The sequence below is a fragment of the Cyrtonyx montezumae genome, unplaced genomic scaffold (assembly GCF_038088225.1).
Source record: "Cyrtonyx montezumae isolate F1298 unplaced genomic scaffold, pur_monq_1.0 scaffold_31, whole genome shotgun sequence".
Classification (NCBI taxonomy): domain Eukaryota; kingdom Metazoa; phylum Chordata; class Aves; order Galliformes; family Odontophoridae; genus Cyrtonyx; species Cyrtonyx montezumae.
In genome coordinates this window covers 3,980,261-4,047,804 of record NW_027072036.1, presented here as the reverse complement: position 1 = coordinate 4,047,804, position 67,544 = coordinate 3,980,261, and the positions used below count along the sequence as shown (strand labels likewise).

General features: G+C 49.9%; 6 protein-coding genes across 9 annotated transcripts in view; 2 read left to right on the top strand and 4 right to left on the bottom strand.

The window, feature by feature from the left end:
• Positions 1–5,468, top strand: part of ZC3H12A (zinc finger CCCH-type containing 12A) — an 8,111-nt gene extending 2,643 nt beyond the window's left edge. Inside the window, exons 3-6 of the mRNA XM_065744581.1 lie at positions 2,340–2,479; positions 3,229–3,463; positions 3,993–4,099; positions 4,208–5,468. Of these exons, the coding sequence (XP_065600653.1) occupies positions 2,340–2,479; positions 3,229–3,463; positions 3,993–4,099; positions 4,208–5,244 (1,519 nt within the window). The 3' untranslated portion in view covers positions 5,245–5,468. The remainder of the gene's footprint in view (positions 1–2,339; positions 2,480–3,228; positions 3,464–3,992; positions 4,100–4,207) is intronic.
• Positions 5,469–14,028: 8,560 nt separating this feature from the next.
• MEAF6 (MYST/Esa1 associated factor 6) lies at positions 14,029–19,771 on the bottom strand. 4 transcript variants are annotated; one of them, XR_010622659.1, is made up of 8 exons: positions 19,663–19,771; positions 19,418–19,533; positions 19,247–19,334; positions 19,076–19,121; positions 18,522–18,711; positions 15,873–15,930; positions 15,207–15,240; positions 14,029–14,801 (listed from the first exon to the last, which is right to left on the bottom strand). XR_010622659.1 is itself a non-coding variant. In XM_065744378.1 (7 exons), the coding sequence occupies exons 1-7, from the start codon at positions 19,756–19,758 to the stop codon at positions 14,793–14,795; spliced, it is 579 nt and encodes a 192-aa protein (XP_065600450.1). In that variant the 5' UTR covers positions 19,759–19,771; the 3' UTR covers positions 14,029–14,792. The 4 variants fall into 4 exon arrangements, 3 of the variants coding, with proteins under 3 accessions (XP_065600450.1, XP_065600452.1, XP_065600451.1); XM_065744378.1 differs by lacking the exon at positions 15,873–15,930; XM_065744380.1 differs by lacking the exons at positions 15,207–15,240; positions 15,873–15,930.
• Positions 19,772–21,105: 1,334 nt separating this feature from the next.
• Positions 21,106–23,436, bottom strand: SNIP1 (Smad nuclear interacting protein 1). The gene is made up of 4 exons (XM_065744582.1): positions 23,282–23,436; positions 23,112–23,208; positions 22,032–22,618; positions 21,106–21,508 (listed from the first exon to the last, which is right to left on the bottom strand). Exons 1-4 carry the CDS (start codon positions 23,434–23,436, stop codon positions 21,244–21,246), a joined length of 1,104 nt encoding a protein of 367 aa, XP_065600654.1. The 3' UTR covers positions 21,106–21,243.
• A 75-nt stretch (positions 23,437–23,511) lies between these two features.
• Positions 23,512–26,893, top strand: DNALI1 (dynein axonemal light intermediate chain 1). Its single transcript, XM_065744790.1, has 6 exons — positions 23,512–23,646; positions 23,729–23,862; positions 23,933–24,102; positions 24,580–24,758; positions 25,033–25,197; positions 26,568–26,893. Exons 1-6 carry the CDS (start codon positions 23,512–23,514, stop codon positions 26,601–26,603), a joined length of 819 nt encoding a protein of 272 aa, XP_065600862.1. The 3' UTR covers positions 26,604–26,893.
• Positions 26,894–27,557: 664 nt separating this feature from the next.
• GNL2 (G protein nucleolar 2) lies at positions 27,558–37,667 on the bottom strand. Its single transcript, XM_065744336.1, has 16 exons — positions 37,575–37,667; positions 37,417–37,501; positions 36,261–36,355; positions 35,657–35,796; positions 34,380–34,564; positions 34,149–34,215; positions 32,937–33,095; positions 32,275–32,388; positions 31,715–31,843; positions 31,279–31,383; positions 31,007–31,165; positions 30,753–30,860; positions 30,010–30,443; positions 29,400–29,479; positions 28,593–28,687; positions 27,558–27,740 (listed from the first exon to the last, which is right to left on the bottom strand). Exons 1-16 carry the CDS (start codon positions 37,636–37,638, stop codon positions 27,591–27,593), a joined length of 2,169 nt encoding a protein of 722 aa, XP_065600408.1. The 5' UTR covers positions 37,639–37,667; the 3' UTR covers positions 27,558–27,590.
• A 3,824-nt stretch (positions 37,668–41,491) lies between these two features.
• Positions 41,492–48,549, bottom strand: RSPO1 (R-spondin 1). Its single transcript, XM_065744612.1, has 5 exons — positions 48,183–48,549; positions 46,379–46,570; positions 45,354–45,503; positions 44,786–44,974; positions 41,492–44,203 (listed from the first exon to the last, which is right to left on the bottom strand). Exons 1-5 carry the CDS (start codon positions 48,274–48,276, stop codon positions 44,046–44,048), a joined length of 783 nt encoding a protein of 260 aa, XP_065600684.1. The 5' UTR covers positions 48,277–48,549; the 3' UTR covers positions 41,492–44,045.
• Positions 48,550–67,544: the final 18,995 nt, after the last annotated feature.

The window sequence follows — 67,544 nt, the reverse complement described above, 5'->3', positions numbered from 1 at the left end:
CTGTAGTGAAAGCAATCTGATATTGGCAGAGTTCTAGATTATCTTTTCTGTGATTGTTAATGCTAACTTTTCTGTGACTTGAGATTCTTAATGAAGACGAGTGTCTCTCTAGGTGTTAGCTGTCTTGTTAAATGTCTAGTTCTTCTGGTGCAACTCTTCAGTTCTCTTAATAGCTGAGAAAGGTGAGGGTAGGAGGAGAAACAGTGAAGTTTTTCTGATGGCACAGTTGTACTGTCAGTGATGGCTCTTCTTGGAGGAGATGCCTCTGGGATGTAAGCTCTTCAGGAAAGTGTGTGGGAGTTTGTCCCTGAAGAAGATATCTTGCTGGGTTTTGGAAGTAAGAGTATGCAGGGTTGGCTGGCTTTGACTTTTCAGGCCCCCTAGAAAACAGGAACTGTTGGATTTGGTTGCTGTAGAGGTGGGTGAGGGGAGAACACTAACCTTATTCCCCTGGAAAGTGGTTTTTTATATTTCCAGAACAAATCTGGGTTATATTTAAGAAGCCTTGTGAATGTGCTTTGATAGAGTGTGGCACAATGTGATGACAGTTGGAAAATAATATTAGATTCATAATTGCTTAATGAAGAAGCAGCAATATGTATTCCTAGACCTGGGAAATCTTGAATGTTTTTAATCCAGTAATAAGATAATAGGCTTATTTCTATCTAATGCATAGTGCTCTTTGTTTTCGTTCCTTTTAATACCTACTGCTTTTAAGAAGTATTTTCATGATGGCCTAAGAAGTTTGATGTTTTAGAAAAGGGAGAAGCTTAAATGTAAGTGTCAGCAGATTAGTACAGGTTAAGCACTTAAGCTTGTGACTTTGCTGCATTCTTGAGGACTGGGCATGAGCTCAGCAATACTACATGTTGTATGAGGTGCTGGAGCAACTGGTTACCTCCCCTGTCTTCTTTCCCTCTCTGACCCTGCATGAAGGTACTTCAGCCATTTCATATAACCTCTGATTCGTGTTTACAGGTTTGATTTTTGGACTAACTCACTTGTGTCCTTTAGGGATAAGTGTTTGCCTGCTGTCCCTCAAGTCTCCACATTCGGGGGCAGCATCTTCTCTGATTACAGACCACTCACCCTGCTGTAAGCCTGTGTACAGTCTGCTCGACTCCATGTGCTACACAGTGCATATATTCATCTTTCTCTTCCTCACTTGTGAGGCCCTGTGTGTGCATTCAGACAGTATCTAGCTGTAGTGTTTGCTCTGTGTTCTATATAATGCATATAGCAGTGAATGTCTTGGAGTCAGCACACCTCTGTAATAGACAGGATGTGTTTGACTAAGCATGTGCACAGTTTTCAGTACTGGCCTCACTGTGCCCTTGACTATGGAGCTTAATACAAACATCCAGAGGCATAGCAACATATCTGTGTCCTGTTCAAGTCTACAGAAGACATTTCACTTACGAAAGTGAAGATTTATGAATGTTTCTCACTCATACCCCTCATTTGCTGTTCAATCTTGCAGCTTGCCACCAGTTATCTTCAGTATATAAAGCATGTGTTGGTGTCATTCCAAAATGCAGGCTCAGATCCTCAGAATGACAAATCAGGCTGCAACAGAGAGACATTGAAAGTTTGCCAGCACTGTTATCAACAGAAAGGCTGATAACACTGTAAATAGTGGCACTGATAGGACAGAACTGGTAGTTTCCTCTTAGAGGTTCTGCAAACTTACTGATACGGACTAATGAAGCAGCTTTTAATCATGGTAGGTGGTTTCTTGACACTGTGGCTAAACTTTGTTCCATAGCTGCCAAGTGCTCTCATGGCATTTAGCACCAATTAAGGAAAATGCTGATAATCTCATGCAAATAGCACATTTGCATGAGATACCAACGGCTGATTCTTTGGGCCACAGTGTGGTGAAGAAGCATCTTCCCTCAGTGCTGATGTCATTGGGGTAAGAGTGCACAAAATGGCTTGTTTTCCCTAAGTTATCAAAATAACTTGGTAAGCAAATCACTCCGTGGCAGTGCAGTTTGCCCTGGCAGAGGTTGGCTGCTGGCACTAGCTAGTAGAAAAGGACAAAGGAAGTTCAAGATCACGCTGTACTCAGGGCTAAAAATAAAAGAGCTGAAGCAAAAAGCTCTGCTTCAAAGGAGCAGTTACAGCAGCTTTGTTCTTTGCTGAGAACTTGGCTGTTTGTTGGTATACTGAGGTGCTGAAAGCAACGGTGAGCCTTGGTGATCTGCATGTAGTACTGATTCTCTCTGCTCCAACACTAAAGGTTGTTTTAATTGCTGGATCTGTTTGCTTAATCTGTTGCCTCGTTAACCTGTGCATCACCTGAATGTTGAAATCCTTTATTTTCTTCTTCACTGCAGCCATGGAAATAAAGAAGTGTTCTCCTGCAGAGGTATCCTTCTGGCTGTGCAGTGGTTTTGGGACAGGGGACACAAGGATATTACGGTCTTTGTGCCTTCTTGGAGGAAGGAGCAGCCACGACCAGATGTGCTTATAACAGGTGTGGAAATATGAAAGCCAGGGGCAGCTTTTCAGGCTTACTGCTTTGTCACTTAATGAGCTTGCAAAGTTCTGGGTAGTTAGTAATTAACTTACGAGTGGAAGATCTGAGTAGTAGGAGATCCAATAAGCTGTGCTGACCAGTGAGATTTGAAGTCATTAAATTCTCCCTTAAGCAAGTTCTTGCCTGGATCAGGTGGAATAATTCTGAGAACAAAGAATGTAATACTACTCTGCTGAACTTGTCTTTCATCATTTAAATTCTCCTTTCAGGGGAACACCTTTATGCTGTATTTGACTAACATGTTTGACACTAGAAAGTACTGAGTTTGTGTGCTAAAAGTAAAACCTCAATAGGAGAGCAGTCAGATTTCTTCAAATAGAAGGGAGCTTGCTCTCAGCTTATGAGCAGCTGAGATTAAGTAAATCTGCTCAAAAGAAACCTATGCATGTGGAGTGTCACTATAAAAGATACCAGTCTTAAATGCAAATCAATACTTTGATGTATGCAGGGGACTGTGTAGATGGGACTCTGTGTTTCAGTAAGCTCATATTCCTGAGTGTTCCCAGGTGCCACACTGGCACAGGAGTGGGAATCCATCTCTGATAATCTCAAGAGGTGATATAAAGAAGTGAGGGCTGCAGAGAAATGAATTTTCATGGGCTTTATTTATAATGTTACTTAATTGTGGGAAGATCTTTGGGCTGTGCACGTTTATACAAGTGTGCTGACAGCTGTTTTTGTTCTAGATCAGTACATTCTCCGTGACCTTGAAAAGAAGAAGATTCTGGTCTTCACTCCTTCCAGACGGGTTGGGGGCAAACGTGTTGTGTGCTATGATGATCGATTCATTGTGAAACTGGCACATGAGTCTGATGGCATCGTGGTTTCTAACGATACTTATCGGGACCTGCAGAATGAGCGTCCTGAGTGGAAGAAATTCATTGAGGAGCGTCTGCTGATGTACTCCTTTGTTAATGACAAGTATGTTCCCAGAGTGCCTGTGCTTTAAAAGTGGTCCTTGTGAGCGTGCAGTCTTGTTTTAATGAAGCAAGAGCAAGTGAGGCATGAAAAACTGAAAAGGGTGGTGGAGAATGGAGGAAAACAATCCTATAGATACCTCTGTAGAAGGGAGACAGGAAGAGCTCCTCCCTGACTGTAGTAAGGTATGAAGAACTGGAGTCATCCTAATAGCTGTGCGTGGTTTGCAGCTAGGAGCTCTGCTCTGGAGGAGTTCCTGGCAAAGCTCTAGGGCTTGGTTTCCTCACAACACTGTTATTAGTAGGCCCAGCAGCAAGTTCTGCTTTTAGTCAGCAGCACAGCACAAAACCTCTTCTGTCCCTGAAGAGAATCACTTCTTGCCAGTCTCTAGTGAGTGACAAGAGCTGTCTGTGCAGTGAAATGGGAGAGCTTTTTAGGGCTCAGGTAACTTACAGTGCCTGCTGTAATGGGAGTGAAACCCTGACCCCAGAAGGTGAGCTGTTCTGATTAAGATTTATAATTATTTTCTTAGGTTTATGCCTCCAGATGATCCACTGGGGAGACATGGCCCCAGCCTGGATAACTTCCTGAGGAAGAAACCTGTAGTGCCAGAACACAAGAAGCAGCAGTGCCCTTATGGTAAGATTTGCCTTCTGAACATGAAAACAGCAGTGCCTATACAAGTGTAGCTCATGCATGTAGTAAATTCAGCTGTCATTCCATGCTGTCTATGCTTTTTCCTTGCAGGGAAGAAATGTACTTATGGAATTAAGTGTAAATTCTACCACCCTGAAAGGATCAATCAACCCCAGCGCTCGTTAGCTGATGAACTCCGAGCCAATGCAAGATTGTCTCCTACCAGAAGTACCAGTGCTGTCAAGGAGGAGAAAAAGGGCAAAAGAGGTTCCCAGGCAGAGCTCTTGTGCTCTGTGCCCACAGAGGGTGATAAAAGCTCTTTGCAGAAGATCTCTGCAGAGAGGAAAAGCTTGACACATAAAGCAAAGCCCAGTGATGTTCCAGTTCAGATCAAAGGCTGTGTGTCAGGCAGTGTTCCTGCTAACAGTGGGAGCCACAGGTCCTCTGAAAGGTACCAGCATCCTCATATGGACTCTCTGTCTTACATCTCTCAGGAGCATCTTGACTCAGGCATTGGGTCTCTGGAGAACCAGATGTCTGACATGTGGCCTTACAGATCTACCAGTCACTGTGATCACTCCCATGCTGAGCAGGTGACAGTCTGCACCTGTGGTAGGCAGAGACCTGTCTACCCACACTCTCCCAGCTTAGAGCAGAATGGTCTGGTCTCTTACAAGCATGGTTCCCATAAATCTTCTGCCTCTGGTGCTAGCTTCTTGCAGTATAACCCTGAGATACCTCACTCAGGGCCACCTCACTCTTTCTCAGGCTATGGAGTACCTGTCCATCCAGCTAATGCTGGGCAGTACAGTCTCCCCAGTGAGTATAATGCCCCTTCTCTTCCTTCACTTCATTCTCGTGAGTACTGGTCCGAGCCATACCAGATGCCTCCTCCCCAGGCAAGATCCAGCAGCGTGAGAGATCCTCACTCAGTGCAGAGAGCCCCAGGGCCCACATATGGTGACTCCTGCCAGTGGACAGTCTCTGATCAGTTTGCAGAGGAGAGGGCCAACGTTCATGTCAAGCTGTGTGGCATATTCCATCCCCATTTAGTCGATGCTGTGATGAGCCGTTTCCCTCAGCTTTTGGATCCCCAAAAGCTAGCTGCAGAGATCCTAACCTACAAATCCCAGAACCCAGGTATATGAAGCCAAGGGCAGCTAGCATGCTAAGCTTGTGGGCAGTGTTTGCACTCTGTAGCTGCCATAGATGGCATCTGCCTTTTGAAGGCTCTTCCTTGTTCCCTGCAAGTCCCAGGCTCCAGCTGGAGCCTGGATACCAGATGCGGCATGCTCACAGTGATTTCTGGTTTAGTCATGACAGTGTGTCCCTCCTAAAGACGTGAGAGCAGCTGATGGTCCCTGTCATCCTCAGAGGATGCTGAAGAGAATCTGGGTGCTGGGCAGGGGAAGAGGCCCATTTTTCCTATGGGATTTACATGGTGAGTCAGGCACACCCTAAATTCCTGCAGTTCAGAACTGTGTATGGCCTTGTTCCTCCTGTGAGTTCAAGCTTGTGTTGGCTTGGTATATTAGCAGGCATACAGAGGGAGGGTTTTATGAAGCTTGTGAAACATAAGGGGATACTATCTCTGTAGTTGTGTGGGGCTCGTTTGTGAGGACTGAAATGCATTGGCAAGGCTGTTCCTAGCTCTTCACTAAGCCTCTCTGCTAAACTGTACCATGCAGATCCGTGGAAAACATTGGATTATAAATCCAACATGAAGTCAGGTTTAGCTGACTTGGATTTGACTTTATTGCTGCACTTGTTTAATGATATCCCTCCCACTTCAGCTCACCCTCCTGATGTGAGGCAATTCCATGATACGTACCACAGGTGCTCAGCAGGCTGTTCAGCTCCTAAAAGTACAAGGGGCTAGGAATATAATTCATCCTCAGAAGGGAAGGAAGACCTGACGCTGCTCCAAAGCTGCAAGCGAGCTGTGTGTTTGGCACTTGCTGGGAGAGGCAGCTGTCAGGATGTGGATTGCCATGCTGTTGAGGGTGCCCTAAAACATTGCCCCTGCCTGGTATCCTGTCTCGGGCTTTCTCTGTGTAACACTGACAAAGAGGATTTGTGATACAGTGCCTTTTGTCTTCAGACAGCAGTGGTTTGGAGCATTCAGTAAGACAGCTGTAGTCAGACGTGGGCTGCTGCCTGAGGACTCCTGAATACCTTCCTCTGTAAAGCTGTTGCTTCGTCTTCCTTCTCACTGATATTCTCCTGTCCCCTTCAGCTTTGTCAAACTGTAACAGCATCCAAAAATGTAGAAAGAGACTGACTTGGTAAGGCTGTTCCCCTTTCATTCCTTGTTCCTCTAAGAAGTTTGTTTTTTTTTTTAATTGTAGATACTGTAATAGATTTTAAATATGCAAAAGAAAAAAGAAAAAACAAACCAACCAATTGCTGTAGTAATTGGTTCTGGTCCTGGGATTTCACTGTGTTACAGTGCAGGGATGTTCCTTGCACTGCAGGCCAGAAGCAGTTGATTTGTTGATGCACATTGTATCTGTGTTTTGTGTGTTGGGTTTTTTTCAATACGTCCACCTCGTGGTTCAAGCAAGGCTGTCGAGTGGCAGATCGTGGAGGGGAGAGTGGAGTTTTGTCTGTGACTGGTCTTCCCTCTGTCCAAAGAGTGACCTATCCAAACAGGCACCATGTGCCATAGAAACCACAGGGACACAGAAACCTGTATACCTGGTTAATGAGGATACATTACAAATGGGTAATGTTTCATGTTAGTAAGCAAAATGCTTCTTAATTTTAAGTAACCTGATACTTGGCGTGTTTGTAAATTACAGGAAAGGAGGAAAAAAAAAGGTTTTTAATGTTATTGTCCACCAACTTGCTGCTTGATGCTGTTTTCCATTAGTGCTATCCTTGACTCAGCTGCTGTGTTACTTGGCGTGGTGCGTTGTGTTTTCCTGGCAGTGCTGATAGATGCTGCTTCTCCTGCAGTCAGAAGGCAAACCATGAATGCTCCAAAGCTGCCACGTTCCTGACCTTTGTGTATCGTTATGCAGTGTGTAGGTTATGTCCTGAACAGAGGCAGCTGTGTGGAAGCCATGGCAAAGTAAGAACTTGTGTTACATAAATAAAAACTGCTGAGTTGAACTTGGGCTCCAGTGGCTTTTTGGAAGAGGTTGTCCTGCCTCCCTGGGGTGCACAGAATTTAATGCCAGCAGCAGTCTGCCTGGATGTTGTTAATTGATCTGGTGTGCTAGGTTTAGAAAAACAAAGCTTCAAAGTGCTTCAGTGGATAATGTGTGCAGGGGGTGAGGCAAGTGAACCCACTGTGCAGGGGATGCAGTGGGAATTAAGGTGCCACGAGGCACAGTGTGGTGATGTGGCCCTCTCACTTGGCACTGCAGTGTGGTTTGGATGGCTCAGGCTCACTCCCAATCATTCTGGAAGAGCGTGTGGGTTCTGCCTCAGCTCTGTGGCAGAGCATGGAAACCAATGCACACGTTGGCTGTGCCAGCTGTGAGCACAGTGACGTGCAACTAACACGTCAAGGCTTTGCTCTAAAGCTTTGTTGGAGCTCACAGGATGTGAAATAAGAGTGTGGACGTACCTCTTTCAGTAGATGTCTTCCACCTGCTGTACTGTGGTGCATACCTCATAAGTCATCTGACTAGGCATGTATTTTTATGGTCTTCATTAAAGCCAGTGTTCTTAATTTAACACAGGGCAATGGCTATTTCTAGCTCATAAAAGACAAGGAAAACAATTGCTTCTGGAGACAGCAGTTGTTTGAGGTGAAGCACAACATGAAAGGTGACATTGTCTGTTGCAGAGGACTCCTCTGGAAGCTGCTGTGCCAAGCCCAGGTAAGCTGATGCCTTGCTGTGTGCTGCCAGGACCTCAGTGGTGGGGAACCAAGCCATGTGTCACCTCTTAACCCAGTGAGGATCTCTGTTTGTTGTAGTTGGGTGTAAGGTGAGATGAGTGTGACTTAGGGCACATAGTGTGCCTGGCTCTCAGCTCTGCTGTGTTGCTGAGGGATTGCCAAGGCATCCTGTGGCTCACTGCTTCCTGGTGCTCTGCAGGGGAGGACCTGTCACGAGTGCTGTGTCTGCATTATTTCTTGCCCATCTAAATAGGTTAAATCTTCTTGTCAGCTTGCTGATCTATTAAATGCAGCCAAGGAGGTCACCCACAGCACCCTGTGGGGAGCACTCTGTACTTCAGTGGGGTGACCCTGCCAGGGAGGAGGGGCTGGGGCACGAAAGTCTCCTTGGATGTGAAACAGAGGAGGCTGAGGAGGGTGCTTGCAAAGGGGAATGAGTGCAACGTTATGCAGTGATGGGTAGAAGTGAGCCATCTCTTTCTCACTAGTGCTAGAAATAGATGCAGAGGCAGACAAATACCATCAAGGCTTTGCTTCCACTGTGCAATGAAAGGAAGGGGAAGAGCCCTCCTTTGGAAGTCAGTGCTGAGGGATATCTCAACTTCCCCTTTCTTCTTTGGAGTGCTGAGAGGAGCACAGTGCTGTGCAGAGATCGGGGCAGAGCCTGCTGTGTTCCCACCTTGCCTCTGTGTGGGATGCAGCCCTCTCTTGGGGGCTCTGCCCACTGTGCCCCAGGCCCTCCTTGCTGAGTTGCCCTGTGAGCTGCCTGGCTCCCTCCTGCACAGGGATTTCCAGCACGTGTTTGGCTCAGCTCTGACATTTCAGGCCAGATTCCTGCCTCAGAAGATGCATTAAGCCTCCAGCCTGGGCCGTGGGAAAGGAGCCGTGCTACAAGGAAGCATTTCCAGCATAAGGGTAGGAGGGGAGGAAAGCAAAGCAGGATGTGAGGAGCTGCACAGCCCTGCAGCAAACAGAGATGCCCCAGCTGCTGCAGTGAGATGGGAGGGAAGCAGTGTGTGCTGCAGGTGCTGCCTGCGGGCTCCTGCCAGTGTTCTCCCTCTGGCTGTGCTTCTTTTCAGTGCTCCTTTGGGCCCTGTGCTCCCTAAGGCCAGGAGTTTGCAAGTGACACTTTTTTTTTCCTTTAGAGAGTTGCATCAGAGTGGCAGAAGTGCTTTCTCCACCCCGGCAGCTCCTCAAGCATAGCACCCTGTGAGAGCAGCACAGGGCTCAGCCCTGTGGTGGCACAGAGGGGAGCAGCAGCAGCTCTATCCCACGGGGAAGGCACGGAGCAGGAGTTGGGAGGCAGCCCTGTGCTTCCCCCAGCCTGCCTCCCCCTGAAGGCCTGCATTGCACAAATGTTTTGGAGTAAATTCAGTCTCTGCTGAAGCAATAGGTCAGGAGGATTTGCATGGCACTGCAGCCCCAGGGAAAGGTTTCTGCAGCTCTGGCTCAGCCTGGGGGGAGGAAGCATAGTGTGGCTGTGTCACTGGGAGCAGGGGCACGGAGTGGGCTGTGGAGGGGCTCTGCTGCACTCACACCTGCAGGTGCTGGCCTGGAGTGGCCAAGCAGCAGCATGTTATCTGCCTAAAGCCCCCTTAGCTTGGGTGTTTCTTTTCCTCCTGCAGAAGTGGGCCAGGTTTGCAGCTGGGTTTGGCTGCAGCAGTCCCAGGAGTGGTTAGTTCCCAGGGCCCCACTGCTTCTGGCACTTCTTAGAAGTGTGGGGCTGTCCCGTCTCAAGCACATGCAGGAGCCAGGTCAGTGCAGGATGAGTCAGGCTGCTGCTATTTGCATTGCATCAGTTCCCTGAGCTGTGGGTGCTGCATGGGCACGTCGGGAGCAGTGCCCCTGGGGGGCAGAGGCTGCAGTGGGGGGCATGGTGCAGGGCTGAGTTAGGGGCAGTTGCACAGTGCCCCAGGGTTAACAGACAAGCAGCAGCAACCACGTCAGCCTGGTGCTGGCATGGGACTCTTCCCATAGATGCTGTGGGGATGGAGGCCACTTCTCCTGGCTGCAGGACTGACAAGCAGGGTCATACACTCTCAGGCAGCCAAGGCATAGCTCTGTGCCCAGGCCAGGTACGAACTCCATCCCACAGCAAGCAGCAGCTGGAGAGGAGGCAGAAGAAACACAGGTTTTTTTTCCTGCATTCCCCTTTATCTGGCACACACTGAGAGCTGCTCAGTGCTGGGCACTTCTGGAACCACCACTGCCATGCACAGAGACAGCTGATGTCTGTCCAGGGCTGTACCCACAGGGCTGGAGCTGCAGTGGAGCAGCTGAGGAGGGGCTGGTTTGCACAGCCTGCTCGGAAGGCAGGATTATCTGCACAGCAGGAAGCTCTGCTGCCACACACTCCTTTGGACAGCACCAGCCTCTATCTGCACGCTCACAAGAAACACTTCCGTAAGTGAATCACTGCAGCACACACACAGGGCTGAATAGCAGAGCCAGCAGGAGGTGGCTGCCTTTTATTTCATGGCAGCAGAAGAGGGGCCGGGGGTATACAGCCCCACTGCTGGGGTGGAGAGGGGCTGGTCGGTGATGGCTGCTCCATGCTCAGCCTCATCCTGGAGCAAACCCCCTCCTCCCCATCCCGAGCCGTTCCTCCAGGTTCAATCCTTCCACCCGGGACCTGGTGCAGTTGCAACACGCGTGGGAAGATGCTGATGGAGGGGATGTGTTCGTCCAAGAAGGAAGTGAATGGGGCAGTGCTTGGCTTTTGCAATCCCTCCGTTACTGCAGCTCCTCCAGCTTGTGAGAGGTGACGGTGGGAACTTTCAGTGACCACAATCCTTGTTCCGGGACACTCCCGATGCATTGCAACAGCTGAGGAGGATGCTGGCTGCTTCCCCGGGGAGCACTGCCCATGCTGTGGACACAGCCTGCGTGTGGCCCTGGCAGCAGGGACAGCAGTGCCTGGCCTGGTTTCCGTGCAGAGCATGAGGACAACTCGTAGCACCGTGTAGCAGCACGGCACTGGCTGCAGTGTGCTCGGTGAGAGCTGCAGTGCCCGGGACCCCATCTCTGAGGCAGAGGCCCCAGGTCCTGTTCACTGTGAGCTGCCTCCTGGTGGTTTCATTTTGGGAAATGGCTGCAGTTCTGCTACATGGGCTGGGCTGAGCAGGATGGGGCAGGGCAGGGCTCCCGTGTTCCCATGAGGAACACAAGAACTGCACTGTCTTGTCTCAGGGATGAGCAATCCCCTAGAACCTGGCTCACAGTGGCACTTACAGCTTCTGCCTGGCACAGATCCGCGGGTTCCCAGAAGCTGCTTGGGTGTGGGGTGGGCTGGGACTCCATCCAGTGGGGTCCTTCAGCAGAGCCCCTTCCCCAAACACACGCTCCCTGTTCCCCAGCTGCATCCCCATGGCCCCAGCTCTACCTTCAGGATCCTCTCCCTCATTCCCATTCAGCTCCTCAGCTTCTCCTGGTTGCTCAGGACTGTCTCCCTGCAGGAGCTGGGACAGGATATGAGTGACTGCATTGGGGTGGGGGATAAGGGGAACCTTCCAGAGACCCCGAGGGACCCAGCAGGGGTACTCACCCTCTGCCGCAGCCCTTGCTGCTCCCGCAGCAGCTCCAGGAACCGACTGCTCCACAGCAGTTTCTCAGCCCCCAGCTCAGTGCAGAGGAAGTGGACGTCGGCTTCCAGTGCCTCCAACCTCCCCAGCACGGCCTCATTGGCATCACACAACCGCTGCAGCTCCAGCACTGCCCAGGAACCACTGCTCTGCTCCACCTGAGCTGGCACCAGGACCCCACCTGCCCCCTGAGCACCCACCTGACTGCCCGGGCTCCAGCACGGCAGCAGAAGTCCCATCCTCCTCTTCCTCACTCCCCTCACTGCCATGGTCCACCTTCAGCAGCTGGAAGGCACCGTGGACTGAACCCCCCCACTGACCCTTCTGCCACTCAGTGCTGTGTCCCCAGGAGTCCCTGCTGCTCCTGGGGGTGCCCCCACCAGCACTGGGGTGTGTGGGGCTTTACCTCCTCAGCGAACTGGAAGGTGATGTCCCAGCAGCTCGTGTAGCAGATCAGAAGGTACTGGAGGGAGAACACAGTGCAGTCAGACCCACTGACAGGGCCTGGAAGGGGAGCAAAGACCCCACATCCCCCAGGGCTCTTTACAACCCCAGGAACGGGGTTGCAGTCCCACAGCAGCACGGAGCCCACACGTGCACGCAGTCCCATAGGGAGGGAGCCCCATAGTACCGACCCACAACAGCCTCCAGAGCCACTGCAGCCCCCGCAGAGCCGTCCTGGAGAGGGACAGGAGCTGCCAGCACCCGGTGTGCAGGAGCTGCCTCCACTGCAGCACTCCTGGGCTGTGCCACCTCCTCATGGGGATCCTGCAGACACAAATGGAGGAACGGCCACGTGCTGCAGCTCCCAGGGCGGGCAGTGGGGCTGCAGGGTGCACCCAGCCCTGCCAAAGGGAGGGCAAACCAAAGTGGGGGGTGGTCCTGCTCCCCCCAGTGCTGTGCCCACGTACCTGGCAGCGCAGCACAGCCCGAGCAGGAGGTGTGGGGACGGCTGCCCGTGACGTGGCCGTGGTGGCTGCTGCTCCTCTGCCTGCTGGTCCGCCTTCAGCCCCTCGTTTAGGATCACTAAATGCCCGCATAATCCTCTTGGTGACGAGGCCACGCCGGGGATTAGCAATGCTCCTGCTCTACCTTCGGTCGCCAGAAGGACAGCGGCTGCTGGGCCACCACCCCTCTTGGCTCAGGATTCATCTTCTGCAAGCAAGGGGCTTGAGGTTTACTGCAACTGTATTCAGCTTTCATTGGCATTGAGGTAAAAGTGTGCAGCACTCTGGCTCCGGGTGCAAGTCCCTCCACCTGTGTAGGAAGAGAAATAAAGGACTCCTGGAAATAAGGGGGAAGGTCCGGGCAATGCTCCCAGGCTCTGTCTCTTACGGGTGACAGTGCTGCCGCAGAGGCTCCCAATAGCACCACGAGGAAGCTGTCACTGCTGGCAGCTCTTGCTCTGGGACGTGCAGCTCTGCTCCCTCTGCTGGAGCAGACCTCAGTGGACAGGCTCAGCCCGAAGGCTGCACAGGCAGCAGGATGGCATGGGGCTCCTTGAACCTCAGAGCATTTATCCTTGCACTCCTTGCCCTCAGCGCCGTGCTGGCTCCCCATGGCTGCAGAGAAGGGCAGCAGCCCCCCCACTCAGAACAGACTGTCCCCTTCCCTCAGGACAAACACTGCTGGGGAAGGTTGCAGTGCTCTCAGTACGTATGGCAGGGATGCAGAGCTGACGACAGTTGGCCATAAAAGCCCTGGCACATGTAGGTCTCCGGGTGACACGAGCCCTTTTGCTGTTCCTCTGCAGGGAGCAACGCTGTCCCTGAGGTCAGAGGTGCAGCACGGACCCCTCGAGGTCAGGCCCTTCCTGACCTTGCTTTGGAACAGCAGCAGCAGAGAAAAAGAGCACCGGAGCAAAGCAGCTTTTGTCCCAAGGTCAAGCAGTCAGAAACCATCAGCTAAGTCATCTTTATTTCCACAGCTACAGAGGAGCAGGCCCTTTCAGGACTTTGTGCCATTTCCTACATCTTCTATTCCTCTCTACTTTACCTTTTAAGAGGAATAACTTTAATCACACACAGCAAGAAAAAAAAAAAGTAGGGCAGCTTTGCTGCTCTCCTGTTAAGCCACTACACCCCAGCAGGTCCCCGCAGCCGAGCACCACCACCTCTCAGTGCAGTGGGATAAGCCAGCTGCCACCAGGAGCAGGCACGGAGCTGCCTGCACCCCCAAAACAAGAAAACAACAGGGAACTGCTCTCCTAAGCACACCTTCACCCTCAAGTCCTGCACGGTGGGGTTGTGTGGGGGAGATGAGTGCTGCCATCCCAGCCCTACCTTGGAGTGGGATCAGTTGAGCACGGCTGGAGAGGAGTGCCTGGAAATCCTTTTGAGTACTCCGTGTTACGGCTTGAGCAGAAAAGCAAACACAAAGGATACCTCCACGGGGTCACAGTGTGAGCCTGGAAGAATTCCAGCATCCCAACCCCAACCCCAAACCCAATGGAGAACCAAAAGTGCTCCGAGTCCGTAGTTTGACTGAACCAAATATGGGAAGAGAGACAAATGCAACTTTTATTGTTTATGTACAAAGGGCGGAAGTTTGTATTAAAAAGAGCATCTACCCAACGTCAAAGACAGCAAAGAGCAAGATGGCTCTGAGCTCCAGGCTCCTCTGCATCCAAAAGCACTGTGGCAACTCCAGGGGATGGAGTTCAAGAGGAAAGTCAGAGAAAACAGGCAGCCACCTTGTTCTCTGCTCACATAAGGGTCAAACTGAGCTGCTCCACCAAACGAAGAACCTCCCTCTCTACAGGGATTAAAACAAAGCAACCAAAGGCCCGTTCAGAAACTCTGCACTTTGGTTTAAAAAACAAAGAAACAGACCAACCCACAAAGCTAAGTATGGGTAACCAAAGTAACCTAAGTCCTACGAGGTGGATGGGACACAGTGAATCACAGCCCGACTCCAGCAGGAAAGGAAACGCCTCCCCATGGCTTTACAGCAGCAGCAGTAACATCAGCCCAACTGAAGGAAGCTCCTGACTGAGCTGGAAGCACAGAATAGCCAGGAATTGAAGACTACCACTACTACACCTTCGCCTCCTGTAACTCAGGTGATCTACAAATGATGCAAAGACATGTCCGTGTTTCTCCCCCCCCTCCCCTTCCCTCCCCTCCCCGAGTTCTTTACAGTGGAGCACTCCCTTCTGCACACACATGGCCAAGAGAGCTGCCACCGTGCTCATTCAGACGTCTGCAGTTATTCTCGGTGGGGATTCACGTAGGCCCAGGTCCCAGAATCTTCAGCACTGATGTGTCTAGTAGTCCTGCGGAGACGGGAGGAGATGGGCACATTAAGACCTTTCTACTCCAACTCTGCTCGCAGATCTGGGATCCCTATCCTTCTCTCATTCCACATACCATCAGATTCAGCCCAAACCAGGTGCTTCTACTGGTGCACTTCGTGACAAAACAGCAAGACTCAAAGCAGCTTTTTGGTTCATAAGTGCACGCAGCTTCTTAACTGCAGCCTAGCCCTGTGTCAAGCCTACCCGGCCTCGTTTGCTATTAAATCCACAAGACAACACTTATGCTTCATCCCTAGACATTCCCCAACCACGGAAACAACATCTTAAATCACGGCAGGAGGAGGCTTTCCAGGATTAGCAATCAGCCAGCCACTCAAGTCTACGGGTGAGCAAAGAAAACAAGGACAGAGCACTGATACTTACAGCTCTCGGCTTTTTGTTTAACTTGAGATCAATCCTGCGGTTGGAAAGATAAGAGAAACGTCCATTTCAATACGTGAAACAAACACTGGATTTCAAAGAACCAGCTCGTGCATGTGGCACAGGCACAACAAAGGTTAATTCAATCCACATTCTCAATTGGGCTGAGCCAAATCACTGTCCCAGCATTACTGGACAAGAGAGGAGCAAAGAGAGGGAGAGTGGATTCTTTTATTCTGTGCCAAAACGCATATTCCGTTCCATTCAGAAAGAGAGTTAAGAAAGGCTCAGGATAAAAGCCACGGGGAAGTTATGCAGCATAAAGAAATAAGGTTACAAACGCATGCTCTACGTTAATTCATTAGGTGTGCAACATTATTCAGACACAGCACTGAGGGTCATTCACTTGGAACAGAGATAGGGGCTGAAGATGACAGGGATTAACAGGAGACAAAGCTACGGAGCTCGTTACATTGCCCAGAAGGAAACAACCAAATCTACACTGATCTCCTTCAGAAGCAAAGCCAGAAGAATCAGCTTTTAAACTACGTTGGTAGGTTAAAGAGTTTATCTATTTAAAATAGTAATAATAATAATCACAATGGAATAGAGAGGTAAAGGAGAGCGCAGTTAATTTAATGTTGCCGAAGGTATTAAATAAAATGTTACCTCCATCACGCTTTTCTGTTTTTAAAAAAACCTTCCCAGCCTAACCTAATATACATACCTACAATTAAACAGATAAACTATGGGTTAGAAAGGTCTCAAAAGGCACATTGGTGTCTACACACTAACAACACAGCACAAGTACTAATTCAAGTCAAAACTTACTCAAAGTCATAATCAAACATGCCAGACGGGCTGAGGGGCAGCATTTGAAAGGAAGAAAGCAATAGAAATTAATATACTAACGAATTAAATGAATTAGTTGATTAGCCACCCTAGCCAGAATACTGAAAATAAATAAATCAACCAACAGATAAACGAAGCCAGTGTTCAAAAGAAAAAAAACCAACCAAAACGAACACCATCACGTTCTTAAAGGCGCCTTGAACCAGAACTGGGAGCAAAAAGCACTCCAGATCTGATGGTCCAGAGGAGCCCTCCCCAGGTGGACCTCGGGGACAGGGAGGTGTTAGGATGGGAGCAGTGTTACTGAGGGAATGCTGGGGGGTGGGGGGGGACGGGGGCAGCAGAGGAGCTCACGGGTAGAGAAATAAAACCACACCACCAATGGGTGGTCAGAAAGCAGTGGCTTTGTCTAGATTATTAAGCAAAGCAAAGCTTGTTCAGGCAGAGGTGGAGGCAGCTGTGAAGCTGTGTGGCCAAGGACGTGCTCCACGCTCTCAAAACACACGCACCCTTACACCCACACCCCCCCCCCCCTGAAGCCACAGCTGAGCCCGACCACGGCTGGCTGCACTCCCACCCCACACACAGCTGTGCCCCAAAGCTCCACCGGGTGCTTCTATGGGTTTCTAAGAGGAAGGAGGACTGCTTCAGCCCTGAGAATTGCTGAACGCACAGAAAATCAGCATCTGGTCTGTGGTCTGAAGGAACAGAGGATGGCTTCGATCAATCCCTGCTGCCTGAACCCCCGTTGTCATCGTTAGGGATTAAAGCAGGACACAAGCTCTGCCCAATCTGAATCCAACTCTCCGTTGGTGGCACGGGAGGGAGGAAAACTGGAGCCACGTGGAGTCAGTGCACCTTCAGGGCGTGCATCCCTCCCGGTCCTTCGGGAACAGGTGAGCAGAGCTCAAATGCACGCTGGAAACAAAGAGCTCCTGAATGAGACGTGCCATTAAAAAGATTGGGACTGGCTTTCGTTTGGTTTAAGTGCCTGAAGATCTGCTGAAATTCAGGGGACAGTCATTAGCAGCAGTCACAACCTCTAACAGTTTCTATTACAGATTTAATGACTTTCCACCACCGGGCCACGCTATTACAGAATAAGCACCGAGTCCTGTCCCTAATTTAGATGCATCTCTTAGGATAAGAATTCCCATACCAGATCAGACCAGGGCTCCTCGTGTCCAACATTCTGACAGTACAGCTGCTTCAGTGGAAGGAAAGCAGAAGAAAGCCCAAAGCAACACAAGCTTTCAGGAGGGCAGTTTCTTCCTAACTCCTGTGGCTACAGTTTGGGTTTATGTAATGGAGCAGAAGAGTTTCTATTATTTAGAGCACCAGACCCCACTGTACCTGCAGCAGATTGCTTTTGGTCCGTGTCAACGTTCAGCAGTGTTTTGTGATTTGGAATAGCCACGTTCTCATGCTGCACTTTCACAGACTGTTTCTCTGAAGCAGTTTAGAGCTGCAGTTCGTTACTGCTGGCCTTACTCCCCACGATCTGAGGGCTCAAAAACACTTCTGAACTGCTCCTGCTTCCCAGCTCAGGAGGAACCCAGAAGGACATCCAATACTTTGGGTTGTCTGCCTGATTAAGGCTGCTGAGGGAAGAACAATCCTGACCTAACAATTAAAAATGCTAACGACTGGAGGCCTAATAAGAAAAAGTTCATCAGCTTTCAGGCACTATACCTACCTCAGTGCCTCCCAGACCATTTCCCAGCGGCCTTTGTGCGACCTGTCACTGTTCTTTACAACATTTGCAGCCCTATGGGAAGGCCCCTCCAGGAGGAATATCCATCCATACCCAAAGCCAAAGAGCAGCACATAACAGGAACCGAATGCTCATGTTCCCCAGGGAAAGCAGCAGTGGAATTCAATTATTCCCTATTTCTGAGCCCTCAGCCTTGAAGGCACGCCTTAAGGGCTAGAAGCAGTCATCTACATCCCATCAGAGAGTTCAGGAGATCTGTTTCACGTGCATTTCAGGGCAGTTTAATAACAAGAACTTGTGGTTTTATGTGATAGAGCAACTTGTACGTGCTACGATCAGAGGACTCCGGGACATGACAACAGAAAAAGGGTTTGGAAAATGTAGTAAAGATTCTGAGTGCCGACAGCCCCCAAAACACTCTAAGTTGTTTTTCATCCTCCTTCTCCAGAGAAAGCACTGACATTCCTATCTTCCTTGGCTCTGCAGAAACCAAGGAACGATCACGGGAGGCCAGGACCGTTGTCTCTACTGTGGGGAAGACAGCTTTATTCTGCTTGAAAGAGGAAAGAAGCCATCAGGCCTGGTCAAAAAGCACCGCTGTGCTCGTTGAGCTGCCTCAGCACTCCTTCCCCTCCCTGAAACAACTTCAGAGCAGGTGATGTAAGCAAGCCACCTGAACCTGTCCTTATCCTCACGAGTGAACCAGCTCCCCTCGCACCCTTCAGCAGCAGCTACTCGGAGCAACCACCAACCTGTGCCGATTTTTGTTCTTCCTTTTTTTGTGGCTGCTGTGGTGGCTCCCAGAAGTGGAGGAAGCGGCTTTTTGGGGTTTCACCCCCTGCACAGATCCATCCAGCTCCTCGGTGTCCTCCTGGCTGGGCTCGTTTTCCTGATTGTGGAAGTCTGGAGAAGTGTCACTTTCCGTCCCGCTGCCCGGCTCGCCTGGAACGGGGCAAGGAGCAGAAAAGCTGTGGTTATCCCTCCCCCAGTTCTCATCCCATGCAAAGCATCGGGGAAAAAAACACTACAAACCCCGACGTTTCTGATACCCAGCACTGGAAATGCAGCACTGCTGTGTGATCAGCACACGGCGGACCCAAAGTTACGGTGCCAGCACCACCAGCTCAGGAGGAGAGGTCTGAACGCTGAGCACCCACAGCAGAATGCAGCTTCCAGAAGTGGAGTGCTCATCTCCTCCCACAGCTGATGGGACAGAAACGCAGGGGAGCGCAGAGGGGGCCGAGCTGTGGGGAGTTTAACTCTTTCCTATTCTGCCAATTCGGAGAGAGATGAAGAGGTGACTTACGCTTCTCGATGAGCTGGTCCTGAACTCCAGCTAACGCACTGACGGCCTGGAAAGTCAGAAAGGGCGTTAATGACCGCGGGGATGTACTCAGAGCTCAGCAGACGTCCATAGGAACTCCTGGCCCGGCAGGAGCGGAGGACGGGAGCACCGGGGGACGGGGATGGCACTCACCGCGGCCGAGGTGACCGAGGATTTGCTGAAGAGCCGCTCGGCCTCCTTGAACTTGCGGTTCCTGCGGTCGTTTTTGCTGTTGGAGTTCCTGCAAAGGGACAGAGGGGGACGTGGGGCGGGCGTTGAAAGGGGGAAGGGGGGGGGGGGGGGGGGGGGGAGGGCCGCACTCACTTCTGGTTGGTGAGGTAGCGGTCCCAGCCGCGGATGATGTTGCCGTACATCTGCGTGTCCTCCAGGTAACTGCCCTCGAAGGCGTAGATCTGCCTCTCCAGGTTGGCCAGCGTCTCCTACCGGGCGCAGCGCAGCGCATGGAGCGGGCCCGGCCCCAACCGCGAGCACAAAGCCCCACCGCATCCCCACCCCCACCCCCCAAAACCCGCAATCCCCCCCCCACCCTCCCCCTCCCCACCGCTCACCGCCAGCTCCTGCTTGCGCTTCACCAGCTCGGCCAGCTCCCGCCGGGTATCGGGGATCTGCGGGGGTCCGCCGGCCTTGGCGTGCAGCGCGGCCATGGCGGCTGCGGTCGGAGCGGGGGGGGGAGGGGTGGGGCTGCCGGGACGCCCCGCCCCCTCCGGTCCCCGCCCCACGGCGGCCGCGGGAGCGCGCCGCGATGGCGGGGGCGCGGATGGAGGCGGAGCTGCGCGCGAAGCGGCGCGGGTTACAGCTTGGTAACGTCCAGCATCCGCCTCTCTCCACCTTTCCCTTTCCAAAGGGCGTCTCTATTTCAGAGGGGAGGGACGAAACGTTACAACCGAAAGGAAACGGGGCTCAATTTACAAATGCTTTATTTAAAAACCTCCGGAGTTATCTATAAAGGAGATCCTTCAAGTGAAAACTCATCCCGCTCACCACTTGGAAACCTCTATGTACGCCATCGATGATCTGGTGTGTATACACCCCGTATGTAGGAACAGCAGACGTGGCCACAGAGCAAACATCCAGGACAACCAGGGTGGGAAATGTGTTTCCTTCACCTCCAAGCAAAGCAGAGGGAGAAGACATCCACGGATGTGCCAGATGTGTTTTCTTTCAGCAAGCAGAACTGGTTTCTCCCCTCTTCCTTACAGCACTGTTTTCATTTACAGCGGGGAGAATGTTTTTAAACAAAAGGATGGTTTCATTTCTTCTTTTTTAATACAAAGGAAACTTAAATAGTGCAAACGGGTAAAAACATGCCACCATATAACAGATACAATACGTAATTACAAACAAAAACATCACGGAGCTGACAGAAAGGCCTGAGCTTCAGGAGGACACACACCCAGAGACAGCTCCAGTGCCCCAACACGGACCTCAGCCCTCCCAAACCATGTTATTGCAACCTCAAACCCCACAGAGCAGTTCCCTTTGTCGTGACCTTGCCATGGGCAGGCAGCACGTCGTGGTGCAATGCCCACTGCTGAGTTAGCACAGTGCAAACCAACTGCCCAAACCATGCAGGCACTCAGGGGGGGTTGGGGGGTCTGCAATATTCCTGCCTCGTTAGCAGCAAGCCTGGGAAAATCCTCCTGTCTGCAACTCCTAATTGGCCAAGGAATTTGGCAAACTCTACCAGACATGTTACAAAAGGATGCATTACTTTTTAACTAAGATCTGGGTTCAGTAGCATTTTCAAAGGGTTATGACAAAACAGTTAATAAAAATAACTTTAAATACGCTTGCTGCGTCCTACATCATTTTTTTTTTCTTAGAAGAAGACAGTCTTTGAACATTTGCTTCCAGCATCAGAACGTCCACATCCAGGTGCTCTTTTGCTTGCTGGGGGGGTTGGAATAAGTTGGATGCCCTGATATGCAGACCTACCAAAGACAAATACTCAGCAAAGTCCCCCCAGAATAAACCACGAGAACCACTCAGCGACAGAAGAAGGACTTTAAGGCAGTAAGAGGCATCAGTGCTTTGACACCCCAACGTTTACATCCCAATGCATATTTCACTGAAAAAAAAAAAGACAACTTCTCTCCCCTGCTCCCTCCCCCCAATTTCCTTCTTGTCTGTTAACTGTCGGACTCCTCCTCCTTCTCCTCCTCCTCGTCATCGTCCTTTGCGTTGGCCTCAGATTTATCTGAAGATTCGTGGAGGAGAACGTACTCCCTGCTGCTGAATCCAAACTTCAGAACATCCTTTTCTTTCAGTTCATAGTAACGCTGAGGTTCGATCCGTTGGTTGTTCAGGAATGTACCATTGCCAGAGCCAAGATCAATTATATACGGCTTCACTCTGCGGCCAACAGTGCCATCAGCACGAGTGTGCTCCACAAGCCTGGCAAAACAAACCAAGACTGCATTGTTTTCATCACAACACGTGAATTTTTCAACCCACCAGCCCTGCTGCCGTGAATATTCAACGCTGCTTCAAAGATCTGAGCGAGTACAGTGAGAGCAACGAGACGTGGAAAATCTCTGCAGCGGATTCTGACAGACTGCTTCACCCCCTAAAACTTATTGCTGTACAACACGGGGATTCCTGCAGCAGAGCAGATGGCTGTTCCTTAAGAGAGCAACTCTGTCTGCAGAAGCAGGCAACCCCTGCTGTTTCAGCAGGAGATCAGCAGCCTTTGTTGTGAAAGACCAAATGAAAAAATCCCCTTGAAACGTTCTTACTGCCAATGACACCTGCTAATTACTCCAATTCAGACATACATGCAGCTCTGTATTTAACCCTGCTGCCGTATTTGTCACGCTAAAAGGCTTCTGGTTAAACGAAAGGAGTTGAATTTTTCTTTCCCCCTGTGCAAATCACCAAATCATCCTGATCTACCGGAGGGAGACAGAGCAACACTCACCGGTACTGAAACACAGCATGCTGCTTGGAGCAGGAGGGATGGTCGATGGGAATATCAGCTATCCTGCGGTGCCTGCCCAGGAGGTATGCACTCTGCCTGTGGATGTACATGACTGGCAGAAACTCATCATTTTTGAAAGGATAGAGGCGCCAGCGTTTCTTAGGAATCCGAGCTTCTGGGGGCTCGCTGTACTTGATCACAACCCCTCGGAAAGTGTTGGTATCCTCCAGGAGGGCACCAGACAGTTCAAAGCTCGGTTTTTCTTTGTTTACTGCTTTATCTTTTGGTTTGGTATCAGACTGCCTGTGTTCTGGATTCTGGTCAATGCCACTCCCCTCGTTATTCTGTCGATGCTCTCGTCTTCTCTCATTATAGAGCTCTCTCTCTGCTTGCTGCTCACGGATGTTCTGAACATCTCTCTCTCGCTCGTGGCCTCGACCTCCAGGCCTTTCACTTGAACTTTTCCTCCTGTCTGAGTGATCTCTGTGCCTGTCTCTGTCACCACTTCTGTCTCTCCTGTGTTCTTGCTCTGATGGGTATCTCTGCTTTCGCTCCTCGTTCCCTCTGCGAGAATGATCATCTCGTTCCTGAAGCAAAACAAAAACAAGAAACTTACAATGATGAAACCCGAATGAAAGTGCAGCAAATCTGATTCAGTTTTACCAGAAATCACAGATCCACACTTGGAAAACACAGACTGGGATATGTTATGCATATGTCTAGTGCAATGCGAGAGGGATTTATTCCCTTGTCAGATTAAATTCCCACATCTTGGGCTCAGTAATACAAGACTGCCAGAGAGCAACGCATCGCTGACACCAGGAGAAAGGAAGCCTTCAGGGTCAGCCTGCACAAGGCTGGGCTCGTAGAAAGGTGCAAATACTCAGTTCTTTACGGCAAAACTTGAAGCAGGGAGCGCCTCTACACGCTGCTCTCTCTTCCTAAAGAGGCGTTTCATACGGATTTGAGGGCTTTCCGGGCCAGCCGCACGTTCCGTACCTCTGCAGACATCTCGCAGGCGCAGCACCCCGGGCCCCCGCTGCCACCTCCGCGGGCAGAGCCGCTCCCAACGCCATTTACCTGCTTCACCCTCACAGTGCCGTGGTGCGGGCTCCGGCTCCGCCTGCCGCGGGGCGACTTGCTCCTCCGGCCGGACTTGCTCTTCCTTTTGGGCGATCTTTAAGACAACGACACGAGAAGTGAGCGGGGCCTACGGGCTACGGCGCGGGGCCGCTCGGTAGGCCTCCTACCTGCTGCTCCTGCCGCGGCCGCCCCGCCGCTCCTCGGCCGGCGGTGACTGGCTGCCACGGGCCGAGCGGGAGCCGGAACGCCGCGGGCTCCGCTTCTCGGCCTTCACCGTCACCTCCCCCCGCCGCCGCCGCCGCCGCTCGGCCGCCGCCTCCATAGCACCGCCACAAACGGAAATACGCGCCTCTTCCGGCCCCGCGCTCAATCACTCGGAAGCGCTCCCTCCCCGCGCATGCGCTGTGCGACAAAGACGCGCGGCGCCGTTGCCGTAGCGACGGTGACAGCCATGCCTCCGCCGCCGGGCTCGCTGCTGCGCTACGATCCGCCGATGCTCGTCAGCCGCCGCACCGAGAAGCGCTCCCCAGAGGTGAGCGAGGCGGGAAGGAGCGGGCCGCGCCGGTCCCGGCCCGCACCGGTCCCGGCCCGCACCCACCGCTCTCTCCCCGCAGGCCCTCCCGCTCAAGGCGACCCCGCAGCTCTCCCCGCCGTCCCAGCCCGTCCCGCCGCCGCGGCCCGTCCCGCCGTCCCGACCTCTCACGGCCAAGGAACCGCAGGAGATCCTGAACGCCATCCTGCCGCCAAAGTGAGTCGCTGGGGACCCGGCGAGCCGCGCCTCGGGGCCGCCCCGCTGAGCACGGTGCTTTCCGGTGCAGGTCCTGGAGTGAGGACAACCAGCTGTGGGTTCAGGAGGTGTCCAGCGCGCCCAGCACCCGTCTGGACGTCGTGAAGCTGCAGGAGCAGCTGGATCTGAAGCTGCAGCAGCGGCAGGCAAGGGAGACGGGAATCTGCCCCGTGCGGAGGGAGCTCTACTCGCAGTGCTTTGGTCAGTGCTCCTGGCAGCTGCAGAGCTGCCTTAAAATGACAGCCTGGAGTTGGCATTTCACACATCCATAAAAGAGAGAACTCATCCACTGATAACTCAAGTAGTTACAGTAACTTAAAAAGGTTGCAAAAATCCCTAACTGCTCCTGCACTGCTAATTGGGGTCTGCCGCGTGCAGAGATTGCCACGTGTTTAAGCAGAACTCTGCTGGAGCATAAAGCCACGAGGAGGATTAAGGGCTGTGCTGTTCTGCATTGTTTCTACCAGTTCTTTGTGCTATCCCCCTGCTCCATCTCTGTGGTTTCATTAAGTAGCACTTATTACAGCTCTAGTACCATAACAAACAAAGCTATGACCACCTCCAGTTAAATTGATGCTGCTTTTGGGGTGCAGAGAAAAGGTAAGAGACAACAAGCCCTGAACCCTGAGCACATCCAGCATTCCCAAACGTAACTGTTGCTGTACCCTTTCTTTACAGATGAGCTGATCCGCCAGACAACAATTAACTGTGCAGAGCGAGGACTGCTGCTGCTTCGAGTCAGGGATGAGATCCAAATGACCATTGCTGCTTACCAGACTCTGTACAAGAGCAGCACCGCATTCGGCGTGCGGAAGGCACTACAAGCTGAGCAAGGCAAATCTGACATGGAGAAAAGAGTAAGCTGGTCTGTTAGTTAACCTTAAGACTGTATCATGTGAAGCAAGCTGTGCTATGGGCTTATTAGTTTTATGCCAAAAATCAATTATTTCTGCATCCACTGGATGGCAGTAAAGTGCATCCAAATACTTGTCTAACTGCTTCCCTAAGGCTGAAGTTACCTGCTACTATTCCTGTAGCATTTTAAAGACTGTACAACATAGTGATGTCCCACTGTGATTGAAAAGCGATTCCTAACGAACAGAACATGAGAGATCTGTATTATTTTCTGAGATTGAAAAGCTAGAAGAGGAGAAGCGGGAGCTGGAAAGACAAGTGAACGAAGAGAAAGCTAAATGTGAAGCTATTGAGAAACGTGAAGCTGAAAAGCAACTGCTAGAGGAAAAGAAGCATGCTGAAGAGGTCCAGCTCCTGAAGCGAACAAATCAACAGCTGAAGGTTAGTAAAGAAATGCAGTTCTAATTAGTGATGGTAAGCCCCAGCATGCTGCAATTAAAGAGGATAAAATTAGTTACTTTTACATTACAGTTCAATAGGAGTTACACTTCTAATGCACTTGTATTAATGAAACACTTTAAATTCTCAAGGCAATGGGAAGATAGCATAGAACTCATGCTTTCCTACTATACTTATTTAGCAGCAGACTTAAAAGCGCAGTGGCAGTGCCATCACACATTCCCAGAACTTCTCATTTCCATCTGACGTAACAGAACTACAGACAACAGCAGAACCTACGAAGGGCAAGCACATGTCACCAACATCTCTAGCCTCCAAAAATCCCTTACATCATGTTTGAAGTGTAACTGCTGTAATTTAGGCAGAACCATTCTTCCTACTCACTCGTTTTCCATGAGACTGTCTTTGCTAACAACACTGACGTGATCTGTCCCATGGTGATCTTGACTGGATTACTGAAATTGTTTTGTATCTGAAAGGAGTAATTCTGTGTATGGTACTTTAATGAAAACAGAGCTTCTGTCAATTACTTTGCTTTCAGAAGGAAAAGGGGGAAAAAAAAATGTAATCATAACCATAAATGTTTCTGGCTAGGGCTAAAATACTTCCTTTACACCAGGCTGCCCTCCTGATCTTCAGTATTGCTACAGTTTTTCCTTTCTAAACCATTAACATCCTCAGGCCATCTTGAAGTGTTTTAGGGCACAAAACACAGTAACTGTTGGAGCAAATATGTGCAGGGCTGAACCAGTGTTTCCTCCCTGAAGTATTTTAACAGCTGTGCATATATCACTGCGGTAGTTTATTTTTATGGCAGCTCTAGGAAGAGAGCAATCTCAGCGTGCTGGAAGCCTCACACACTACATGCTCCTTAAGCTCTCTGGATCAATCTCTTCACTGGGCGTCAAGTTGTCTCAGGAACTGAAAAACTTGCTGTTCCCAGCTACTTTTGTCCTAGAGTCTGTTTGTGTTCCAAACCCTAGAGAGCCAAATATTTAATTTAGCTAACATGGTCCAGCCTGAAATCAGAGAATTCAGACCACTGTTTCAACAGCTTTTATTTAATTTCCTCTTCAATGCTTTACATTATAAAACGAGTCTTTCATTGTATGGAGCCAAGGCTAGCTCTTTTCTTCTCAGAAAGCAACAAGTGTGTATGCCAAGAATGAAAAGCTAATTTATAAAACATGTAGTAAGGAATGGAGTAGCTAGGGAAAAAACACTGCTCTCTTTCTCTTGAAGTACTGCAGTATCACTCAGCTCCTCTCTGAATACCTAACAGACTATTTATCACTTTTCAGCCAATTCCTAGATTAAATCTAATTTGACTTACTCTCTCATTTGCTTTTCAGGCTCAACTTGAAAGCATCATTGCACCACAGAAGTAGATTCCTTGCTGTCCTCCAGGCAGTGCTCAGAAGAGCTGTCAGAGCACAGTGTTTGCAGTTAATGACAAAGATCTGTCTTCATAAAACAATAATGAATTTTCACTTACCGGTAACTGAAAGCAGTCTAATTGCATTATTTCTTCCTTTTTCTCATTAAGAATTGAAATTCAAAAGCTTCTCTAACGACTGTGCCTTCTTCCAGTGCCATCACAGCATTCAGCTCCTTGATATGTGAACATGTCTGGGACTTGCTTGTTGGCAATATGCTAGATGATCTTCAAAGCAATAAACTAATCAATGCTTTTACATGCAAGCATCTCTAAAATTACTTCCCTGTGATGTTGTACAAAATCCAGAAGCCATTTATGAAGCATCTACAGTAACTGCGTGTCACATTCACTGCTAAGAAACAAGTTTTAGGTAGTTCTTGGACAGAAGGCAATTGGAGGGTACTTCCTGAGCATGTTATTCATGTACCAAAATCCTTCTGGGGAACCAGTAGCAGTCACCTAGGATGAGCAATACAAAGCTCTCTCTGTGCTTATTTCTAATGAAACGAAGAGGTATGACACCATTCCAAGCACTGCTTCCCAGTGAAAGCGAACAAAAACTTAATTCCTTAATTCTTTCAATTAAAGTACCTGCATAATTAGCTAGCTCTAAATAGCAAACAGGCATGGGAAGAGTAACTCACTGTACTCACTGAAACAACTCCGTAAAGCTAATTTCCAGAAGAACAAAATCTGAAGAATGTTTCAGGAGGTGTTTTTTGCAAGTGCAATGTTTCTGGCTGTAGATGGTGATGTGGAAATACCACCATCCAGTTGCATAAAGAAGTTTCAGACGATGAAGAAAAAGAATGAGACGTTACTCCTGGGAACGAGACAGAAGTCAAACTCAGCTCTGACTGGGAACTACAAGTATTATATTAAAAAACAGTCATTGCATACTGGAGCTGTTTTATGTAAAATTTAATAGAAGAAGCACTTATTGCTTATGTTTATACTTTTTGTGCTTTGATCTCTGTGCCTCCGAGCCACTTTTTTTCTTGTTCTTATTCTTATTTTTCACGTTGTGAGTTTCATAATACCGGACTCCAACTTTCTTGGAGCGCTGCTGCCTCTCAGCTCGTCTCCTCTGCAAATACACACACAATGTGTTAGCAAGTCCACACTACCCACTGCCTGAATGTCTGCATTCTTCCAGACACTGTTCACTTCCCATTCCACAATGCCTTACGTGAAATAAACGGTTTCATATAAACCATTACTGATGTGAATGTGCATACATCTGTAAAGAACCCGCCCACTCAAGCTCTTAAAACGTCACATAAGAGGGTACAGTTTAATCTCTACAAAGAGAGAGAACCACCACAACAAAACTGATGTGCACAGTCACATATAAGAGCTTTAACAGAAGATTCAGTCTTCCATTGTCAGCCTTCCTCTAACAGTCCTAGAAGTCCACACATATTTTAATAACCTCCCCCCCCAAAAAAAAACCCCAACAAACTCCTTGCAGTATAGGACTTGCTTACAAAACACTTTTAACATGCTACAAATAGCAAGTGAGACAGTCTGTTGTGACTCAACAAACACAAGAAATACGAGCAGCAGCTGTAGACAGAATGGAACAGCCACTGACTTTTGCCCATCTAGATCCAAGTTCTCCCGTCTGTCAGCACTTAGATCCCTGCTCTCTTAGCAGCATTACTTATCTACAAAGGATTCTCCCTTTCAGCACTGCCACTGTTACCTGATGGTCCCTCTAATGGGTGTAAGGCCAGCTGGAACATACCATTGTCACATCTCACGTGGCAAAACCTCCATGAAGCAGATCACCCTGACTCACACCTACAGGCCTGGGGCTCTCTCTCTCTGCTAGTAATGTCAGGTCTCAAGCCTCCCAAATAATAAAGGGTAATCTATGTGAGAAAGAGCCAGATCTATTACTCCACTAATCTGTTATACAACAAGAGATCAAACTCACTTCTTTGGATGTAAGTTTCTTGCAAGGCTGTTTAACCAAATGGTCTTCATCATCCTCTTCTTCTTTATTCCTTTTTCTTTTCTTCACCGTGCCACCTGCAAACAGCAGAGATCAGGTACTCCAGCACCTTCCAAAACAGCCACGTGTTCAAAGAATTAAGACGTGGGTCACTGTCCCATCCACTTCAGCAAAACAATTCTTTGGTGGTATTTTAATAGCTTTTACCAAAACAACATATGTGTCTCTTACCAGAAAGTTACTATTAAGAAAGCCACTCCTGCTAAGCACAATGCTTAAAGCCTTATGTAGGCCTAGAAAAACCTCGGTCTTGTCAGTACAGGATTCTCCCACGTTATTCTGCCTTTTCAAACTTGCTTTGGAAACTGAAGACACAGAGTCTCAAAAGTGACCACAGTAAAACCTATAGCCCCAAGTAGTCCTGTACTTTTATAATGCCATCAAATACTTCCACCCCCTGCTGTGCAATCCTATACCATGTGGAACGGATGTTGCTGAGGCTGCAAAACCACCCACAGCACCATTCTGCTGAGGGTATACATTTGTCTTTACCTTCATTCAGTAGCTGAGGGCACGCTTTACTATACAGACTCTACAGCTCTACAGAAAGGCCACAGCAAGGTCATGAGGCAGCCCTTAGGCTCCCTAAGCAGAGGTTTAAATAACAGCTTGGGGGAAAGAAGAACTTGCAGTCAGGAGCTCATGAAAATTCTTACTTAAATCTCTGTTTTCTCTCCCACTGGATTTCCAAACGTAGATCAGAAACTACTGATTTTTTTTTTTTTTTACCTTTGTCTTCATTTTCTTTGGGCTCTTCAGCCTTCTGCACAGATTTTGCAAACACTTTCTCACTCAGCTGCTTAGGGATTCTACAAAAGATAAAACAGGCAATAAAATAATGTCATAACACAAAATGGAGCCACTAAGAAGTGCTCAGTCTCCAATAGGTCCCAGCAGCCTGTCATCAGCAAGGCCACAGACTTTGCATGGAAGAAATATTCCAGTAATCTTGTCTCCGGAGTTACTGGACTTGTGCATTCCACAAAGGACAAAACTTAACACTTAACCTTGTCATCTTTATCCTCACAAACCTGGTGGTGCACTGCTCAAGAAAAGAAATATTGCTATCCACAGGTTTCTGAACCATAGCTGAACAGGCAACTTTCCAAAAGTGAGAAAGGTTTCTTATCATGGCCACACGATGGCCATTCTTATCACAGGAATTCTTAGAGCACTCTCAAAATGAAACTGCTGCTCAGCCACAGCTCAAGCACTTACAACTGAACTAGAAAAACCACGACAGTGAGACACAAATGGAGTGAAACTACAAGACAGATGTATCGTCTCTTTCCCAGCCTCCCCCAGGAAAACGCTTGAGTTCATGAACAGATTCAGGTACCTTATTGCTGAGAATCTCTTGGCTTTGGCTTTATCCAGAAATTTTTTGCATTTTGCAATCTTCTCCTCCAAAGCCTGAAGAACTGCCTTAGAGCTCTCCCTGGCACTCTGGACAGACAACTGTGATTCCTCCTCTACTGACTCTTGACGTTGCTCGTTTTCCTCTTCCTCTTCTTCCTGTTCCTCCTCTTCAGGAGAATCACTGTCTGTTTCATCAAAGCCTGGCACATCTACAGGAACTAGGTCTTCTTCTGAGAACTGAGGTGCCACATTAATCCTCCCAAAGTTTTGCCGAACGTTTGCCATGAGTTGCTTAATCTCAGAGTCTGTATTATTCTTCTCTTCTGTTGGTTCCATATTTGATGCAACAGACTCAGACATTTCCTTCTCATTATTATATTGGCCTGATGTTACTGCTCCTTCTAATGCAGGTGGCTAGGAGAAAGAGAGTAATAGATGTATTATCCTGTCCAAACATCTCTTTGGATGAAGCCTAAGACCACTAACAACATGGTAATTGCTGACATTTCTACTAGTCAGATGATAGCAAAACAGTTCAGACATCTCTGTGGAAGAGTTCTTCACTACCTGGTCCTCTCCACATAATTATCTAATTTAAATGAATATCATCTGAATCACGTCAGGAAAAGTCCAAGTTACATGGTGCTCTGGCAAAAGCATCTGTGAATATCATTAGAGAAATGGAATACTATGCAAGATGAGGCATGAGCCTCACATCCTCACCTCAGAACCTGCTTCTGCATTTGGTGGCTTCACGAAGAAAGGAATTCTGCCCCTCTGCCAGTCATTCAGAACCATCTTGCTGACTGTCTGCACATCAGGCTCACCGCCCTGAAAGAATTCAGTAACAGTTTCTGTCCACGTTTGCAGGGCATACCATCTTCATAATATCCCTTTGCAACTGAAACATATTTCCCATGTTCAGTGCAGAAACAGCCCCACGTGCTCCAACCTGCAAATGCAGGATGCTCTCAAACCTTTAGTAGTTTTCCAGTCCTAGAAGCAAGCTTCTCAAGAAAATCTTCTGTATCTTTCCAAAAATCAATTTTGTATGTCTTTCTGATGTACTCTGGTTTGGCTCTTTCCAGCACTGCACTAATGTGATCTTCAGGGCTCTTAATCTTCTCAACTTGAACCTGAAAATGAATGGTAAAGTATCAACCCCTTGGAAAGTGTGCAGTCACTTCTTTGAGTTCACCACACTGAAAACAGCAAGACTTTTTCCCCCACACACAGAGCAGATACATACCACTCCCTTCAGAACAATGTCTGTTTCAGAGTCTCCAGATGGATACACCACCCCTGGGCAATCAATGAGAAAAATCCGCCTCATCAAAGTAATGTACTGCCACACCTGAAAGACATCAGTGGTTCCCACGTTACCTCCTCTCATGCACAACTGTTGGTTGTGCTTTTAAATGCACAGATTTAATGTAGAGGAGTCATCTTAGACACTTAGTATTAACAGAGAGACAGGGCAGCTGAGTGCTCAGATCATACAGCACTACAGTACAGCTAGAGCAGCACACACAGAAACTCAGAAATGCTTCAGAGTAGCTGTGCTCCAGAACAGTTTTTCATCATGAAAATTATACTGAGTTAATTTCACATATATTCTGTCTCTGACAGTGCAACTACATTCTTTAAAATTATTATTAATCTTTAAAACAGCAGTGTCTTCTTACCTTAGTTTCACCTGCAATAGGAGCCACGTTGCAGACCTTCTTAGACCGCAGTGTGTTGATCACTGAGCTTTTGCCAACGTTTGGGTAACCAATGAAGCCCACACTGATCTGTTTCTTGTCAGAGTGTAACTGTTAAGAAATGAAACACTGTAATACCTCATAGAAAAGGACAGAATTACTACACAGGAAAAACATAGAAGGGTAGAGAGCAAATACAAACAGCAGTAGAGGACAGCCCAGGGTTGTGGTCTGGAGATGGTAACTAATCTCAAGACAAAAGAAGAAGTCTTTCTTGGGAGAACAAAGGAGAATATCTTTATAGAATATGCATACATGCAGGACATTAACAGGCCTGAAATATATTCCCTTCTTCTATATATTCAAATCAGACTTAAAGAGTATCAACTGAACACTCTATTCAGGAGTACCTTCCATTTCTGCAGAATGGCCACAGGAAAGTACACTGAACCCCAAACACGAACACAGAAGAACAAAAGTACATACTAATCCCAGCCCTCCTCTACCCCCACACCATACAAAGCCCCAGAATTGTTCTGTACCTTTCCAAACTGCCTTAAAAGCTGTATGAAGGCACCTTTGCCAAAAGGGTTTGTGAGGCTGGCGTGAAAAGCAAGTGTTGGGTACTCCTGGGAAAGGACAGCAACCCAGCGCTTCTGAAGAGGAAAACACTGCTCAGTTATCAATGCTGTGCTGCAAAGGTGGTGCAGCAATGAGATCATGAGAACACAGCATCCTCACTTGAGTCACATACACAACTGTCTATGAAAATTGACATGTAAGAACCTTAGAAGCATTTCATCAACCCAATAGCTAAAAGCACTGACTATTGTTTTCATAAAAAGACAATTTCCCCAAAATGCCTTCATTGCTAGCTAATTAATTTAACAATATAAAACAGACCAGCTGTGGTGGATATGGATATTAAATGTACTAACATTTAGCATACTCTGGAGACATCAGCTGAACAGTTAAATCCAGACAGAGGAAGTAGAGAATTTGTGGCTGGTGACTGTTGCTCAACTGAGTCAAACTTGGACTGATTTAAATGGTAATTGTTACTTTTATAGCAAGCAAGCAGAGAGTTCTCACTGACTCAGTTACATTATGCCCCTAAGAGACTAGAACAAGGAATGGCAACAGAATTGGAGGCTATGAAAGGAACAAAAAACATTCAAGGGACAAGCAGCAAGGCTGTGCTTACGGTAGCCCAGGTAGGAACAAGATCACATTTGTTCAGGACAAAAATGAGGTGTTTCCAGTGTTTCTCTTTTTTCAGATAAGATTCCACATGAGGGGAGCGTGTACCCATAGGATCTCTGGCATCAAGAACTTGAACAACAACATCTGATGAGTCTATCACCTGGGAAAAAAAATAATCATGCAGAAGGAAAGTCATATACATCTCCAGAGTATAAATCAGCAATTCTCTAAATTCTTATCCTTATAGGATAAAACCTTACATCCTTTAGGAACAACTTTTACTTTCTGGTAACAAACTCAAAGTAACACTCACTGCTCCTGTACTCCCTCTTCCCTGCTCGCCTCTGAATTCATGCTGCTACAGCTTCTAGGAGAACTTGGGAAGGCAAACACTGCAATCAAACAGCAAAGTTATTTGCTTTAGCAGACAATGCTCTCCATCCATTCCATGAAGGATCAGGAAATAAAGAGTGTTTGCTGGATCAGTATGAAACACACAAGCAAGTAGGAACCTGCTGTTAGTCCACTAAGCATCTACAGCAGGGAGCTGTCATTTCATGACTTGCTTCAAGCCAAGAGAATTTGTTTCACAGCTATTTCCTGCATTTTTGGCAGAATCTTACTTGAAATCTGTTTTGCTCTGTAATTCCTGGCACTTTCAGGCCTAAATGAGAAAGTTCTAAGCTACATTCAGAAATTCAGAACAAGAAGTCAAGCAATTTAAACAACTAACAGTCACTGAGAGCAAACAAACCGCACTTACAAATCTAATTCATTCCCAGTCTCCATTCCTCCAGCACAGAAAGTGACTCACGGGGAACTGAAGGTCAATGCACTCCAAAGAAGGCCTTATTAACATAACATGTTCTTAGTCTAAAGAAACCTATAGGCATCTGAGTGGCTTATTTGTGCTAAAGCCCCAGGAATCATTCATTCTGCCAATTTATCTTTCCATGGTACAATGTAAGGATGTCTGTTCCACTGGGACAAGAGCTCAAGAATCAAGCTGAGTCAGCAGAGACTTGAAAATGAATCTCTCCTCTATTCTACAGCTGTTTTTTTTCTGTTCTAGCTAATGATCTGGTTCAGCACCAGTCCAATGTTAGAAAAGGGCGTATGGTTTCATGTCAGCCAGTTCAGTTAGGCTGACAGGAAAACAAGCAAGAGGATTACATAGTCAGGATGTCTGCTGCAAATTGTAAGTGTTGCTTACCTTGTACAGCTCACCCCAAATTCTTTTTGACTGTCCTTTCTTAAATATTTCCTCTTGTGCTTCATCCCTGGAGGTGGATAATAATAATAAGCTTCAGCTTATTTCTCTTCACATACTCATCAATCAGGCAGTAACAGCACTGATGGAGGTACTAGCAGCACCTTTTATTTAAATCAATGAAGCTGATTTTTAAGAAATATAAAGGAAGAATAATTTCTCCTTCCTATTTACCTTACACCAGTGTCTTCTGTGACCAGGTCTCTGTCTTTGCCCTGATCATAAGATTCTGATGAGGCTTCAGCATTCTCCAGCAGAGACTGCATGTCACTTGCAGTGAGGTTTGGCCTTTTCCTCTGTGCTTTGGGGCCAAATGTTGTCTCAAACGTTTCTGTGTCAAGAATGTGAACTCTGGAGGTCTACGGAAAGATGGGTTTTTAAAAGAAGAAAATGAAAACACATCCACAATCTCATTTTTTTCCACCACTCACAGCACGCAGCTTACAACACCTCAGTGCAACACAACTCTAACCTCTAACAAGAGGTACAGGCACTTTCCTAACAACATTTGAGTTCTGCAGCTTAATCTCAGAGAAGCATAGAAGTGGATATTTAACAAGCACCAAAACAGGCTGCACTTGCCAAAGAACTATGCTTCAGTTCTTTCTGCATAAATGGTGTCAAAAGTAATTAAGGCTACAATGATGAAAATTTAGCTGCTATCTTTGATCATTTCTTATTTTTCTAACAAGTGCTCAAATCTCGCCAAATTCACAGATTTTTGTCAGGGATAATTACAGTCAAAACTGTAGAATTCGAAGCCTGTAATGAATGCCAACTTTTCTTGGAACAGCATGCAATTCATAGCTGGAAGAAATAATTTGTTTTTATAACACTTATTTTTAGTTTACAGTAACTTTTCCCTTCGTTTAGGTAACAATTTTTATGACACAAACCTGGCACCTTTCCATACAAAAAAGTATCTAACAATAGTCCAAAATAATATTTCAGACACTGTGAAAGCAGTCTGGTAATAACTAAAGCTTCGTGTACTTGAAACTTGATCCTGCTTGACATGAAGGCAGCATGCAGAACTTCTGATTCAAGATAAAAAGCACACGTCTGAGTTCAGACATTCACTGCATAAGAATGATGTCTCCTCAGAAAAGATCTGTCACATCAACTATTAGCATTAGAACATAAGGTGGCAAGCTGATACAGCCATTTTAAATGCCATATTTCAACTCAGAGTGCTCTTAAGTATTTTTCCTGTGATAAAATGTGAACTCCATAACACAGACCTCACAAACTATAGGAAATAATACACCATTTCTTTGCCTTTGACATCTGCAGCACTGTGTCCTCAGAAATATCCCACTCCAAAACATCTGTCCCAGTTCCTCCCCCAATGCTTCTACAAATGCAGCAAATCCTTCCACTGATAAACAACATTCATGATACCTCTGTGCACGTAACTCAGCGCTCACCCAGCACAGATGAATGATACTCACATGAGGTTTAATACGATCATGGAAAAGGGACATTGGTAACTTGCTTTGCTTCATGACCACTCTGTATGGATCTTTCATGACATTTTCCATTTCTTCTTGAAATTTCTGTAGGGATGATTGCTTGATCACACGAGTATTCCCTGCACATAAAAATAAATATTGCATCTACACCATTCCCCATCTTTACCTGCATCAGAGACTCAGGGTACATTAAGAGAGTATAAGTACTTTAAATGGAATAAAATAGCAGCAACAGGAAATAGGATTTTACTTAAAAAATAAATAAAAATTCAAGATTGGCATCTCCAAACCAATCCCTTTCCTTTCCATCACTTAAAGAAGCTTTTAAAAGCACACCTAGGACACTTAATGTACTTAGGTCACAACATACACTGACAGCAGTGCATGGAAAGCAAATATCCAATGTAAATACATGCAAAGTGAGAGCCAATGCACTTAGCTATTGTAGGGGTATTTCACCTTCATTTCCACATCTGTCTCACACAGCACTGAAATCACAATTCTGAAATACACTGAAAAACTCACAAGGTTCAACAAATGCCAAGCCTGCTGAATGGAGAGCTTGAAAGCTGAGAAAACTCACCAAACCATTTAATATTTGGTTCCACTCTTGCAACTGTGCCTGGTGCCACCGTCGACTGATACTGCAGAGGTTTAATCACTTTGCCACGTTTGTTTCTAAGTGAAAAAAGAGAATGCATGCAAATACACAAAGAAGCCATACACCTTGGTAGCACTTTCATCCACTAGAGTCAGCTTTCACCCCCTGTGTCAATCCAAGCCTATGCCTGCACAAAGATGCTAAGTTTGGCAGCACAGTGCTGTTAGTTGGATGAGCTATCACACCCGCTGGCATACGTTGCCCTGCAGTGATCCCAGGCTGACATTTTTCCTGTTTGCTGTGTCAAACCACAGAGCAATGTCTCTGAAAAACACCTCAGTAATTATTTTTGTGCTTTGACCTCAGTACTTATAAGATCTGGCTGGGGACAAACCAAGTTCTGTAAGATAACTGATAAAAGTCAGCATGCAACATACTAGGAAAACACTATAGCAGTTTTCCTCCAATACACCTCAAAAACCTCTCAATTCTCACTCCAGCTTGACTGAACTATCCAAGAAGACTGAACACAAATATCTTACTGGGGTGCAATGCATACTTAAGCACGATTTCCAAACATATTACTCCTTTTTAATTCCATGTACTCACATGGAATTTTTTCCATCAGTTCTACCCATCAGCCTATGCTGAACACTAGCCATAAGATATGCTTCCACCCTGAGAGCTGGCTTAAATTCAGTAATTTTTTTTACAATACACATTCCCAAGTTGTACCAAAGTCTGGCAAAACAAAACTGCTACTCCTAACCAACAACCTCAGAACCCCCACAGCACCCTTATCGTGGCAGAGGCACATGTTTACAAGGTGAGAACTGAGCCACAGCTGCAGGTTCTCACATGGGTCTTTCAGCAAGAGCCACAGGATGTCAGGCTTTTCAGAGGTGCACTGTGGTTGGACACAGAGGCATTTTGAGCATTTGGGGATTTGTGATATTCCAACGTGATCACATCAGCTGTTCTGTATCATGCTTTCCAGCTGACACATATCAATTAGCGTTTCCCGGCTCACACCATTCCACAACACAGCCCAGCAGACACTGCCACCACACGGACAGGGGCACTCCCCGTGCTAGCCCGGCCTCCAGCGCCGCACAGCACCGTGCAGGGCCACGCTCACCTCCGCTCCTTCTGCCGGTACATGTTGAGGCGGCGGATAGTGGCCCGGTCCCGCATGTTGTTCCCGCCCGCGCCAGCCACGCGATCTGAGGAGAGAAGTCACCGTTAGGCCCGGCACGATGCGGCAGGTCACGTTCAAACCCGCAGCGCCGCGCGTACCGGGATTGGTGCTGGCGCGGGACGGGTTGATGGTGCTGCGGCCCTTATAGCGTGGCTTCACCATGGTGTCACCGAGACCGGGACCGGGACAAACGGAGAGACCGCTCCGCCGCACGCGGGGCACCGGGCCGGAAGTAGCGACACCCCACACTTCCGGCGCGGGGGCAGCGCAGTGACGTACTTCCGCCGGCTCCGGCTCCCGGCCGCGCAGGCGCACTCCGGGTTGCCATGGCAACCGCCGTGCGTTTCAAAGGGTTGGAACAACGAGAGCGCTGGCACAGGAGCCCTCATTGTTTTTGAAACGGTGTTTGTTCGCAGAAGCATAATAAGAATCATTTGGGAGCTTGGCATTAGGACTTATTTCCATTTGCGGGTGAATGCATGCGGTCAGCAGCGATCTGCTGATGCGGGGATGCTGGGGGAGCACTGGGGAGCACGCTGCAGGCAGCGGGGTGCACCGTGGTGCTTGGAGGCACGCAGTTGTTGGTCCCACACTCCTGGCAGCGACTTGTCAAAATTAGAAAAGGCAACACGCTCGTTTATATGCACGTCAAGAATTGCACGGAGCGTGCAGCGGTCTAAATCAAATTTAGGCAAGTTGTAGTCCCGAAGGCTACGCCTACGTGCAGCCAGGCTTCACTAGGAATTGGAAAGATCCTCACCTAGGAGGAATTACCAAAACCTCTCCTAAGCAGCGTTAATTCAGAGCAGAGCAGGCAGCTCGGCACGCTGGGGAGTCCTTTGCCAAAGTGAAGGTCTGGCACAGCGTCCCTAAATACTTATTAGTGGCAGAGGATTCACGGCTAGTTCAATTTCCTCGCAGTTCTGCTAATGCTCTGCTAAATCCAGAACAATAACACAGCTTCTGAGATTGTGTTCTTTTAATGATTTTCAGCATTTTGCTTTTAGGTACTGCACGGTCCCCGCTGTACGAAGTAGTCCTAATTAGTCAGACTTGTGAGCTGTTTTGTAAGATGGCAGTCTTGAATTTTCAGTCTGTTTTGTTTAAGCCTCTTTTTTTTTCTCTCTTAATGGAATTATCTGTGCCTTCGGGCCTGTAAAAAATACACTGATGTGGGCACAAAAAAAAATTAATTCCAAATTGTAGATAATTGTTTAAACTATCAGACTTGAGGCTTATGCAGAAGAGTTTTCTCGGGACAAGTGTGTTTTCTATTAGAGCTGATATTAATCTGTCAGAAAATCCTTTTGATTTTCAAATTTTTAGACTAAATAGTTGAGTAATACTTGCCCTGTTCTTCCCCACTCTTTCTTCCTCCTCCTTAAGAAAACACTCCTTTTATTGTTTGCAAAACGTCTTGGAATGCATCCAGAAAATCGCTGTCTCTTTCTTTGAAAGAATAGAAATAGCGTTAGACATTAGGTTATGTCATGGAGGACTTTTATTGGTAATGCATCTGAGTTAATCAGAAAATTTCCACTTTGAAAGCCTTGGCACGAGCTGCTTTTTCCCCAGCCTCGCTTACGGTGAGCTCTGTCATCCAAGTCAGAGTGGGCCCTGTGTTTTCTGTCATAAAGAAACATGATACTGATAACATATGGGAATTGTATTCAAATTGGAAGAAATTCATTTATTCAGCTGCGCCCACCTCTCCCTCAAGTTTTTCCAGACTAAACTTACATTACTGAGGCTAACTGCTAGCGTTTAACTCACAGCATCTCTGGAGCTGTGGTTGCTGGACTTACTTATCAGCTAACATATGGGGCAGATTAGTTTATTTTACAACTAATTCTACGTTGCTGCGTGATTCACCAGCTTTTCATTTGCCATTGATGCATACTCTCATTTCAATTTCTTAACTTTTTCTTTTTTCTTTTCCTTTTTCAATTATATTGACAGTGAGATGTTGTCCGTGCTGTGCACCGGGTGGATGGGGGGCTCAGCAATGTGCACCAGGCCCAGCGGGTCTGCCAAAACACCCTCATTTCCATTGACAAGACCAACCCGACCGTGTCTGAATTGAAATCATTTGGAATTTTCTGTGGCCTCTTCCTCGTCAAAATCCCAGTGAATGTGGTTATGGGATGCCATCAGAATGACTCACTGCCATAATTGCATATGTTCTAAGGGGTTATTCCCATTGTATTATTAAAAAATAGTGATGTTTGATTTTTGGCAGGGATCGTCTTCCTTGTATGATCTACAGATTTTGTCAATTAAATGAAGGAAAAATAGATTTCCAAGACTTCAGGACAAGACTGGACTTGTACTCAGAGCACTTTTTCAGTGTGGTATCGAGCTACTTCTCTTTACTGAATCAGTTAAAAGCAACATCAGCCGTCTTACTCTCCCTGTTGCAGTGATTCCCAGCAGAGTGCGAGGACAGAAGTGAGCTTCACAGCTAGCTTTCAAATCATCCAGAGCACTGCCAGAAGGTACCTTTGGTTATTTATCACCTCAGTCATTTTCTCAACTCAGCTTCTCAGGAGCCTGTTTTCAAGGATATAACTGACAGGAGTGGGAGGCAGTGCTCCTTGGCAAAGGGTTCCAGGTTTGATAGCTCCGTAACTGAAAACAAAGCAAAACAACAACAAAAAAAAAGAGGTATCGTTGCCTTGGGTTTCGAGTTCCTAAAATGGCAACCACAAGCAATGGGGGAAAGCTAGGAGATGGGAGAAAAGTGAAGTCAAGGAAAAAAAAGGCAAAAAGGTGGAAAGGAACTTTGAGAAGCCAGGCTGCCCCCAGGACCCAGACCTCAGAGAGAAAGTTGTGCTCGATCCCATGCAGTTCTCAGACTCACACAGCTTTCTGCACTGCTCTCTGAAGTTAGGCCGGTGCTGCAGATCTCCCCCATAGGAGTTGTTTACAAACAATCAGAAATGTGAAGCTTTTGCACATAAAGATTTTATTTTTGTGGTTTGATTTTGGTAGTGAGGAAAAAATGACTTTCTTTCTGGAAAGCTGCACACGCTGTATCATGCAGTTTAGGCCTGTGTGTTGGGTATGATATGTTATTATCTTTGTAAAAGCCATTGGAGTGATTTATGCGTGGTGACTGATTACACAGAGCTGGTTTTTCTGTAATTCTAATAGAGTCTATGTTTTTTTAATGTTATACCTAACATCTCATCCCACGAAAACTATTGATATAATAAAACCTGTGAGTAAACGTGCACAAAACATTTCTTCTCATGTGTTCAGACAACATCCTGCTGTATTTCCTTTTGTCAAAGCTGAGATTTCTCCTGAGTGAGAAATGGGTTTAACGTAAACATGAACTAAGATGTGTATACATTGCCTCCACCTCCACGGGGGTAGAAAGCTGGTAGATTGCTGTTTGAGGAGTAGGTGTGCACGCATGTAACTTGAGTGTAGCTGATGAAAAATACTGCTTTATGCAGAGAGGATAAGACCGTAACACAGCCAACCTGTGTTGGGTGAAATCTATCTGCCACAGCTCCTGGCACAGGAGATGGAGATGAAGTGCTTCCAAAACTGACTGCAAGCTGTTAATGCACTGCCCCTGCCCTTCGTTCCCTGTGGTTTAGGAAGAATTACCCCAAAGCTCATTGAACTGCCTGGCAACCGACCTGCAATTTTTGAGTAGATCTGTCCAGTGAATAAACGTTGGTTGGTTTGAGGGTGTGAATTAAGGCCTTTCCTATGCAAAGGCCTTTCTGAAAGAGGATCACTCTGTCTGCCCATATGTCCAGCAACTGTTTCTCCAGTTCTGCAAGTAAATGGCCGAAGTGTGGAACACAGATACGTACAGAATCCAGAGCAGCAGCATTTCCGTGCTGTGATCCATGCAGATACATTTGGCTTCTGGATGGAGACGGATGGGCGGATTATTTGAGGAGAGACCTCCTCATTCCCTCTTCCTAACTGTTCTCATTAGGGATGTGACCCCAGTTGGGGTGAATAAAGCAAACAGAGCTCATTCAGCAAACCCATTTATTTATTTATTCGTTTAAAGAAGCATATTTTACAGTGATGCCACGGAGAGAACACCACAACAGGTATTTATTATTTGGTGGGCTGAAAGAGAGCAGTCGTGCGCGTGTGAGTTGAGATGACATCAACCTAAGGAAATCTCCAGTTTGGACTGTCGAGCTCAGCGTGCAAACCACATTGGTCAGAGGCAAAATGTGTCTAAGTCCTTCCATGAACCAGCTCTCTGAGAGTGGGAAGAAGCACTATTTCTTTTTTGAGCTGATTTAAAAATAAAAATAAAAAATAATTAAAAAAAAGGAGAAGAAATTGGATTTTTCTTTTTTTGTATATATATTTTCCTTCTAAGTTTTCTAAATTTCATTTTCAACCATCCATACTGAAACATCCTGATTTTCTTATACACGTTTTAAGCTTTCCTTTGCCTTTCTCCCTCTTTCTTCCCATTTTGCTATGAAAAAAAAAAGGGGGGGGAGGGGGGGAAGAAAAAAGAGAAAAGGGCACAGCAGAACAGTCTTCAGTTTTCCTACAAACTCTAGAAATTTCTACAAGATATGTTGTGTTGATTTATTATATGAAGTTCGGTTTTGAAACATCTGTGCTAATGTTGCCACAAGTTACTGTAGGGAGTCTGGTCAGTGAATGGAGCCGTGGTGTCTAAAACCTTACGAATGCACTCTCTCTTCTCTCGAATCCTTGTTGAGAACTGGGTTGGGATACTGAAGCAGGAGGGAAGGAAGAGGAGCTGCCGAATGAGCAAGCTGAGGTTTGTGAAAGGGGTACTGCCTATTGCTGCAGCAAAGCGGAAGGGAAAAATGATTCTGCTTCCACGCAGTGCCAGGTCACAAACAAAATAGTTATTTCCCAGGCTAGCTGAGGCTAGAGAGTAAAGCGAGACCTGATCTTTCAGCTGGGAGGCCTTCAGGAATCGCCTGAACGCAATCCATAAACAACCCAAAGGATGACTTTAAGAACCTCTCTCTCTCTGCTTGGTATGCTGGTCGTTCATCATTGTGCTGAAATGGAATCCCCTTTAAAAGATATAACGGCTCCTTGTTTACTTAAACACAAAGTGGATGATGGGCTGAAAGGTTTTGCTGCCAGCGGAGCAGTCACGGAGCGCTTGGTACAGCCCTGGAGCTGGAACAACTATGCAGCTCCCACGTTCTGAGCTAAGCCAAAGCACCGGGACCCAGTGGGGAGGCACTCACATCCATGTGAGGCAGAGGTGGTGCAAAACAAGGGCAGCAGGGCTTGGGTCTGTCAGGTTTAGCTCTTGGCTGAGCTTTTCCCTGCCCTTTCCTTCCTGGGGAGCCAGGAGCTCTGGCACATCGCTGGGGACCATGGCACCTCCCTGGCTCCATCCCTCAGAACCAAGTGGGTTTTGCTGAGCTCTGGAGGAAATAAGTGTCAATATTTATGCTGAGGAAGCAAGCTTTAAAATACAGGGGAAATGGAGCAGCGTGCCTCGTTGTGACACGGTCAAGGGCAAGGCTCCTCACACAGGGAAGGGCAGTGAGAAGCGTGTGCCCATTGCAGCCTCGCCAGGTTCCCACCAAGCACCATCCTCCTGGTTCCTCTTCCCGGGGCCAGTTCTTGCTGTGCTGAGTCCAGGATCTTCCATCAGTGACACAGAGACCGGTGGTGCCTACCAAACTTAAACATTTGCTTTTCAGAAGCCTGAGCTGTGCCTTCCCCCTCCCAACTTCATTCCCTCCTGCCACGTGTTTGGGTGGTGGTGGGACAAACAGACAAGCCTGTCCCAGGCCAGGAGCAGTGCCTGGCAGCTGTGACAATGAGCAAGGCAGCCTGCAGCTTGCTATAAGCTCTCGTTGTCTCAAGCTGGGTCCTTGAATGGGGACTTCCTCGGGGAGCAGGCTGAGCTCTGGTTGCAGCAGGCAGCGTTTGCTGGGGTTTTCTGAAAGCTTTGGTCAGTTTCCCTTCCACAAGTGAGTCTCTGTCCTGTGGGACACCAGCCTCCATAGGGGCCAAGGCATGAACCACACACTCAGGAAGCTGGTTGTCGTCTTGGATTTGTTTGCTTTTTTTGTTTTGTTTCGTTTTGCTTTGCTTTTAATTTGAAATAGCTCTTTGAAGCAGATTCAGGGCAGATACTGCTGACCTCTTACCACAAACGTTTAACATGTATTATTCTCAATGATAAAGTCATACAGCTTAAAACACAAAATAAAGGGTGGGGAGAAGAGAAAGAGGACACTGCCTTCGCATGAGTCCAGTTTCCTGGCCTGGAAGAGCAGAAATCTGGCCCCTGTGGCTGGCTGAGCATGGGGCAAGTGTCCCGAGGCCCCATGCCCCTGTCCTTGGTTCATCCTCACCTCTGGTCCCACAGTGTCCCACCGCCCCAAGCGATGCCATCCATGGTGCCAGGGGTACTGCCTCCTTAAGTACTGTGGATGTGGCTTCTGTCGGGTCTAGTTTAGGAGTATAGGTCTGTCTTTCTGACACGTGTAATGTTGAGTAGCAGTGCTCTGGTTCAATAAAGCTTTCATATACATAGCAGCAATGAAGTCTTGCCATCAGGTGACGTAAAGGGGCAGCTATTGGGCAGGGCTGGCAGATGTGGTGGGGGCCACAGCCCCTCTCTGTTTGCTCTTCCTCTTCTTGGTGCCAGACTTTGCATCTTTGGTGTCTTTCCGATTCCTGTTCCCATTTGTGTTATCTTGCTTTCCTTGCTCGTCCTTTTTCTTCCTTTTCCCTGCAGCAAAGCAAAGGGCAGCAAAGGAGGATCAGGCCTGGACCTGTCTTCAGTTTCCAGCAGGATTCCCGATGCATGCATTTCCCTGCTGCTGCCGAAGCCCCGTTGCTGTCACACTGCTGCCCACATCGCTCACAGCCAGGTGGGGCTCAACCCTCCCTGCTCTTACTCACCGCTCAGAACCGGTTCCCCTCCAAGCAGCCAACCCACCCTCAATCCTGTGCATCTCATAAGAGGATGACCAAGCCTCCATTCATCCTATTGACACTGCATTTCCCGGGGAAAGCACAGACCTCAGCACTCCCGTGAGGGAGAAGACAACTCCCATTGCTGCAGCACACAGAGGTGGCTCAGCTGCACTGTTTGCTAAAATACCCACATCTTGCAGGGCAGGCAGCAAGCCACGAGGCCAAGGGGCTGCCCAGATGCTCCATCCCACTGGGATCCCTCGGGGAGCTCTGTGCCCTAACACCCATGCCATAGAGAGGTGAAGGAGTGTACATTTACAGTGCTGGACTGCTAGGCTGAACACTGCCACATAAAGGGAAGCTGGGGAGAAGAAAGGCAATGCTCCACGCTCACCTTCGGGGCACTGGCTCTTCTGCACAGTGCATCTGCGCACCTCCGTGGTGGCGGGGCACAGGGACACGTCCCCAGAGGGAGCCTGCAGGATCCGCCGCGTTCGGTCCTCGTTTCCCTTCTTGAAGCCACACAGCTTTCTCTTCTTGGAGCAGGGCCCCCAGGGCCCCCACTCACTCATTTCACATTGTGCTGCCAGATAATAAGAGAGGCCAGAGGTATCTCTCATTTCTCTGCTGTACCTCTGGGAGCCCTCCCACCCCCTCTCCCACCAGAACCAGAGCAGTGTGTGCGGTACCCCAGCAGATCCCAGGTTTTCATGGCATCCCCTTTCCTACCACACCACGAGCTCTGAGCCCTCCAGAAGCAATCTGTATGAATGCTGCAGTGCTCCTCCCCATCCATGCTGTGCCCAGCAGGCTTTGCCCTGCCAAGGGCTGGGTACAAGTCTACCTGAACCATCTCCCATTAGACAGCAACGAAACAACATCCCTCAGGGGTTGGTTTGATCAACCTAAACCAATGTGTGGCAATAGATGCATCAAAAGCTCAGTGCCTGAGCATTGCTTACCAGGACTGCTGCACTCCATGGTGCCATTGGCAGCAGAGTAGCCTTCAGGGCATGTGACGTAACATCTCCCTTTGTGCAAATACAAACCTTCCTTACATTTTGTGCAAAAGTTTCGGCTGAAACAGGACTCACAGTTCTCGATTTTGCATTCTGGAGGAAACAAAAACACAAAGCTGTCGTGAAGCCTGGTTTGGACACAACCACTGGCAGCCTGGTGAGCAGAGCAGCAACACAGGATTCACACGTGTGTGTGTGTGTGTGTGTGTGTGTGTGTGTGTGTGTGTGCCAGGGCTGAGGTCTGGATGAGCAGGGAGCAGGTGTGGGCAGAGGCATCACTGAGCACTAAAGGCACAGGGAGCTCCATAGTGCTCCCCACAATTTGCTCCTGGCTCCAAGGAGAATCGCTGCTTGCCCTGCCAGCCCTGGTCATGCAACTTGCATGAATGCTTGTATCCCTGGAGCTGCTTTCTGCTACAGGACAGAGCCACTGTGCTGCAGCAGATTCTGGGTGGAAGTCAGGCAGGGTGGAAAAGGTTTGGGCTCATATTCAGCTCAACCATCAGTATGCCAAAGTGGGAAAGTGCAAAGAATAAAGCCCCGTGTCAGCTGCTCTAGCTGCAGCTCCAGCATGTGCAGCAAAGAAAGCAGGCTGGATGGAAACCTGGCTGTGAGGTGGTTTGCATGGAACTGCCAGGGAAGTGATTGCATTTTTCCACACCCAGATTCTTTCTGGTGCTCTGTCTGAATGAGGCAGAGCTGGGCAGAACGAGGATCCCGTTCAGAGAGATGCTCCATTATTCGAATGGACAGAGAGAAGAGCAGATACTTGTGCAAAACATTGCTTCCCCTGCTCCCTCCCAAAGACAAGGGGTGTCAGCATCTCTCTCCTGCAGGATGCCACATTGCAGCACAGCCTGGCACACTCTGCTGGTGACACACTTTGCTGTCATGGACTATCCGTTCACTGCTACCCCCACCCATGGCATGGGCAGGAACCCATGGAGGGTCTCAGAGCTGATACTCACTGATGCACTTGTTCATGTCTGTATTGCGAAGGCCGAAGTATCCCAGTGGACAGGATGGGAGGCAGATCCCAATTTGACGGATATCGTTCCTCTCCAGAAGGATAAAGAGCTTGGGGGAACATCTCAGGCACCCGTTGAACTCAGAGCACAGGTCGCAGCCCCTGGCACAGCCCTGGCTCAGCTCAGTGCTAACTGCAAGAGCAGGAGAGAGGCAGTGGTGAGATGGGCATCGCTGCTGAGCAAGAGCCTCTTTGGAGGGCAGCCAGCAGCTTCCTGGAGACAAATCCCCCTCTGAGAAAAGCTGCCATAAATATTTGATTCAAAGTATGAGTTCATGTCCTGACACAATTGCTGCCCAGAGAGAACAAATCAAACCCAGCTCAATAATTCATCAGCCCTGTCCCCACGCACGGCTTTGCCTGGGGGATGCCGTGGTCACCCTGCTCTCCCTGCAGCTCCGCCAGGACCAGGGTCCAAAGTTGCAAGCAGCATTCAAACAGGACATCACCTGACCTGAGGTCAGACATCACTGCCACCCCAGGCACCTCTGGGACAAGCAGGGGCCAGAGCCATGCAGAGCCAGAGGGGAACGGTCTGCATAGGACCTCGTACTTTGAGCTGGGCTGAGTCCAGCTCTGTCTCACCATCACCCCTCTGACACTCACCCTATCTGGCAGTGCAGGAGATTTCTCTGCCCCCAGAATAGAGATGTGTTCTCAGCTCCTACGTTTAGTCCAAGAAAAATTCTCAATCCCCTGTCTTGAGAGTTTTCTGCTTTTAATTATCATATAAAATGCTGCTTGTTTTGAAACCAATGGCATTCTTTGCAGGCTAGAGTGCAGGTTCTTTTTATTAGTTTATTATGCAAGCACTGTCCTTGTTTATAGAAAGACTGTGTATGTTAAAATGTATTCTTTTAAATGCCGTGTTTACTACACTTCAAAAACTGGAGTGAAGCACCAGGGCATTCCCATGATGGACTGAGCAGTACGAGAGCTTTCCTCTCCCTCCTGCAGACCGGGGGTCCTGCACGTTCCCTGCTCCTGTCCTCACCCTATAACGGGTCCCAGCTCACCTGCAGTGTGCAGAAGCAGCTGCAGCCTCAGAAGTGGAAACAGAACATAGGGGGACCCCTTGCCCAGGGTTCTTGTGGTGCCCTGAAGCCAGGAGGCTGCTTCGTGTCTGTCTGTGACCTCTGTGCTGTGTTTGGGGCTGCAGCCCCATGGGGATCTGACCCCATATCTCACCATGGGGATGAGTTCTGCCTCTGTGGCAAATGTATGAGCTGAGACTCGCTGGGAGCCGTGCTTAATAGCATTAGCCACGACATCCAGCTTTCCCTGTTCTCACGGAGCTCCAGCAGTCAGTTTTAACATAAAATCATTTTTATATAATTTAATTTAAATCAGTTTTAATGTAAACCAGTTCTAAAACGAGCTTGCATAAATGAGGGGAAACCCATGGGGCCGCTCTTGTGCCTTTGGAGCCGGTCGAGTCCCTGGGTGGGGCTGCCCAAAGCCCGTCCTGGTAATTAAAACCCGCACTTCCCATGCACCTCGGGTTGCAGCTGAATGGGGACAACCACGAGAAGAGGGACCGCATAGGGCAGGAGCCAGGGACAAAGGGAGGACCCAGACCTCTACAGGCTCCATGAGTCTGTGCCCAACACCACACACGGACACATATTCCTGGCCTTATCGGGCAAACGTTCCCATTCTGCAAAGGCAAACGTTCACCACTTGCATAGGCAAGCATTCCCAGTCGGCCCAGCATCAGCGGAAGGAGAGAAATGTTTCATACATACTTCGTCTTTGCCTCTTGCCCTTCGCCGCTTTGCTGCTGCCTGTTAGATCCATCGAGCTTAGAAAAACCACCACCACAAACAGTCCAAGCTGCATAGTAACTCTCCAGCACCGCAGCCCTGTAGCGCAGGGTGATCAGAGTCCGTCCCACAGCCAGGTGTCTCTGCGGCCGCTAAAACCTCCTGGGCTGGCTCAGAGCTGAGAGTCTGTGTGTGAAGCCTGGTGCAGGACCATATCCACCAGTTACCACAGCAGCAGCAGAGACCTTAGGTAGCAGGTAACATGGTTCTACCTTCATCCCCATATGGAGTGCAGGAGCTCGGGTCCAGTCCCATCGGGGGGTTGGGCAGTCAGCGTTAGCTGCTCGGAGTTTCCAAGTGCACGCACAGGACCTGGAAAGGAGGAGGAGAAGGGGGGGGTTAACTCCACTGGATAACAAACACTGGTCTCCATTGCACCCATACGGAGCAGATCGAGTCGGCGCTGCAGGGAGCCGTGGGGCAGAACTGGGGGAGCAGTGCATGGGGGGAATCCTTCTCCAACCCCACCTGCAAACCATTGCTCGGCTGAAGAACAGCACATGGCTTTCTCAGGGAAACGCCTGATGCAGTCGTGCCATCTGCTGATGCTGCACATGATTGTTGCTGTAACGTGTTTATTGTAGTGCCAGTGCTCCTCAGCAGATGATCACTGCGGGCTGCCAGGAACGCAGGATGTTTCCCATCAGGTGGGCACCTCTGGGGGCTGGGAGTAGAGTTGAGAGCAAGGAGAGACCCTGCAGAGCTTGGGGAGTTGTTCCTGAGCTTGGGGACAGGCTGGGATTGTCCTGGACCTGTTGCAACGGTGCAGTTATGCTCGGAGAGCAATTGCAAACACCTGAGCTCCTCTCAGTAGCACTGCCATGGCTGCATGCCCTGGATCAGCCAGCAAATGTACTCAGAGCAATGAGATGTGCAATTCCAGCAAGACTGGTGACATGTTACTCTGCTTAAAATCTGGGAGAAGAAAGAAAAAAGCCCAATGCTGAGGGCTGTGGGATGCTGAGCTGTTGAAGTGATGCCAGACCCAACACAAGGTGTGCAGGGATGTTTGCAGGACTGCTGGGGGAGCAGCACTGTGCTCTGCTCTGGGGAAAGGCCACGAGAGTGGCTTTGGGTGCATCAGGAGTGGAGGAAGCGTGACTTCCAGGCTGAACAGAAAGCTCTGACCCAGCACAATGGGGCTGTGCTCCCCTGTACTCAGCTGGCAAACCACAGCCCCACCAACTGCTGCCATTGTGTGGGAATAAAGGTGACAACACTCACTCTGCGAGGTCACTGGAAATAGAAAAACGGTTTTAATCCCCTTATAATAACTGTGCAGTCACCAGTGCCCCGAATGGACTGTGGCAATGGGGCTGGAACAGTGCCTGACTGCAACGTTTGGCACTGGGAAGGAGTGCAGCACCCCACTACTCAGCCTTGCTGAGGATTCACCTTCCATCCCACAGCACACACGGACCCCACGGCTGGAGAAACCATGTGAGCCCTCCAGCTGAGAGCAAGCCCTGTGCCCAGGAAGCTGCTTCCTGCACCCTGGGAGCACACGAGGGACCATGCATATGGCAGAAAAGCTCTTCAGTGCCTCTCACAGCAGCAGTGGCAGGAAAGCTGCTGGAGGAAGGTGCGAGCCGTGTGCTGGCAGCCCTTGCAGCAGTGCAGCTAGATGCCGGGACAGCACTGCTGGGAGGGCACACTGACACTGCTGGGAGGGCGTACAGCACCACAGGGCACTGCTGGCATCCGCCTGCCCCAATTGCTTTGAACTTTTCACTGTATTCATCCTGCAGATCCCCCGAGAACTGCTGGGGCAAGAGCACAGCACTGCCCATGTGCTTGTCGTTACAGCCCACGGCATCATCCAGGGGATTTTCAAATAAATAATTAGGAGCTTGTGTAAACACCAACTTGTTCTGCACTTCCCAGCCTGTTTGCTGCAAGCTCCTTTATAAACACTGTCAAGTGCTTAAGCTGAGCTGTTTGGGAGTGTTTACTGGAGAGGAGATCTGTGCAGAGATCACACCACTGGGCCGCTGCAGCCTCTCTGCATGGGCACGTGTGTGGGGCAGCCTGCACGGAGAGGTGAGGCTGTGTGGATCCTCTGGGGAGCACAGCATGGCATGGCATGGCACGGCATAACTCAGCACAGCATGGAGTGGGGTGGTGTAACACAGCATGGCACAGAACAGGCCAGAATGGCACAGCATGGCATGGCACGGTATGACACAGCATGGCATGGCGTGGTGTGGCACAGCACAGCACACCAGGAGGAGCCCGGGGATGCTCAGCAAGAGCTGTGCCAGTGCAGCAGCACAGAATGAACTCTCCCCAGATTGGCACTGAAAGCTGGACCAGCAGAGCACTGCCACCACCACTCCAGCTGCCGTGCTGCTAATCCCTGCAGCGTGCTGGTGATGCGTGTCCCAGGAAGTACACGCTGAACCAGCTCTGCGTCCTTTGCTGTTTACACAACACTCACAGTACAGACAATCCTCTCCCGGCGAGGGGACAGCAGCAGGGATGCTCTCACGGAGCAAACACTGCCCTGCGTGCCAAGAGGCAGCGTGAGGCTGTGCCTCAGCCACACGAGCGCAGGGGTAGGGAGTGCCATGGGGAACCCGGAGCTCTGAACACGTTTTCTCCTCCTCATCTTCTTGCAGTTTTGCATTTTCCATCCTCATGTGCCTCAGCAAACTCCCTGTGCCCATGGCATGCCCACCAGGAGAGGAGCTGCGATCACTTCCCACCCTCAGGACACAAATTATGATTCTTTACACTATTGCAGCCATCAGTCAAGCTCAGGTTGCTGCAAACAATTCCCAGTCTAAACATTAGCAGGATTTATGCCATTATCCCATCGACAGGAAGAATTTAGGGTAACCTGAATTGCTCTGAATTCATTTATGGAGAGACCTGGCCCCTGCATCTGAGATGACAGTAAGCCTTGTTTGCAATTCAATCAGGATAAATTGGTCCTTGGGAGCTCCAATACAAGCCAGAAAATGTAAACCATCCAGATAATTTACCATTAGTCCTCCTACACACAAGGTGAGAAAGACCAACATTATATCCCTGGGATATTCGAGACCTAATCCTCAATAACTAAATTGCTGATATATTGCCTCTCACTGGACGTATCAGGCTATCAGTAATGTAAACGGACTCTCTGAAGGTTTACTGAAGCAGGGAGAGAAGGACCAGATGTTGGGCGAGGGCTGGAGGCAGGACAGCATCCAGGAGCTGCCCGTGGGATGCTGGACACAGGAATTTGAGTTTCCACATCCTCGGGGTGGGCAGATAATTTGGATTTCACCTTGGCAGCCTCTTTGAGGGATAAGAAGATATCAGATTCCATCCATTCATTCTTGTTTCCCAGTTATGTTCTCCCCAATTTCTGCTGCTGCACAGCTGGGTCCCACCACGTGGGACATCGCCAGGCAGAGAGCAGGTGTCTTTTAAACAAGCAGAAGCCCACACACACTTTTATCTCACAACATGCCTTGCCCTCCCTTGGCAAAGGCCACCCCAAGACATCTGAAGCTCACAGGCTGAGGTGGGGCTGGGGCCAGGCTGCAGCCCTTGGAGTGCCCTACAGTTGGGGGGGTCAGGATCTGGCACACCACACAGGCACAGGGACTGAAGTCCCATCCAGCACCTGCAGAGCTCATCAGAGCAGGGAACAGGTAGCAGTGGGGCAGAGGGCTGAGCACCAGGGAACAGCTCAGCACCAGCTCCCTGCACTGGGACTCTGCAAATGCAAAACTGCACCACACAGAGGGTGGGGGCAACGAGTGAGGGCCGCAAGGACACCACAAGATGCAATAGCAGGAGCAACACCAAATCTGAGAGCACCCGAGCAGCTTGTTCCCATCACCAGTGAGGGCCTGAAGTGCAGAACTGGCACAGCAAAGACCTTTTCCACCAAGAGCACATCGTGCTCAGTGGTGGGACTCTCTTCCTGTCTTTCCAAGGGCAGTTTTCTCTGCACAAGAAGTGCTTCTGGAGCATCCCACGCGTGTACGGTGTGGGCATCGTGCTCAGCCCATGAGTGGCCCTGCTTGCAGAGCCACTTTGTTCTGCCTAATCCCTGAAGCAATAAAAGAAGGCTGCATTAAGTCAAATTTCCGAACCAGAAGGTCTTCATTTGATATTGCATCTGAGTGCCAAGTTCTGCAAAATCCCTAACCCATAAACTTCGCTGAAAAAATGAAATAATAATAATAATAGAAAAAAAAAAAACAAAAACCAATCTGGCAGCAGCATTCTCCGCAGCATTGTTGAGGTCTGACTCCTTCCACCAGCTCCTGCACTGCATTCCCCCATATCTCAGAGCCGTGCTGTGACCCCACGGGTGGGGAACAGGGCGAGCAGGGTCCTGCCCACGGGTGCCCCTCTTCCAGGTGGTACTGTGTATCCCCAGTGCCTGCTCTGCTCGGTCTCCTTGCACAGTGCCCAGCACAGTAGCAGCTCCAAGCACGACAGCAATTACTGATGCCACAGTCTTTTGCTCTGGGAGTGCTTGTGCTCAGCATTGTAAAACACCAGGAAATGTTTTGCTGGGGGATTTCCACTGCCCTTCCCACTAGTGCAGGCAGACACGGTGGGCTGTGGGCTGTGCCACGTGGCTGCTTGCCCCCCAGAGCAGCTGGCAGTGCACTCAGGCCATCCCTGCATCCTCACAGAGGTGGAGCCTGCCCGGGGGCTTAGATGGGGTCACCGAATAACCCAGTGTGGTTAATTTAGGCACAACTTCACAATAGTTTAAGCTTTCTCAAAGTTTGACAACCCCCCAGGTGCCGGGCAGTGACACGGTGTGCTACAACAGGAGTAACCAAAGCAAAATTCAAAGCAGGAGTTTCAAAGCAGACCTTTGCAGACAGCAATGGGCCAGGTGGGCTGAAAACCAGAGCCTTCCACCACAAGAGCTCAGCAGACAGCGCCGGGAGCTGCACTGCTGCACAGTGGGGTGCTGAGTTTCACTGCCAGTGTGGCCAAGCAAGGGCTGACAGCAAACGTCATACAATTGACTCTAAATATATGGTTTTTAAAAGCAAACTTCCAGGGCTTATAGGAGCCCAATGAGTCACAAGCTACTGTGTAAGCAGCTTCTCCAGGCGAAGGCAGAGAGCGACCCAAGGCAAAGGCATGGAGAAGTACTGAGGACTTTCTGCTTGGCCATACACAATGGGAGCATCACCATGCTCCCTGTGAGGACCCCCCCCCCCCCTCTGCCTCTCCCAGCTACATGGTACCACTTGGGAAACCTGAGCCTCACACATTTCAGGAGCAGAACAAAAAACACAACCGGGATAAACAGCCAGCAGCCTCAGCATGGGGCATTGCTGCTGCTGTGCTGGAGGAAGGCAGCGAGCAGGGCAGCCCCAGCTCTCTGCTATTGCTGCAAATGCATTTTTGCTCTGTGTCTGAGGGGCAGAGGGACCAGCAGTGAGCTCTGCAGAGCCAGGCATGGCACAGGGGTGGTTTGCAATGAGGACTTTCTGCAGTCACAGGGGATCATCCCCGTGGACAGGTTGTTGCAGGCATTGCTGCAGAGCTGTCTCTAGCAGGGGCTGCAGGCAACACGGGCACTTCCATGCTCAGGGAAGGTGACAGGTGGCCCTGCTCTCCCACCCCATCACTGTCCCCATGACACGCTGTACATCCCCTCCACCTCTTGCTTTGTCAGCAGCCCCATAGCTCAGGCAGAAAGGTGCCAGTCCAGCTCAGGCAATGGGAATGAGGAGCATGCTCTGTGCCCTGCAGCCACCTGCGCACCTTTTTGGGGCGTGCTGGTGGGGTGACAGCCCCATCCCTGCAGAGCAGCTGCTCTCTCCCCACCGTGTCCCTCAGGGTGGTGCTGCTGCTCTCGCAGTGGGGACAGACACGCATCCAGCTGCAGGGAGCCTCGTCCCCAGGAGGGCTTCCAGGCATGGCTCAATGCCCGCGTCCCACACAGCCATCACATCCTGGCCCAGGGCAGGAGGATGGAGGTGAGCTGGCAGGGAGGAGCACGGGGTCACAGGTGGACTCCAGGCAAAATAATTCAAGCCAGATAGTGCTGCGGGCAGAGGTTTTGCTGCAAGCGTCGAGTCCCCATGGGTCTCAGCAAAAGCCTGGCCACCAAACAGCACTGGCGAGCACTGCCTCAAGATCCCAGACTTTCAGCTTGCAGGTTTTTTTGCACCAGTTCTCAGAAACCTGTGCACAGGAGAGGGCAAAGGCTCCATCCTGCCACCCCGTGCAACATTGCTTCCACCAGCATTGCCCTGCTGTAGTGCCTTTTTCTGAAAAACACTCCTTTAAGCCCAAACCTGTGCAACTCCTTGCCCATCTCAAGGGGAACACACACGCCTGGGACTATAGAGACTGTAGAAAGCATAGACACCCGAAGACAAAACTCCTCAGTGCCAGCATCTCACAGTGCCCTGGCTCCATAGGTGCACAGGACCACAAGGACAGATCAGACCTCGCCATGACCCGGGATGGTGCTGGGGACCCCGAGGAATGGAGCTGTGTCCCTGGCTGCCCATGGGACTGAACCTAACCCCTGGCTCACCCTCCAGCACCCAGCCACAGCAGCACTTCCCCTGCACAGCAGCGCCGGGTGTTAACACCGATGTCTAATTAGTCCCACGATCACTGTTAACCATTTTCTCGCTGATCCCCCACCCCAGAACCCAAGGAGCACTCACTTACCCCACACTGCTCGACTGCCTGCTGCGTCCCCATGGGTCCTTTCCTCTGGAGGAGGCTGACTTGCATGCGGCAGGGACAGAATCGAGGCAGTAATTACTTAATGGGCCGGTTCCCTCATTGCATGGCACGGGCACGCTCCTCTCCACCAACCACTGGGACAGCAGCAGCACACTGAGCAGCCGTGGCACCCCACAGCCGGCCCTAAACCCGGTACCAGCAGCACACCCAGCTGCACATCCAACAGCACACCGAGCAGCACAGCTCGCCCCTCTGTTGGAGAGCTTTGCAGCGGCACATGGCAGCACAGCAGCCCGGCTCCCTTGTGCAGCCCCTCTCACCTTGGGGGTGGGGGATCCCGACAGATCAGGCTGTGATTTCTCACAGCTTTCATTGTCTGAACTCATTATCCGCGTTGCACAAGGCAAACCCACAAGTCGGATGCTGACAAGGCTTGCGTTCCTCATTAGCAGCCCGCATTGCAAAAGCTTCATCTAAACAAACATGCATTCTGAAACCCTTACCTCTGACTTGTCACTCCCTCATCACTGCTGCAAAGGCTCTACTGGTTTCTCAGTTTTAAACCACTACCAGACCAACTACAAAAATCCTCTGTTCCTCCAGAGAAAGTTACGTGAGCGTTTCTGTCAAAAAAAATACAAAATACTTTCATGGCGAGTTCATGGAGAAGGCTGGCACGCTTGGGTCTGGGGGCTCAGTTCAAGCAGGTTCCTAACAGCATCCCGGGCTTTGCGCAGAGAAACAAACCCTTCTGTGATGTGCAGGATTTCAGCTCGTAAAGATCGCCCAGGCTAGTTCATACTCCATCAGCCCACGCTGCTCCCTGTGTATGCAAAGCAGAAAGTATGTGATCATATCAGAGCAATTTGCACATTAATAAATCCAGGTCTCAGTGCCGTAGACTCCATCCCCATCCACCGGGTAGGGTTTTTTATTATTATTATTACCAGAGTATCCAGCTTTGTAAAGGCATCTAGTGCAAACTCCTGCATGAGGGAATTCCACCCCACTAGTACCACCTCCTAAGACAATATCCAGCCAAAATATTGTGACTGTTGCAAAACCCGGACTGGAGCTCCACAAAGGACCTTCCAGCATTGCATCCAGAGCCAACGGGGTCTCAGTAAATTACTGCAGAGTGACACAACATCTCGTTTTCTTTGTAGTCTTTTTTATTTATGACAGTTAATTCCGAGTTATTACTAACATTTCAGTGGTAACTGGCATATGAAGTCATCAGCTGTCACAACTGCATCTGTTAATAAACATGTCAGATATTAAAAGCAGCTTATTATCCTCCAGAGGGGGGAAGGCACCGAGCTGAAGAGCTTTACAGCCCGGTTATTTTTCCATCCCTGTAGCTGTGCAACAGGAGGAAGCTCTCACGCGTGGGAAAGCTCGTGGGGCCGTGCTGCTCCCTGCCCCGAGCCCTGTCCCCTCTCCTCCTCGCTGCTTTCCTATTCCCTTGCATCTCCCTAACACAGGAGTGACATGGGACCAACTGCTCTGCGTGGGGCATAGTGTGTGGCACCTCCCTGGTGTCCCCAGGAGCCACCATGCCTGGTGGGCTGATTGGGATGCAGCTGGACAGCACCCAGCATCCTCCCTGCAAGCACTCAGCTGCATCTGCTGCAAAGTGGACCAGGAGAGGGAGGGCAGCAGTGGTCCCTAGTGTCAGCGAACTTCATCCCCACCCCTATGGGGCAGATCTTGTGCCCACCATCCTGGATTCATCCCCCAGTTCTGCTCCATTGCCACCTGAAGTCAGAAATCAGGGTCTCGAGCCCACTCCCATCCACGGGTGGGTTCAGGAGGATACTCAGGTCTTGCACATGGGACAGCAACGGCCAGGCCACCATCTCCCTTCCAGCACAGCTCCACCATCCTCAGCACACGAGGATGCAGTGTGTCTGCTCCCTGCCTGGCTCCATGGCCCTGCCTAAGGCTTCCCTCGTCATAATGCCTCTGCCCATCTCGGTCCAGAAGTAATTTGCACGTTGTGGCCTTTGAGGGGTGATGTCAGCAGTGACACCATCGAACTTTCTATGTGCAGGTTAGTCAGGATCACCCAGCAAAGCAGTTCCCTCCCGGCCCAAATGTGTGACTGCAGTGAGCAGCAGCTCACAGACCTCACAGACCGAATGCTTCATCTTCGCCTTCCCTCTTCTGCCCACCATTCTTCCTCCAGCCATCACTTCTGTGCCACGGTATTGATCCGAGCCAGGAGACAGCAGATGATCCCCAGACACCGCTCTGAGTGGCTGGATGAGAGATGGATGTGACGCTCGCTCTAATTGCAATGCTGTTAATGAGGTCGAGAAGCAACGTCTCTCCTGGGCTGGGACGAGGAGGGCAGGAGGATCCCATAGCAGGCATTTCCTGCAGCTCTGCTCCTGCAGACACCACTGCCCCTCTGGCAGCTGCAGCAGCACGGCTCCAGACGGCCCTGCTCCCCCGGGAAGTGGGTCAGCATCCCTCCCATCTGAGCACATGGCAGCCCTCATTGTAGGTGTGAGATCCACTGGAGCATATGCTATCGTCCTTCTGTAATGAGTAAAAGTCTCTCTTCGCCTCCAAATGCTCATGGGGACGTCCCAGGAGATCACACTGACATGCTGCTGTGCCGTGCAGTGTGACTAACCCTGCAGAAGCCTCAAAGAAATGAGAAGCTGCACCGCCTTCATCACTGGGATCTGCGTTCTTCAGGTGGGAAGACAAAGATTTGAAACAGCCCAGAACACACAGTGAGGAAAATTCACCCTTCATGCATCTTTTCCTTTGCACGATGTGTGTACAAATGCACATGGATGTTTTATTTGTCCCGAATATTTTCTTTGGCACTTGATTCAGGGTCCCTGCTTTCCTGCTCCTCAGCAGAGCTCACTGCTCACTCCTGAAGTGACACTCAACATTGTTCTGAGACAAAATCCCATAATGGAAGCTAAGAGTGAACAGCCTGACGGACAGAAGTTCCCGCACGTTCTGCTTGTGTGGGATAACCAAACCTTTTCCCTTTCCAACCTCCCTCAGCCCAGCTGACGGCCGTAGATCGAGTTTCAGTGCGGAGCAAATGTTTATAACTGAGCAATAAACCCCTGAAGACAGAACTTTATGGTGGAAATGCTGACAAATCCAGCAGTGGGAACGGGGCTACTGGGCACACCAGTAATTAGCGAGCAGTGCTCCGTGTCTGACTGAAGGCAGGAGAGGGGCTTGCCAGCTCCCTGGTGTGGGGAGGTATCATTGCAGAGGACGGTAAATCACACTAAATCCTGCCTTAACACCCTGCACAATAAATCCAGCATCGAGTCCCACATTTCTCCCCCTTCTGACAGGCAGCTAATTTACCGCTTTGTTTTTCTTTCGCTAATGGCTGTTGAGGCTGATCCTAAATTAATCCTGAACAGGCTGTTTTTCTCTTATACAAAAGGATATGAAATTCCACATTTTCACGGGATAAAAACGCCAAGCTGCTCCCGATTGGAAGCAGAGTCACTGGTTTGGAGGTTCCCATCTCAGCAGGTGCTGGGGTTTCAGGAGATCCCACTCCTCCTGCTCAGCTGCCCTGGGCTTCGTTCCCAGCACCATCTCTTCTTGCTTGCAGGCAGCCCAATGCAATCACGGAGAGGCTCATGCAAGAAGAACCTGCCAGATTTACTCCTCCAGCAGCAAAAGCATCAGCCTCAACAGAGCACCACGCTGTAGGACCATGCCTGTAGGAGCATCAGACGGATCGCTGGACAGTTTGCCACCCAACATATATGTGCTTTCATTATTAAGGTGGCACGAAAAGCCTGAGCTCTGAACCCTGAAGACCTGGTGCTCCCATCCAAACCCAGAGATGAGGAAAGGTGTGGGAAACCTTGCTGTGTGCCGAGTGCTCCTTGATTCGGGGCTTTCCTGGGATCCTCCCCAAGAAAGGCATAAGATCTTGGGGACCAGAGCTGACTGCAGGGATGCTGTCCCATTCGTGAGGACAGGGACTGTGCAACAGGGCCGGGGGGGGGGGGGGGGGGGGGGGGGCGGTGATGCCAGGAGCCTGCACATCCACTCTGCTCTTATCCTGACTGTGCTCTGACAGCTACATCTCCTGTCTCTCATCCCCCTGTGTCCCCAGCTGCCTGGTGACAGCACTCCTGAGGAAGGTCCACACCCCTCCTGGGGACATCCAGGCTGACACCTTCTCACCGTACATAGCACATCCCCACCCTGCAGCTCCGGCACAGAGCACCGCAGCTTGGGGCAGACCGTGCTCTGCTCCTCCTGACATTAACCCTGTCTGCAGATACCAGTGCCTACAAGTCCTCAGCTGGCACACAGGATGCATTACTCATGCCCTGTGCCTCATCAACCTTTGATAATATCTCAGCATAAGCAGAAAGCAGAGAAGACGCTCACAGAGACAGCAGGAGGAAAGAGAGAACTTGCTGAAATCAACTCTGAAGTGCTGCAGCCCCAGACCCTCCCTGCTCAGCTTCTCCGCACCCTTCTTTGACAAAAAGGTTTGCTTTGCAGAAGGCTTATCTAGCACAGGATGATTGATAGCCTGGGCAATTGTTTTTAATAATATCTGAACACCTGCAGCCCTCAGTTCCCAGTAATACAGTTATCCCAAGTGCCTAACTTATTGCATAAACAACTGCTCTGGTTGCAAAGACAACTATCAAGTTCCCAACGCAGCCGCACTTGGGGGTCACGCACAGGGGCACGCAGGATCGCTCCTTCCTCACGGCCACGGGGAGCTGCTCTGCTCCAGGCTCACTGCTGCCCTGCTCCGTGGCACTGCAGGGTCTGTGCTCACCAGGCACGGGAGGGCAGGAGGTGACTGCATGCACCCAAAGCAGTGCATGCACCCAAAGCAGTGCATGCAGTCACATGTGCATGCACCCAAAGCAGTGCTGCTCTGCAGCATCTCATCTCTGCCCAAGGAGCAGCGTCACGTGCATGCTGGGAAATGCTCCTTTTCTCGCTGGCTTCGAAGGGCCTTTTCCCCTGTTGTTTGAGGAATGCTGTTTGAATTAGCTCCACGGATTGCAAACAGACCCCGTTGTTTTCCTTTCCCGATGCAGGGAGGCTTCTGTTCTCTTTGGCCTGCTGGATTAACCAGGGGGCCTCACACGCTGACCCCTCTGCAGCTCAGGGAAGCTAATTTAATCCCAATATTGTTACAGATCACAGCAGGACAGATCTCGCAGATTCCTTGAGGCAAAGCAGTGCTCTGGCAGGGACAGCAGCGCTCTGTTTGCAGAGGCAGGAACCTCTGCAATTCTTTTCTATAAAATTTCTTCTACAGAAACTCAGGAGGCCGGGGAGGAAGCAGCACCGGGGTGAGGTGGCGGGGGCAGCTCTGGGCAGACAGTGGTCACTCTGCTCCTCCTGCACTGCACAGCATCCGAAGAGCTGCTTCTCCTGCATCCTACAGCATCCCTTGGCAGGGTGGAGGCCAAAGGCAAAGGTGAACTAGCCAGGCACCAACTCGATATCTTTTCCTTGATATTCTTCTCCACGGCATGTGCACAACCCCAAGAACTATCCTATGGATCGTGATCTGTGCTTCACCATGTGCTGCCCCATCCATCACCCCATGCATTGCCCTCTGCTGGCTCCGACTTGATCACTCTTCTCCAGCTCAGCTCCTTCCACCCATGGGACATAGCTCAGCAGAGCTGCAGATCCTTCCCCCCTCTGTCCTTTTCACTGTGCAGTGTGCAGGTGCTCAACCGTGCCCCGTGCAGGATGCTTGCTTCCACCCAAAGTGGTTTGCTTCAGGAAAAGGCATCCAGCACCTTTGTAGCAGGGCAATCATTTAAACCTCCCTCGTGCTTTAGTGTGAGCCTTCACTCCCCTTCTCTCCCTTTGCACGGCATTACAGCTCTTCTTTGCCTTGATCTGTGATGTTACAGGACTAAAGTCAAATTATTTAACAAATTCACAGGAGCCCTAATCTCCATACAACATCGGTGCATTTCCGAAGTGCATCACCTGGGCTGAAGTGTGAGCTGCTCCATAGGGAGTGCCACCCCTGGAGCTCCCAGCCCCGCTATGGGATGGGCTGTGAGGGGCAGCCCTGGCTCTCCCAGCCTCACCTGAGGGGGTTTGATGTTCGGGAAAAGTAAAAATTGCTTTGAGACACCATGAAAGTCAAGCTGAAATGATGACAAGCCACAGGGCTGGAACTTCCAGCACATCCCACAGCTCTGCCCAGAGCTGGAATGGGGAGAAGCACAGGCAGGAGGAAACAAAACTCAGCGCTTTGGGTTGGGGGGTGCCCTGTGAGCAGCTTCTGCCTCCCCGGGCTCCTGGGGCACCCAAAATGCCACGGGAGCACATCCTTCTCTCAACCATGAGCAGCTCTGGGGAACATTCCTGCTGGTTGACATTTCCCAGGGCAGAGAGGAAAGAGGAAAAAAAAAGGCACTTTTCCCAATATTAATTCTTGCAACATAAAAAAAAAAAAAAAAAAAAACAACAACAGCAACAAAAAAAACCAACCCACCACTCCCCAAAATAACCACAATAGCTGTAAAGCCTGACACGGCCAGGGGTAGAGCAGCTACAGCTTGGCCTGGAAACAGCACTGCCACCCCCTCCAAGCGGTCATATCCCAGATGTGAGACACCATGTGTGACCAAACCCAGAGGAAGGACACGCAGGAGGCCTGTAATTGCTGCAGACTCCCATCTCAGCGTGGGGACACGGGCGGGTGACCTCAGGAGTCCCCACTGCCGGTGGCCCTGTCCCCGTGTCCCCAAGTGTGGCAGGAACCTGAGGAGGAAGGCACGAGGAAGGGAGGGAGGAAGGCACGGCTCCACACCGCCCGTGGAGGCAGCGAGGGATGTCACTCTATGGAAATCGGGATGAATAAGTAATTTGTAACCGTATCACAAAAGCTGTCAATGTGTGCTTGCTCTCTGAGACATTTGCAGTCCATCTGTGACAATTTTAAGCATAATTAAAGACGGTACCCTGTGAGCACGAGGAAGGAGCTCAGCTCAGGCTGTGCATACGGCCTTAATTCCTCTGCACTGCGGCTTTGGAGAGATTTCCAGCGGAGCCATCAGCTTTGCTGGTGCAGAGGAGATGTGTATTGTGTTATAAACTATATAATTAATTGAGTGCAATGCTCTGCAAGGAGCGAATTCTGCCTAGAGATTTGGGTCATTCTATAAACATGGAGAAGGAGCAACGCCCAGCGCTGGGCAGGGAGCAGCGGGGAGGGGGCAGCAGAGCTGGGGAGAGGGAAAGGGAGAAGGCTGAGATGGGGAGAGGGAAAGGGAGAAGGCTGAGATGGGGAGAGGTTGGGGAGTTATGTGGAAGCGGAGGGCTGGGTGCAGGGGACAGCTGGTGCCACCCTGCAGCCCTGGTCCAGCCCCATCACTCCATGCTGCGCATGCACTCCGCTTCGAGCTCCGTGTCTGCACGGAAAGAGTCTGTCCATAGTTTAAATATCTTCAAGATGACAGTGTGGAGAAGAGAATGGACTGTGCAGGGCTCGAAAAAGATGGCAGAGCAGAAAACAATGGTGTGAGGCAAAGGAAAGAATGCTTCAGGAGCCCTCAGCCAGAGCCGGAGCAGATGTAGTGTCGTCTGCTGCAGGGCTCGGCGGCTGGAGACAGTCAGTGCAAGTTCAGATGAGCCATTCTCTGGGAAAATGCAGTGATCCCTCCAGGGAACGGCTGAGTGCCTCTTCTCATCTGCATGAAATGTGTCCCAGAGCTCGGCCACCACCCTCCCCGCAGGGACACCCGTCCTGCACAGCCCTGCACCCCTCACTGCTCCGAGGGCACTGAGCCACGAGGTTCAGAAAAGGTGGATTGTAACAAAAACTCACTGGAATAACCCAGGGTTCTGCAGTAATGCTGTGCCAAGTGTGGGTGTGTAGAAGCTTTGGGCATCGGGCAGCTCCTCTCCTCCTGGACAGAGGGTTTGCAGCGTTTGCTGTGCATGGCTGCTTTCCCACTTCACTGCATGGGAAGGTTTTGGTGATGGGGAGAGACACAGCAGGTACATAGCACAGGAGACAGCCACTCCCAAAGGGACAAAGGGACGGGGCTATCCCGGAGCCCTGCACCACAGCCTGGGCCTGGCAGAGGGGCACGTCAGAGCCCCAGCAGCAGTTAAAGTTAATCAGAAATGAGTTCCTATTTCCCTGCTGTGCCCTTTGCAGCCTCCTCCTGCACTTCCAGGTGTGTGCAGAGGGATCAGTGCGTGAGCAGCACGTTGCTGCAGGCAGGAGATCCCATGGCTGGCATCTGTCCCCAGCTCTGCTCCAGCCAACAGGAGAGGCTGCTTCCTGGAGCTGCCCTTCCATTTACCAGGAGGGGAAAGCAACACCACAATGCTTACAATGTCAGCAGCAGAGCTACCACGGACTTGACAGCCCCTCGTGCAGCCTTTGCCCTGGAAGCTTTGAGGATTCATTTCCAATTAAGTTTTTCATATGGTAACGTTCAGAACTTTGATGCTACTTTTGCCTAAGAGAGAACATACTTTCACTGTTGTGCCCGGCCCAGGAAGGACTTCTCCACTATTAAAATGTAATTTAATTTATCTCCACGGATTTTGTGATGACTGGGATTTGTTCTAAGGAGACCTTTAAAGGAGAACTTTTGCATTATTAAATGTATGTGCGAGGAAGCTGAGTTCTGGCATTCTCTGATAACCGAATTTCTTTTCTAGCCTCCACTATATCCATCATGATAAAAGCCCCTGCCAAAGCTCTAACTCAAGCCATGCTTCTGGCATATTGTGAAACGCATCGGGGGGAGAAGGAAAGAAACCCACAAGATGCTCCAGTGCGGTATTTTTTTTTTTTAATCAAAGTTTCAAGGATATTGATGGTTTACCTCATAAGGTAAACATTTGTAGCCCAGTTGCTTTCCCAGGGCTAAACCAGAAACAAGTGGCTCTCTGAAACTGCAACGAATTTGCTCTGACAGGCTCCAGTCTGCTTCAAAATGAGTTTTCTTAAAACTCACAGCCTTCCTTCTGCACATGGGGCAACGGTGTGAGGGTTTCCTGGGGGCTGCAGGGTGGCTGTGTCTTTGAGGGATGAGCCCACCCCACCTGCACAGCTCAGTGCCCATCCCCATGGTCACTGTGTGCCGCAGAGAACGTCCTCCCTCCCACCTTGCTGTCACCCCCAAAGGTGATAGAGGGGCAGCTTTTGTGCTGCCCCTTGGGGTGAAACAAGCCCCCTTCACCCAGTGCAGGCACTAGTGTCCCACAGCCTCCCTGATAGCACTGCTCCTGCAACCCTGCCATGCTGGTTAACTGCACAGTGAGCTGCAGTGGCTCTATCTGGAACTAGGGAGCAGGAGTGGGGTGGGGGCTGTGGATGTCAGTGCCTGTTTGGGAAGCCTGTGGGATCCTGCTCTTCTCACTCCTGCACACTGTACACGCAGCCCAGGTGCAGCACAGCACTTGGGGCTGTACTTGTTGTGCACTGACAGCTGGCTGTGGGTGTCACCATGCCAGCCCTTCTCCTTGGCAGAGCCAGCATTGGTGAACACCAGCTCTGGCTCTGTGATCACTACCTGCGAAGGACCCTGGGGCTGATGTCTGCCAGCACACACCTATATGCCAGAAAAACCTCAGCAGTGTGAGCTCCAGGTCCTCTCTGCTCTCCCAAACCTCCCTCAAGTGTCACCATGAGTGTGTCCCCATTCCTATCTGTCCCCAGCACTCACCTGGCCGCAACTCAGCAAACGCACACACCATGGTAGGGATCTTCAGCTCAGGACTCACAGTGCTACTGTGCTTGCTATTAAAAGCTCCACGCAGAGCATGAGATTTCCTGCGCGCAGAGAGGAAGGTATCTGTTTTTAGAGCCTAATTTTATTGCTTCCCTAATGTATTAGCTCATGGACCGGAGCCACGGCAAACCGTGCCGTGAAAAGTGCTCCTTTCCCTAAGAGCATCTCCAGGGCATAGCAACGGCTCTGGAGCTGGGGCTGAGCCAAGATGCTTTCACCACCAAAGCTGGCATTGCCCCGGGACTGTGTGCATGGCACAGCAGCACGCTGGCAGCACCTGGCAGGGGAGGACGACGTGCCCGTGCAGTCCTGGCCTCCATCCGCACAGAGCTGCTGCTCTGCGATGCGTATAAGTCAAAACCTGTACTCCTCTTGTTCCAGAGATGCTCACTATTTTAACAGGCTGAAGTGAGAGAAGGGAAAGAGCTGCCAGCTCCCAGCTGGACTGTGCTGCGGGAGCTCATGGAGGATTAGCTCAGCAGCGTGTCTTTACAAATCGTTGGTTCTCAGAGTACACAAAGCAAGGCTCCGAGCGCCTCAGCACAGGGGCAGAGACAATTACTTTGGGAAGATGACTGTGTTTTCCAGCAGGGAGCACGCTGATGGGACCCTGAGCACAGCCCTCCTGCTGCCACTGGCTGAGTCCCACTGTACACACACTTGTGCATCCCAAATCAGAGAGGGTTTGCAGAGCAGGGCTGCTCCAGATCCCTGCTAGCATGACCCGAAGCAAGGAAACAGCTCCAGGAGAGGGGAGGTTGTTGGGGACAGCTGCTCTGCTCAGCACAACCTCTTTTCAAGGTGTCAGCCAACTCACAGGCTTGGGATGGGCTGAGACCCTCCGTAGAGGCCCCGAAGTGCACTGACCAGAGACACAGCACAACCCTTCAGCCTTTCCAGTGCAGCATCACACCCCTCTCCAGACAGGGAGGAAAATCCAGGGCTGCCCCACTGTGTGGGCTCGTGCTGGTGGTGCCCATCCCCATGCCCTGAGCTGACTGCTGTCACCACATCCCACTGCCACCACATCCCACTGCTACCACGTCCCCTTGCCATCACATCCCACAGCTACCACGTCCTGCGGCCGCCACATCCCACTGTCACCACATCCCATTGCCACATCCCTCTGCCAGTCCCACGCCAGCTGATACCGGAGGCAGCAGCACGCACCGGGGCTGCGGTACCAAGCACCAACCCATCCCACCCCCCACACCCTCAGCTTCCCATTGGCACAGGGACATGCTGGGTGCCCTCCCCATGCCCCTCCATCATCTGTCCCCCCCCCACCAACCCCACGCTGAGTGCACAATCACTATGGGGAGATGAGGGCATGCCAGGCTGCGGAGGGCACGGGGTGAGGAGTGCTGCCCATGGGGCCGGGGCCGCCCCTCTGCTGAGCTGGAATCGCTCGCTATTTGTTTCACGGCAACTTCCGACATTTCAGAAATTGTTTTCGCTCTGGCTTGGAATGAAGACAAATATTTCAGAAATTTCCTGGATAACATAAAGTTTAAAATATCCTCCGAACTAAAATAGAACGAATAAGGCTATCTCAGCACTTGTGTTATGTCACATCGTGCCAGCTCATGGTGCGCGGGGTTACGGGCGGCGTGCAGATATTGACAACAAAAACACAAATAACACCAACGGGAGAGGAGACGTGAAATGAGAAATTCTCTAAGACGATTTTTGTGTTGGTTTTTTTTTTTGTTTTGTTTTGTTTTTCCTTCTGCCTTGTGCGAATTACTTCTCCATGGGGAAGCGCTGGGATTTTCTCAAAGAGCACGATCTGGTCTGGAGGAGGAGGACCGCCCCGGAGCTCTCCCAGCAGCACAGCGTGGAGCGGGGCTGCCTGCGGGCCACCCCCGGTGTCCTTCCTGCCCCCTCCTCCCTCCACCTCTTATCTTGTTTATGGAAAGCCAAAGCGAACCCCGCTCCGCGCTGTCAGAGATAACACCAAGATGGATCAGCACAGCGCGGAGGTTCACAGCGGAGAGCAGCACCGCGCAGCAAATGGGGCACCCCCTCCCCACGTGGAGGGGCTGGGTGGGCTCTTACCTGGGGTTGGCTCCTGCTGTCCCCACGCATCTCCCACCCGGACGGACGCTCAGCTCCGGCACCGCTGTCCCACACTGGAGCTCTGACGAGGGCCGACCGCCGGGCGCCCGCTGGCACCCATCCCCTGTCCCGTGCCTCTCCAGAAAGGCTCTGCTGGGAAGCAGCGCCGAACCTCATGTCTCCGACGCTGTATCCACCCCTTCCCACCCTCTTGGGGTTCGGTCCTGCCAGTTCCACTTGTGGGCTGTCCTCACCACTTTGGGCCTTTCTACCGCTCCCCTTCTTGTGGCTCTGGATGTCACCACAGACACGCTTTTATGAGAGTGGGCTTGTGCAAGGCTTGTATAAAGTGTTCTCAGAAATACGAGGTCCTGTCATTTGTAAAACTAATAAAAACGTCCAATAATTTTTACAAGGGAAAAATGAGTCATTGGATGGCACATTTCTCATTACTGGCATTTTACAATTAAAATGAGTATCTATTGAATCAATCCAAAGCTCTTATTGTTAGCAGACACTAATAACTTCCTGAGCTATTGAAGATACTTCTTTTTTTTTTTTTTTTCTGAAGAAACATGACCCCTGACCATTGCATTTCTCGTTGAGAGTGGTATCCAGCTGAGACCAGCTCTGCTCAGCTCCTGCTGGAGTGGTTTCAAACACATCCTGATGAGACTGGTGGCTATAACTGGGTGGGAAATTGTTTTTGAGCCCTCAAAAATGCTCAAGATTTCAAAATTTTTCCCGTTCCACATGGGGATGAATCCAGAATTGTTCAAACTTCTTTTTTTTTTTTTTT

Bases quoted from the DNA above. Each gene is read 5' to 3' on its own strand.
- MEAF6 (XM_065744380.1), bottom strand. From the start codon at position 19,758: ATGGCCGCGCTGCACGCCAAGGCCGGCGGACCCCCGCAGATCCCCGAT. The intron at 19,122-19,246 runs GTGAGTGCCATC...CTGACTTTCCAG, and splicing joins CCTCGGTCACCTCGGCCGCG to GCCGTCAGTGCGTTAGCTGG. The intron at 14,802-18,521 runs GTTGGTGGTTGC...CCGTCTCCGCAG, and splicing joins AAGAACAAAAATCGGCACAG to GACTACTAGACACATCAGTG.
- SNIP1 (XM_065744582.1), bottom strand. From the start codon at position 23,436: ATGGAGGCGGCGGCCGAGCGGCGGCGGCGGCGGCGGGGGGAGGTGACG. The intron at 22,619-23,111 runs GTAAATGGCGTT...GTTTTGCTTCAG, and splicing joins GCACTGTGAGGGTGAAGCAG to GAACGAGATGATCATTCTCG. The intron at 21,509-22,031 runs GTGAGTGTTGCT...TTGTTTTGCCAG, and splicing joins CATGCTGTGTTTCAGTACCG to GCTTGTGGAGCACACTCGTG.
- DNALI1 (XM_065744790.1), top strand. From the start codon at position 23,512: ATGCGCTGTGCGACAAAGACGCGCGGCGCCGTTGCCGTAGCGACGGTG. The intron at 24,103-24,579 runs GTCAGTGCTCCT...CTTTCTTTACAG, and splicing joins GCTCTACTCGCAGTGCTTTG to ATGAGCTGATCCGCCAGACA. The intron at 24,759-25,032 runs GTAAGCTGGTCT...TTATTTTCTGAG, and splicing joins AATCTGACATGGAGAAAAGA to ATTGAAAAGCTAGAAGAGGA.
- GNL2 (XM_065744336.1), bottom strand. From the start codon at position 37,638: ATGGTGAAGCCACGCTATAAGGGCCGCAGCACCATCAACCCGTCCCGC. The intron at 31,166-31,278 runs GTATGTATCTGC...ATTCATTTTCAG, and splicing joins ACATTGTTCTGAAGGGAGTG to GTTCAAGTTGAGAAGATTAA. The intron at 29,480-30,009 runs GTACCTGAATCT...TATCTTTTGTAG, and splicing joins AAGAGATTCTCAGCAATAAG to AATCCCTAAGCAGCTGAGTG.
- RSPO1 (XM_065744612.1), bottom strand. From the start codon at position 48,276: ATGCAGCTTGGACTGTTTGTGGTGGTGGTTTTTCTAAGCTCGATGGAT. The intron at 46,571-48,182 runs GTATGTATGAAA...CTGCTCTTGCAG, and splicing joins GGGCAAGAGGCAAAGACGAA to TTAGCACTGAGCTGAGCCAG. The intron at 45,504-46,378 runs GTGAGTATCAGC...TGTTTCCTCCAG, and splicing joins AGACATGAACAAGTGCATCA to AATGCAAAATCGAGAACTGT.